General features: G+C 34.3%; 1 protein-coding gene, 1 long non-coding RNA gene and 1 pseudogene across 2 annotated transcripts in view; 2 read left to right on the forward strand and 1 right to left on the reverse strand.

Annotated features, from left to right (window-relative positions):
- Window positions 1-1,812: 1,812 nt before the first annotated feature.
- Window positions 1,813-24,005, forward strand: LOC134250239 (uncharacterized). The gene is made up of 4 exons (XR_009988448.1): window positions 1,813-1,941; window positions 23,335-23,410; window positions 23,558-23,659; window positions 23,892-24,005. It is a non-coding gene; the product is annotated as an uncharacterized LOC134250239 (long non-coding RNA).
- Window positions 24,006-31,857: 7,852 nt separating this feature from the next.
- On the forward strand, window positions 31,858-35,915 carry LOC134250240 (myb/SANT-like DNA-binding domain-containing protein 3; annotated as a pseudogene).
- A 33,913-nt stretch (window positions 35,916-69,828) lies between these two features.
- Window positions 69,829-72,089, reverse strand: part of LOC134250238 (uncharacterized) — a 4,386-nt gene continuing 2,125 nt past the window's right edge. The window contains exon 1 of the mRNA XM_062732595.1: window positions 69,829-72,089. This exon is cut by the window's right edge and continues 2,125 nt beyond it. Coding sequence (XP_062588579.1) covers window positions 69,829-72,089 — 2,261 coding nt within the window.

Raw genomic sequence — 72,089 nt, forward strand, 5'->3', positions numbered from 1 at the left:
GGAATTGGAATTTCCTGGTAATATGCACATCTACACATTGTGTCCTAAATACCAGCAAAGTTTGACCAAATTCTGTGCAGCCGTTTATGAGGAGTTGCGCTGACAAACTGTTCAACTCTATATTCAAGGTATGGCCAAATGCCTAAGTTAAAAGTGCGGAAATTCCCGGAAAAATAAAGGAATCGGAATTTCCTGGTAATATGCACATTTACATATTGTTTCCTAAATATCTGCAAAGTTTGACGAAATTCTGTGCAGCCGGTTATGAGGAGTTGCGCTGACAAACTGTTCATCTCTATATTCAAGGTATGGCCAAATGCCTAAGTTAAAAGTTCGGAAATTCCCGGAAAAATAATGGAATCGGAATTTCCTGGTAATATGCACATCTACACATTGTGTCCTAAATACCTGCAAAGTTTGACGAAATTCTGTGCAGCCGTTTATGAAAAGTTGCGCTGACAAACTGTTCAACTCTATATTCAAGGTATGGCCAAATGCCTAAGTTAAAAGTGCGGAAATTCCCGGAAAAAATAATGGAATCGGAATTTCCTGGTAATATGCACATCTACACATTGTGTCCTAAACACCTGCAAAGTTTGACGAAATTCTGTGCAGCGGTTTATGAGGAGTTGCGCTGACAAAAAAAGAGGACTGACTGACTGACGGACTGACTGACTGACTGACTGACGGACCAGTCAAAAACATTATACCTCCCGCAACTAGTTGCGTGGGGTATAATTAGCCAAACTACATATACTAGCAACTCCTGAGTAGGCAACAAAAAAGGAATTGATCCAGTAATGACATATTGTAAATTTATATCATTAAATTGCCTCCCACACATTATATTTTTAAACATTTATTCATGGTTTTTAATTACAAAAAGGAGATACAAAAAAATAGAGGAGAATGAGAAAAGACTAATTAAGGAGTCTAAGAAATATACTTCACACACTTTCAAGCGATGATGGCGGTGATCAACAATCCACCAGCGCAGGCGCCACCCAAGAGAAAAAACCATAAATCAAAGCAACGTCAAGGAACACCACTATCCGACTTAGTGAGGGCAAACCAAGAAGCAAACAATTTTATAACTAAAAAGGTGCCGAAGCTTTCGAGAACTTAAGATAAAAAGATTTTATTACAATGACAGCCAAAATGCTGAGAAAAGAATGTCCATGTCTTCACATTCGTGCATTATCGTTGTCATCTCAAAAACACACTTTATAAAACTGATAATTTTATCAAGTACATGATGATCATTTCTTAATAAAAATGTAATTGTTTGATTTTAAATTATTTAACTTACTTTTTATTCTGTGAAAAAACTTTAAAATTTAATACATAATCCTTAGAATCTATTAGTATATTAATTACGAAAAGAAATCTATATATAAACTTGGAAATGGTAGCAATCCCAATGGAAAACAATTTTGAATATTTAAATGTTAAATGTCTGACATGTTTATTTCTGTCAAATCTTAAGTGAACCGTTACTTTAAACTAACATTATAACTTTAGGATTTACAACACATTTTTTTCTTTGAAAGTGTCAGATTTGATAGAACCCTATTTAATAGTACCCTTTCTTTTCCCTGTGCTTATGGTGACATAACCTTTAAAATTTTATATTCATGAATTTTATCCAAATAGACTAGAAGATAATACCTAATGGGAAACCTATTGTGATTTCAACAGTGCCTTATGGTTAATGTCCAATACTTCCAAAGGTTCTTGAGCTAATGGAAAATCAACGTTATATAATGCGCATCGTGGTCTCAAATCGTGTCATTAGACAGTGGTTTAGGAAGTTTCGGCAGACGAATTCATAACCATCCCTTTGTGACGCTAATAATATCATCCATACATTTTAAAACAGTGAAGAGCTTTCCTATGTTAACTGGTTGAAGTGATATTTTTTTTTACATGACAAAAAAGTCGGTGAGTAGATTTTACACACATGTTAAAAAATAATTAATTGCTATTTTTACTACCACGTATTTAATTGTTGTTCATTTAAAAAAATGAAATGAATTTTAAAGATTCAATCTATGAATTAGATTAAGAAAAACTAGATTTTTGCGGGTTAAAATATTTATGATTTGTTTAATTATTTAGTTGAGAATTTTTTTAACATCAAATATTTCAAAATTTATGGGGAACATTTAATATTTGGATAAAAAAGTTCTTGGGTTCTAACAAAATGAAATTCAAAGTTCCTAGATAATAATAAAATGATAATAAAATATAAAAATTATTATAAAATTAATTAAAATTTAAATTAAATTTTTAAGTGCATTGCATATAGCTCAGGTAATCAATAACAGGTAACGTATTTTTTCTGAAAAAAAAGACAAATCATACCGAAAAGGGGGGATGCAATGTACCAGACAGGATAAATTTATTATTTATTACATGTAATTTAATTTGCATTTTTTCACTTATGATTTTTTTAATCCCCCCATTAAATCCTTCAGAACCAAATGGTCCTCCACTTACTGATTTATCATAATCTAATTAGACTAAACGGATAGTCGATCAAAAATAAAGCCAATTTTATTCATAAAGAAATCTTTTAGAAATGATACGATATATTTTAATGCAGATATACTCAACTACCAAAGTAATACATAATTTAAAATCAAGCAATTTGTACACAATGTCAAGTTTTAAAGTAATAAATCTTAAGTCTTTTTAAAGTACACATATCTTCGATATCATAGTTAACTGGATACTAGATAAACACGTTACATTTTCCTTTGAGTACAACTTGTATGAAAATTCAACGCACTATAAATAAAAAAAATCGAAATTTCTCATAAACCGAGAATGACCTCTTTAGAAATAAGTTTTCTTTCTAAGATGACCCCAACATATTTTTTAACTTCGTTTTCATTCATGTAATGATATGGTTTATCCATTAGTCATTTTCGGATTTTATTGAGTCAAAAGACATTGTGAAGATAAGCAAAATTACACTACAAACAATAACGAGTTAGGTAACTCTTAAAAAAAAAACTTAAGAACATAATTAAACCTCTTTGATGCAAATTTTAGACCTTTTTTTAAAAGACACTCGGGGCCGTTAAACAGTGAGGATCTCTGCACAGTCACTTTTTTGGGGAATATCACCCGTCGTTAAGCAATGTTGGTTATTGCTACGCTGAAGGGCGTGGCTTCATTATTTAGCGGGTAAAACTGATCCTTCACAACCGTTTCTCGACAAATCAGATTCAACTAATTTTTCCTGAAAGTATAATATTAAGGGACAAGTTCATAACTACCATTAAGTATGTTAGCCAAATACCTCACAAAAATTTTAGAATATTCTGAATAGTGAAAAATAGATTTTCTTTGAACTTGGATAAGTTGTGTGTTTAAGTACATGTTCTACATTAATTCGTAAATTAATACTTTCAACTTATGTTTCAATTTCTGTAAATCGGTCATATTACCACGTGCTTCTTTATCGTTTAGAAAACGTTTAAATATTAATTTAAAACATTTGTTTTTTGTTTTACGTCCCAAATCCGAGAATTTTCACTCATATTCATTGAGACTACTTGGCAGTGGTGGGCTGCAATTTTGAGAGCTAGGCACTCCGGGTAATTTAGCAGTGAGGAACCTTTTTCTGGGAGCTCCACACTGTGAATTAGCACTGAGGGACCTTTTTCGTTCCAGCATACCTTTAGTATCAGACTGCGACAAGGGGTCTCATCCGAAGAACGGTCCCTACACTCCGCGGTGGTATATGAATCTGCGACCTGAGGATCAATTCCTAAATCCGAAGTCCTGCAGTGGGTTTTGAACTACGACGTAAGAGCAGGCACTCTTACTGTTGCGCCACGCGGTCTTGAAAATCACAGTAAAAAATAATTGAAAACACTTTAAGATAGTAAAAATGTTTATTCACCAAAACCGTTGTGTTAGTTTTAGCTAATGATAAGACTGTTCGCCACTGAGAGCATCATGGCAACAAACCCGGAGTACATGTAATATAGTAGTAAACTTGATCAACAATTAAATATGACATTGTTCAGCTATACTTGTAACTAAAGCTGTTAAAATTGTGCTTAATTCTTTCTTCAGATTTTTTTTAAAGTGTCTTTTATAACAAATACTAGTCATCAAATAAGCTTTTTAAAGTTTTGTTTACCAATAAATGTACTGACAAATTCTTTATGGGTAAAATTTCCACATAGGATTTATCCTCAAAAGAAATCGAATAACCATGATAACAGCACCCATGGAAGTACAATATTTCTAACGTAGCAGTACATGTATCGAAATATTCAAATATTTGTTGACGAAAAAAGAAAGGATGCGTATAACATCGTACGTTTGCTCCAAAAATGCGGGATTTCCGATTGATTTTTAGTAGAAATCATTACATGTATTAATAGAATTGTTGTCAGAAGTGATTAAAAAAATAAATTATCTGCGCTTACGAGGACTTTCATTGATTAATTTATTATCATAGCTTATTGAAAGTAAATGGTTATTGGTTTTCATTTAATAAATATATTGTCAAATTTATAACATGTTTTATTTTGATATTTAAAGGTCACAGAAATTAATTTGCATTTATTTATTTAGATAATGTCATTTGTTAATTTTCATGGCGAATTGTTACAATGTCATTGTCAGTGCCGTTTTCAAGTACATGGCAAGGTACTCCTTGCTAAATCTTGTCATATCAATTCTGGAAAAACCTTGACTTTATTTTACAGTTGTAATTCATAAAGACATTAAAATGATAACCTGCACTGTTGATAACTGAAATTCTTTCATTATTTCAAAAAATACATACAATCTAAAAAGATTTTAGTATATCGATGCCACGGAGGGTACTATACTTTTCTATATACTGAACAAAAAGGTTAAGGGTTCAACAAATTGAAAGTATTTAACACATACCTTATCAAAGCAAAAAAGAATTTTTTATTTAGTTTCACGTATTATATGCTAAGTTTGAAAATAAAACATTGTATGTGATAAGTTTGATGGAACAAACGTCACAAATTGTTCCTTACGATCACTCTAGCTAAAATTCGCCTTTTTATGTGTACACCTGCAAATAAGAAATCCTCCAAAAAGTCAACAAAAGAGTCAAATCATATCAGTATTTAGCGGGTAAAATTGTTTTTATAAAGATTGACGTCCCTGCGAGGCAATGACGTTTATACAGCGCCGACTTGTCCTGCCCTTCAGCCTGCAAGACCTGCTTAGGGAGAGGGCTAAAATAGGCTGCGCCTGCTGCCCAATCCTATTCACGATTACATCAATGAATAAAATATTGTTTAAATTAAAGGTCTCATCGGAAGGACCCATCACTACGTCCGAAAGTGGGATTCGAACCCGTGACGTATGGATTGACTCCTTACTTCGCGACTCTAGAGCAGACACTCTAACCATTGCGACACGCGGTTATTATAAATATAACATAATACTGAAGTACAAAGCTTAAATCAAGAATCTTACGAGTAAACCCAAGTGCATGGTCAGTCATCTTAATACGTAGAATTATTGTCAAATTACATGACTTGAGACAAGCATGCCTTTAAATTTACCTGAAGTATATTGTAACATAAAACAGATTTTTGTGTACATGTTAGGAGTATATTGCCGAATAACATTGTATTTTGATATTCAAAGTACAAAGAAATTAATTTGCTTTATTTCCAAACATTGTATTTATTTAGATATCGTGAACATTTTTTTTATTTCCTTAGATGTGTAATTCGTCATGTACATGTAATATATCAGAAAAGCTCTGTCAAAGTACATGGCAAAATATTGCAATAGCATAATCCCTTAATACACGTTTGGAAGGGTATTGCTAAATACGCGGATACGGAAAACGGAACGGAACGGAAAAGTACAAATATAATTAATTTGCATTAAATTCAAATTTAGATTTTATCAGAAACGGTAAATTTGCATATTTATTTCATTAATAAAGATGTGTAACGTCGTACATGTAATTATCAGAGCTCTGTCAAAGTACATGGCAGGGTACAAATGTTCTAGCTTAATCCCTTAATAGACGTTCTGGAAAAAAGGTTAATTAACAGTACATTCATGACCCATGAAACCTATTCAAGACCTTTGTGGTACATCTTTTTGTGAATAAAATATTGTTTAAATTAAAGGTCTCAATAATCGGAAGGATCTACTTCATCAATATTTTTCTTATGTATGAAAATGTTGGGAATACGAAACTTGTATAATTATAGTTGTTTCATTATCTATGTAAATAAATAAGTATTAACTTTTACGATTGATTTTACACAAAGAATAATAACGATAAATACGATTTTTAGTTTCATGTCAGTGTACATCCTCTAACCATTGCGACACGACGGTTATTATAAATATAACATAAATTGTGAGTACAAATGTTTTTCTTAAATCATAAGACATATAATAAATTAAATTCAACTTTTTTTATGTTTTGCTTAATATGTACAATTGAATATATGTCAAATTACATGACTTGAGACAAGCATGCCTTTAAATTAACCTGAAGTATACTGTAACATAAAACAGATTTTTGTGTACATGTTAGCAGTACATTGCCGAAAAACATTGTATTTTGATATTCAAAGTACAAAGAAATTAATTTGCATTTATTTATTTATAATCGTCATTTGCTTTATTTCCTGGAGATGTTATTTAATAATTAATCGTACATGTAATGATCAGAGTTCTGTCAAAGTACATGGCAGGGTACAAATGTTCTAGCTTAATCCCTTAATAGCACGTTCTGGAAGTGTTCGTAGATTTCAGTGTAATGGCACATAGTAAGACAACTATAAGATACAAAACTGTGTGTCGGAAAGCGGAACGGAACGGAAAACGGAAAATATTTTTTCAGATGAAATCATTCAAAATACACAAATTTTATCAGAAACGGTAAACTTATGCATATTTAATCCCTCATTAATAAACACAAGCTGATTATAGTCATGTTCCTGGATACGCCACTGCATGCATACCGGTAATCTGAATGTCAAAACGGGTGCTATGCTTTTTTGTCTTTACAGATACCTGTATGTACATACTAGTAGTTTTTCCTTCCGCCTATTTCATATTTTTCGTTAACTTTATGAATGAACTTTATTTAAAAAAAATTAATTTGAACAAAACCATCAGATGGATACTCTGGATTTGAGTATAAGTTAGTACTGTACATATCTCTGAAATATGACTATATTTATTGAACATCGCGTGTACATGTGCTAAAATTGTTGAAATTTTGTGCATTTTGTCAGATTCTAAAAAAGAATATATCGTATTTTACGATAATTTTCATTAAAGGTGCCTTTTATATCATGAATATTGATTTTTATGTGTGATTTATATCAAATCTAGGTTATTTGCTTGACATTAATTTTCCGTTTTCCGTTCCGTTCCGCTTTCCGTTCCGTTTTCCGTTCCGCGTTTTAGCAACACCCGTTCTGGAAAAACCTTTAATTAACAATACATTCATGACTCATGAAACGTGATGAGTACTTATTATAGGACTTTGTGGTACCTCCTTTTTGTGAACAAAATGAAGCTTTTCAAGGGTCATTATTTTATTTGACCTTATCACATCATGCAGTAATATCTACATAAAAAGACTTGATCTACTTCATCAATATTTCTATTATGTATGAAAATGTTCAAAATACGCAAACTTGTATAATTATAGTTGTTTCATTATCTATGTAAATAAATAAGTATTAACTTTTACGATTGATTTTACACAAAGAATAATTACGATAAATACGATTTTTAGTTTCATGTCAGTGTACATCCTTTTTTTTTTTTTAAATTAAAGTTATTTTCTGGCAGACCTTTTTATAAATCCTCCTCATAAATTGTGAATACTATTCAATGTTTTTCTTCATTCATAACTTAACATATAATAAACTAAATTCAACTTTTTTTTATGTTTTGCTTAGATTTTGTAGAAGTCCGGCAGTCCAATTTGAACATATATTTGAGCTATATATATTTTTTCAAGTGTTGCTTTACAAAAGTGTTATTTTTTGCAAATGTAGAGATTGATTTTAATAATTAATAAGCATTTTACAGGCGATTAAAATTTGACGGAAGTCTATGTCTGTTTCATGAACCTGGGGCCAGAAAAGCTTATCTAATAGGTTTCCGTCGTCGGTTCGTCTGCCTGTCTAGCTATCTATCCGTCTGGAGACAGTTTTTCAAAAATGCTACTCCTAAAGTGTTCGTAGATTTCAGTGTAAATGGCATAGTAAGACAACTATAAGATACAAAATTCTGTGTGTCTGATTTAACTTCAATGAACCGCACTATTCCGTAAACGCTTGCATAGGCGTCGGAACCCCCACTTTTTTTGCAAGGATAGACATCATATAGGCAATGAAAATTGGGGTTTACCTTTTTCTGTTGGTTAGCCCCCCCCCCCCCCCCCACCACCACCACTTTCAATTAGACACTTTCACTTTTAATTTGCTTCCGACGCCCATGCGCTCGTAAATATTGAGGTACATATCTAGACTAAGTATGATTTTCAATCCGCTTCAATGATTTTTTTCATAGGAACCAGATAACCGATACAGGATTTTTATTGCCAATGCAAAATACTCGTAGACTATTTACTTCATGATGAATTATAATGTATTGTTTGGAAATTTAAAAGCAATAAATAAATAAATAAATTCAACCCCTCCTAAGAGCTTATATAAATTTGCTATATAATCATATGGACGCTAGGAACTACTTTTGTCAATGTATTTAACCTCGTATTTTCTTCGGTATAACGTTTTATTTTGCCTTCCTTGGTAGTTTGGCTTACATATTAGGTCTAACCGATAGAAGCCTTGGTTAGGAATTCCATTCGAGGTAATTACATTGTTTAGTAACTATTGCAACACCGTTCATCGAAATCAAATACCAATAACTGGAATTTAATCGCTTTTTTTTTACATTTATAGGTCACCAAATTTTAAACTCAGGTGAAAATGATGCTATCATGTTTTCGTCCGACAAAAATCTGCTCAAAAGCTCGTCGAACCATCTTAAGGTGCGTTTAACATTTGAAAACAACAGGAAATTTTCTAAAGTATTATATGTTAAATCAAAAATTGATCTTAATGTATCAACCAAATTTGGCAATATATAAAATCTATATTTTATTATTTGAACAAAATATACAAGAACAAGTCAATGTATGGTAATGCAAGAAGGAAATGGGGCCTAAATTTTCAAATTTAATCACAATATAAAGATTAAATGCAATCTTTAAAAATCATTTTGCAAATAATATATGTGTTAAAGACATAAATTATTTCAAACTGTTGAATGCGAAAGAAAGAAATTCAAAAATATGAACAAAAACTCTACCAAAATTCTCAATAATTTGATCATTGACCCAATATAATATTAATCTGGTGTTAGGGTGGGAATAACCTAAGGTATAAATATTTAAATTTCAGTGAATTCTTTGAAAATTTTCTTTCGAGATTATCTCCCTTGGCGCGCTATTAAATAAACGTTGGTGTGTAAACAGACAGTGCATAGTATATAATGAGCATATAGTTTATCATAACCAAAATTGTAAGGATTTTATGGAATAACCAAATTAATGTAAAGGCGTTTTTTTAAAGCAAAGAAATTGTAAAAAAATTATATAGTGAAATTTTAGACGAGGGAACAGATATGGACCTCTAATAAATACGGTACAAATCATCTGATCATTACACTCGGCAATCTAAATGACACATTGATTCTTTTCCTCATTATAACTCCAAAAAACCCACCAAAATTTTAAGAAAATGTTTGTACAATCAAGGGTCAGGGGTTCTGATAAAGACTACGACGGTTTTCAAGTACCCTATAATTGAAAGTAGATTTGTAAATATACATAAATTGATAAAATCATGAATGCATCACTGCTAAACATTACAATCTTTCTATAACATTTATTAAATTTTAAAAGCCATAAATATCGTTCATTTATTTTACGTTTGTATACAGAAACAACCTGTCCCACCTCCATGCTGAAATGGATACTTTTCGCGCCTCTAGGGTAGGAGAGTTACAATCTCGAAACTCGCGTATTAAACATGGGGGGGGGGAAATATAAATATGATAGAGGAAATTCGGACTGTAATAATTATCAAGTTTATGGCCCAAACTCTAACCGTTTCTTTAGATGAAGCAACGCTGACCCAATATTTTTCAATATTTCTTTATTAAAAGAGTTCTGTTGCTTATAATATTTTGTGAGTGGAGAAAAAATTGGTCATAGTGTACTTCCCGAGAAATACTTAGGGGCCACTACATGAAAAGTAGGTCATTGACCTAGTTATTTGAAAATGAAATTTAACACAAGGATCATAAGTGTAAAATGTGCAATAGGTGGGATTTTGTTCTTATCAGTGGAACTTTTAGTCATCTGAGTAAAGGTATACCTTAAAATAGATTGTATTCGTTTGTTCGACCGATTTCTATGATGATCGGTATGATAAATAAACTTTGATTATAGTCACAATTTGAATAAACACGTAAATTTAAAGATATGTATGCCGTGTTAAACAGTATTTTTGCACAGCTGAAACCAAATAAAAATTTCTGAAGTATGATAAGCTATCAAATATAAAGGTTCTTGCAAATTCGACGAAATATTATTCGGTATTAGTACTGGTCGGGAAAAGAACACGATATTCTAATGCATATTTATGAAGAATTGACGTTTATGCTGGATCTGCGCATGTGCGCAGGTAAAGAAGCGCGAGAATCATGTGGTCGAGGAAACTCTGTTCAGTGAAGAAACAATGTGATTGACAAATTGACCAATCAGATCAATGAGTTGCATTGAATGGGTTACTACAAAAAATACTACATGTGTTTTTCGAAAAAATCTTTTTTTAATCGCTCTCGGACAGACGTAATGCATTTTCCCACGACTTTTACACGCTTAATGCATTATGTACATTATTATCTACTAATCCCATGCTTACATTTACATACAAATGATTACAATGATAAAAATTACAGTTTTTCCCACTCCATTGTACAGGTCCGTTTGTTTAGTTTCCCCGTGCTGTACTGTCTGTGAAAAGTCTATTTCACGTGACTATTCCTCGGTACAAAAAACAACCAACTCTGTGGTGTGCTCACGTATTGACAATGTTTACAACGTGTACAACTTCGAAACATAAAATATGCTACTCAATGCACGTTCTACAATCAATGCACATGAGAATTATTATAGCGGTAATTAAAATAAAACGTACAACTTAAGTCTTTTTTTCTTGTTTGTTTTTTTTTTTTTTATAAATGCATGAACTTTAAATTTCTAGTGTAACTGAGCAACAACTAATTCAACCAGTTACATGGCAAATTTACGAATGTATCGAGTTTAAATACTGGAGTCTTGTTTGCTTTTCGGCTCATTCACGAGGTTGGACCATTGTTTGCTGTGAGCAAGATCATGTGATCATGAATATTTCAATGAGAGGCGGTTTAACATCCGACTAGGAGAGAAAATAATTTTTACCAAATAATATTTCATAATTTTTAAAGTGATGGAGTGGAATTGTCTTACTTGCAGAAAGTATATAACATATATGACTTGATGAGACACCATATATACATGTATTTATTTCTTTAAAAATAAAACACCAATACGGCATACATATCTTTAAAAGAAAGTCTATATAAAATTTACACTGTATGTATGTAGTTAAAATCATGTTCAACCAATTGCAAAGAGCAATTATAGTCTTATTAATGACAGACTTCCGTGACAGTATATGAATTCGTCTGTATATAATTTTTTTTTCAAAGAAAAATTAGAGCGCTGACATTTTCTTATAAATTGCATCTCATATACAAGATTAACCGCCCACAAGCAACAACGTTTAATTGGCTTTTGTACTTATAATTATGTAAGTATTACGCAAGATGTAATTACACACATACGTAAAACATAAAATATCAAAATTAATTTATTTCTTGTTCTCTTTAGGGTATACCTGTAAGTTTGCATTTCGTAACAAAGGATTAAAATATTATTTTGCAAACTTGTAAATTATACAGGAATACTTAAAATTTTGAATGTCTTCAGGATTCAGTAATTTGACATGGAAAGTCACAGAGCGAAACAAGGCACTGGTGCCCCCGTATGGCCGCTTATGGCGAAGATTGAATTCTCTCAAATGAATGTCCAACTCCCAAGGGTCATGATCAAAAGTGTTGCTCTGGTTTCAACAACTAAGATCCGCTTAATATAGCTTCATGTATTAACACATTCGCAAAAAAAGGCCATCTGTGTTAAAAATGTTTGTATTCTCACTCTTCATAAATAAATGGTAAGGAAGGTAGAATATTTCTTTTTACCAAAAAACACTTGTGGATTTGAAGTTTACATATTTATCGACCGGATGAGATAACATCCCATGAAAAAATAATTTGGAGGTTATAGTCCTATCCCAGCTATACGTAAACAGACATAGAGTCACCGAAGTGAAAATAATCTACATTACCTCTTTAGCTTCCACATTATTATGATACATCACGGATCTGCTCTTTAGTGTATTCTAAGATTTGATTTCTCTCTATATAAGAATCCCTACTTACCGCCCCGGGCACTTAGAAAATTGCAAAAAAAAGGGGGGGGGGGGGGGGTCGGAGAACGACTAAAAATTGTATAACTTTGCTATGTAAGTAATACATAATGATTAAATCTAAAAATCTTTCCCTCTCAGGAAAACTTTACATACGAGTTACACAATAACAAGCTTAATTTCAATTCACTCTCTTCAACAGTGTACAGGGGGCCCTTATTTCACAACAATAGGAAAAGACCAAGGGGGTGCTTATAGGGGCAGGGGCGGTAAAGGGATAATTTTTATTATTGCCCCGTCTGATATATATGCACAGGGTCATAGTTTAAACAAGCTACAATAACTAGCCCATCTCAGGAAGCTTCGATATTAGTTTAAGCTTAAATTATAAAGTCCTGTGGTTCCTGAGAAGATTTTCAGATATATTTCTTATATGTCTATTTTAAAGTGAAACTTTAAGTCCCTACTGTCTCTAGCCCCCAAACATTCTCACGGGGGCCATGACTTGAACAAAAAAGAATAATCGAATCCGCACTACCCCAGTATGCTTCTTTGTTTCATGTATTTTACGTCCAGCGACTCTTGGGGAGACCCCCCCCCCCAAAAAAAACGATATATTTTAATGTAAAACCTGAATTCCATAGTGTGGCCTTGCCCCGGGGGTAAAGTTGAATACTTTTGAATCTATACCTTTTAGTTTTCAGCTTTTGTCGTCCATATGCAGTAATTCATAAAAATATATAGTAATCTAACAATCAAACTTGCTGCTTAATGGGAAGATTTTAACTTTCAATCGTCATATTTCCTTGCTTATGTTGGACCATGCTTGCTCTGCTAAACTTGTATTGTTTCAAATGGCTTTCAAGTTTGAATACCGTTTGTTTATTATCCAAGAACACAATCTGTCATCAATTATTATTGCATTGAAATTGAAATTACTGAATTCATTTGATGACTTTCCTTTCTCATCTTTCGTCACGAAATAGACTTGGAGTGAACATTATATCTAAGCCTAGTTGCTCACATTGATTCATAGAGTATTTAATTTCGATATCATCAGTATTTGACCATTTTTTGTCTAGACGAATTATTGATAATGTTATACAAATCTTAAGAATGATTTTGCGCGATTTGAATAAACTCATTCCGCTAAGCTTATTATTTTCGGATAATATTTACTGTGATATATATCTTTTTCCTCTTTAGATAGAGGTTATACCAATTGAAATACAATGCAAATAAAATACATATAAAGTGGAAAATGAAATACAAAAAAATACATCGTTTTCTCCATTTCTTTTCCACATCTTAGAAATAACAAGAATGCATGCCCACGGTATAACTTGAACAAGGGCACTGCAAAGCGGAGTATCCTTTCGCAAAGGGAACATTCAAAATCGAAGCAAATTCAAATTAGGTCACTTCCGTTTTGCAAGTGACAGTGCAAGTGGGGCCACATTTCAAAATTTTGGAAATTTTTATCATAATTTTTTTTTCATAATAAATGGTTGGTTAATACCACAGAGCAGATTTCAAAGCATTACTCTATCTTCAGACTATGTACTGTGAACCCCATCCCCTCCCCCTCCCGATATGACCCAGGGAACATAAAATTGACCATTTTACTAAATGCACCTTTCTTCATCATAAATATATATACTAAGATCATGGCATAATACTAAGGAGCAATGGAAAAGGTTTTCAAAGAATTCATGGTTAAAATTGGTTCAGTGGCTCCAGAGAAGAAAAATGTTCAAAAGTTTACGAACGACATACGACGACAGACGAAAACAGATAGCTAAATTAAAAATTAGTTCAACAGATAGATAAAAATTAGATAAAACTAGTGCTAATTGTAACGGGGACCGTTCAGATGTTCCCCAAACTCTCAACTCCCTTTTGGTTTCCATTTTCCCTGTTATCTCTATTAAATAAGAAATACTTTATGGAATTTAGACTTAATCAAGGTCTTCCAAGAAAAATACAAAATATATTTTAAAAAATAGGCATTGCACGCGTGTTCATGTGCGTAACGACCATATTATCTTGTCTACACTATCTAAAATTTTAATAATATCATAGCATTTAATCCAAAAGTATTAAAAAATGCACTCATTCGAATGTACTTTTTATTTTACTCATTTCACGTGCAAGCACGTGCATAATGACTACACCTTCTTGTAGGAGTATATTTATAACTAAATCCCATCCTGTTTGGTTGAAAAACAAGAGAGTTACAGCCATTTGAAGTTTCAGCCAATCAGATTGCAGCACACGTGCATGCGCGTAATTTCATGAATATTTTCTATATCATATGTTAGGATATCGTAATGCATGACTATGTTTTAAATTTCAAAGGAGATATAGCCATTTAAAGTTTTAGCCAATGATTTAGCACGCGCGCATGCGCATGCTTTTATTAAAATTTTAATATATCATGCTGTAGATCTTCATAAACATGTTCAAAATTTCAAAAGATTATGACAAGATAAGAATCTGAGACTTTAGTTTCAGCCAATCAGAGCAAAGCGCACGTGCATGCGCGTGAGATCTTGCTATTTTGACCATGCCATCTTGTCTATACTACTAATGTATCCTTACATTATGACATTCAAAGCATTTTACAATAGAAAAGTTCCAACTATATCTATTATATTGGTTATTTCAAGTGTTGCATGTGCGCGCTCTTGCAAGCACGTGCGCGCAAAATGACCTTGATTCCGCAAATCTGCATAACATGTCTACTTACCCTAAAAAGGTTTTACCTACCTCGGACGAACAGTTTACAAGATCATTCCCGACAAAAAAGTACCCAGGAAGAAGAAAAGAAAAATAATAATAACTAGAAACTCTTGTTGCTACAGCAACAAAGAAGGTCTTCCGTTCTCCTCTATTTATCTGTATGCAGGATGTTTTTTTTTCTATTTTAAAAAAGACAGACATATAATAAACTAGTAGCCTAATTGTTCAGTGAACAATTATCGGCCTTTCCACCTTTTTAAGTATTTCAATATCATTTGGGCTGAAAAAATAGAAAAAAAGCAAGAAAATAAATAAAACAGCAAAATTCTCATTTCTCTCTAGGATTTTAGATCGGGCTCGCAGTTGGTATAAATATACTCTAAATAGAGATTATATAGTCGGGACAAATTTATTGATCACAAAGAGAGCACGTTCAAAACATTGTAACACGCTCCTAGGTGTATAATGATCGTTGAAGAATTGTTTTCGAGTTAATACGTAAGGGGTAGTGTCTGATTAAAATTACGATATACCTAATAATATGAATAACATGCATTTGATCTGCGCATCAAGACGGAAGCGTAAGTGGAAACCTTGTGAAATGTCCCATGTGTACCTGCATCATATGTGCATTATACATGTATTAAAGAGATGTTTGAAAATATCCGATTTGAGTTGTTTTATGTTTGAAATGAATGGCGATAAATTATTTAAGAGCATGTGAGAAACATGAGCGAGAGATGCAAGGCAGTTTGTAATTATGGAAAAGGAAAACAGAATCGGGTTCGGGTTTTAACATTCCTGACCGAAATAGGCATGAAATTCAATGTAAGTAGTATAAATAAAATTCCAAACATGTAATTCTAGATGGGAAACACAGGGAAGAAACGTGTAATTCTTTTTACTATGCTGAAAGTCGCTATTTCGTGGGATTGTGTTATTCTAGAAAAAGAAAATCAAATTTCAAATGAAATCAAGATTCATTCTATTAATATTAAATCCAAATAAAATTGAAATAAATTCCATACACTAAAGAAAGCAAGAGTACTTGGTATTAAAATGTCGTAATAGAGCAGGAGAATCGAATGATATTAACAAAAATTGCAGAAATAGCCAGTACTGGCTTTAATTAATTTTTATGCTCAGCAATACAAAATTTCAGACAGAAAAAAAAATGCAGATTTTGCCGATTTTCACTAGAATTTCATTATATTTTAGAGACTCACCTTAAAACTCTCAGGACACTTTCTTTAAGGTCTTTTCTTGCTTTTACTCCAAATCTTATGTCGATATATCGTGTCGTTTGACTTGTAGACATTTTCTCTATACTGCTGTTGATTTTTTTTAAGAAAGGAGGGGGGTGGGGGATATAGCATTTGTTGAGGAAGAGTTTTACAACGACATTAAACTTGATTGTGACCTTTGGATCAATAGGGGGTCATTTATCAAGGTCAAGGTCATCCAAAAAAGAGAGAGAGATATACTTGAGATTAACACTTGAAGCTGAATCTAGATAAAGGTAATGAATATTTCTTTATTACTTTATTAAGGGGTCAAGGTCAAAGGTCAAGGTCATTGGATTTTAGGCTTAAATCGACAATTTCTCTAGTTTTCCAATGACCTTGACCTACTCTTCAAGGTCATAGGTCAAAACATCTCATACATGTGAGTCATGGACATTTTCTCTACACCACGCTGTTCAAAGCGAGGTAACTGCACTTTATCTAAGCTATCTAAATTGCGTAGAAATTGATTTGGTAGGGAAAAATCGCTATTTCCTAGATTCATTCAATTAATATTCAATGTAAATAAAATTGAAATAAACTCTACATACAAAGAAGATCAAGAATACTTGGTATTAAAATTTCGTATTTGAGCAGGAGAATCGCATGTTTGACAACAAGTGAAGAAATACCCAATACAAGCTTTAATTAATTTTCATGCTCATCAGCACCTAAATTTCATCCAGAAAAAAAAGTTGTTGCCGATACTCATAATTTCATTATATACTTCAGAGACTCACTGTGTGCTCAGGACAATGTGTCTTCTATATTAAATTTCATCGATCTGTGGCGTCGTTTGAACTGTACTACTGATTTGAAAGCATTTGTTAAAGTGAGAGATGTAAACATCCCCACGGAGCTGATTGTGACCTTTGGGTCAATGCGGTCAAAGGTCCGGAGGTCAAAGGTCTTTCAAAAACCTTTTAAACTCGACTTTTACACTTCTGAAGCTGTGAGCTAAATATAAAAAAATAACCTTGGGTAAGGGTCAAGGTCAAAATCGTCAAAGGTCAAGCTTATGTGGCATATGTAAGCAATACTTTTCCAATTTGACCTTTTCTTTGGTGTTGTTTTATTTCTTATAAATGCATGAACTTTTTTTTTTTGGTAACATATTTCAAAATACTAATTAGATGCATGAAAAAAAAAATTGGAAAGAAAAAATGGAATTTTCGATTTTTCAAATCACATCCTGTGACGACCGGAAGTGGAGACATTTATCCCTATATCTGTTGTTCACTCTTCAAGGTTTATTATTCATATAAGTTAAGTGTCATGATGTGTTTCAAGATCTGGCTATGTTAACTACTCAGTTTGAGATAGAAAATAATTTTTACCAAATAATTTTTAACAGATATTTGTAGAGTAGACATTTGCAGTCTGAATACATGTTCTAAAATCATTTCAAATAGTATAAAAGATATTTACATATATGACAATTTATGCAGTTTCTCTCATACCGGAAGTTATGTTTTTGTTTCTGGTGGGACGGACATATATCAGAACAACCAATAAGATGCAAATATATATCAGAAGTATTAAAAGAAAAGCTGAAATTTTTGATTTCTTTGATCATTCCTGTTAAAATCGAACAATCTTAACCCTTATGAGTTTCTTTACTTATCAAGATCTATTACTCATTCAAGTTTGGCGTGTCCATCTATTATGAATCTCTTTGTATAACTTCTCATATTGAAGACAAAAAATTTGAATTTTACAAAGATATTTGAGAGTTACTGTAAACATTATATCATATCTAAAAATCACTACAAAAATTATGTATAAAAAATATTTATGGGAAAGAAAAATACACAAATTATGTAGTTTTTCTCTTATAACCTGAAGTTGTCGTTTTAGTTTCCAGAGGGACTGATATATTTCACAAATACAAATAAGATGTTATAATGTGATGCAAAAAATGTTTCATGCAAGAAAAGTTAAAAATTTTGATTTTTTTTTATCACTTCCTGTGACGATCGGAAGTACGATATTATCCCAACAGAATTTGCCTACTTATCAAGATCTACCACTAATATAAGTTTGGTGTCTTTATCTCTTATCGTTTACGAGATCTTGCTTTGATAACTTCTCATTTTGAGGACAGAAAATCACGCAACCGGAAGTGAATTTTACAAAGATATTTCGTAACTTAGTCATTTGCAGTTTAAATAACATATCCAAAAATCATTACAAATACTTTATCTATAAAAAATATTTATGGGAAAGAAAAATACTCCAAATATGCAGGTTTTCTCTCATAACCGGAAGTTGTCGTTTTTGTTTGCGGTGGGACTGATATATTTCGAAACTAAAAATAAGATGCTATAATGTGATTCAAAAAAAGTTTCATAAAAGAAAAGTTGAAATTTTAGATTTCATGTATTGATCACTTCCTGTGAAAAACGGCGGACTGTGTTAACCCAAATGGTTTTGTACTTATCAGATCTTCACTATATAAATGGTCATCTCTGACCGTTTCTGAGATATGATGGGACAAATTTTTTTTGAAAAAGCGGAAATCGGACATAGCTGACGACCGGAAGTGAATTTTGAAAAACTGAAAACTGCATTTGAGAGATATTTTTACTCTCTATCATCCCTGAAAATTTGGAGGTTATCCAGTCATCTCTGAGAAATCGTCAAAAAAAGAAATTTCAAAAGGGGAAAAAAATAATAATAATAACTAGAAACTCTTGTTGCTACAGCAACAAATAAGGTCTTCCGTTCTCCTCTATGTATGTGTAAGAAGGATATTTTTCTATTTAAAAAAAAAAAAAAAATGAAAAAAAAAAAAAAAAAAAAAATAAAATTCCTCCATCTATATCCGAAAACCATTAATATGAGAGCGGACATGCTAACCACTGAACCACCAAATTCCACAACATTTAAGGTATTTTGTAAGCTTATTATTTTAAGGTTGAAGGAAGTTTCGAAGTGAAAGAAATAGTTTCAAATTTCTTAAAAACCTGAGATATTGGCTGTTTGATGTGATATTGTATGTAGGAAATTGATTAGAATAATTATGGGACACATTTGCAGTGAAGCAATGACACTTAGCATATACAGAGTTGTAAAAGCGAAAGTAATACACGTGGTCAGTTGCAGAGGAAATTGAAAATCCCGGAAAAACAGTGAGTGAGTCATGGGCATTTTTTCAACACCATATCATATCAAGCGGGGTAACTGCAATTGATTTAACCTATCTAAATTGCGTGGAAATTTAATTGATATGAAAAATCGCCATTTTCAAGATTCCGTTGATTCATATTTAAATCTAAATAAAATTGAAATAAATTCCATACACCCAAGAAAGCAAGAATACTTGGTATTAAAATGTCGTAATAGAGCAGAAGAATCGAATGATATTAACAACAATGGTAGCAATAGCCGATCTTTAATTAATGTTTATGCTCAGCAAAAACTAAATTTCAGACAGAAAAAAAAATGCAGATTTTGCCGATATTCACTACAATTTCATTATAGTTTAGAGACTCACCTTAAAACTATCAGGACAATTTCTTTCGGGTCTCTTCTTGCTTTTATTCTGAATCTCATGTCAATATTTCGTGCCGTTTGGCTTGAAGACATTTTCTCTACGTTGCTGCTGATTGTTTTTTTTTTTTTTTTTTTAGAGAAGGGTGAGAATATTGCAAGTTGCAATACCTCCACGATCTTAAGCTTGATCGTGACCTTTGGGGCCAAAGTACAAGGTCATTTATCAAGGTAAAAAGTCAAGGTCATCAAAGAGAGAGAGAGAGAGAGAGAGAGAGAGAGAGAGAGAGAGAGAGAGAGAGAGTTAAAATTGAGATAATCACCTTGAAGCTGAATCTAGATAAAGGTAATGAATATTTCTTTATTACTTTTTAGTAAGGGTCAAAGGGTTCATTTTGAGGTTTCTCTAGACATTTCTCTTAACATGTCCAAAATCATTTCAAATAGTCTTTTTATAAAAGATATTTATGGGATAGTAAGAAACTTCAATTTCATTTTTTCTCTCATGAAAGTTGTCGTTTTTGTTTAATGGGACCGACATATTCGAAACTACTAGTAAGATGCTATAAGGTAATACTAAGAAAGATTCCATAAAGAAAAGTCTAAAATTTTGATTTATTTGATTACTTCCTGGGACAACCGGAAGTGACGGCGGTACGATCTTAAACTCAAAGGATTTGTCTTCATCAAATTACCATCCCTATTACTTAAGTGTCTTAATCTCTTACCGTTAACGAGATCTACAGTGTAGCAATGATAACTTCTGATTTTGAGGAGAGGAAGTCACGCGACCGGAAGTGAATTTTACTGAGATATTAGACATTACTGTAGACATTTGCAGTCTGAATAACATATCCAAAAATCATTACAAATATTTTAACTATAAGAAATATTTATGGGAAAGAAAAATACTCAAATTATGTAGTTTTTCTCTTTTAACCGGAAGTTGACATTTTTGTTTCCGTTGGGACTGATACATTTCGAAACTACAAATAAGATGCTAAAATGTGATGCCAAAAAAAGTTTCATAAAAGAAAAGTTGAAATTTTCGATTTCTTTGATCACTTCCTGTGACGACCGGAAGTGACGGCGGACGATCTTTGTCTAACGGGTTTTGCCTACTCATCACGATATATCACTTGATTAAGTTTGGTGTCTTAATCTTTCACCATTTACGACATCTAGCTATGATAACTTAACATTTTGGGGACAGGAAATCACGCGGCCGGAAGTGAATTTTACAAAGATGTTTGACGTTACTGTAGACATTTGCAGTCTCAATAACATATCCATAAATCATTACAAATACCTCATGTATAAAAAATATTTAAGGGAGAGAAAAATACTGAAAATATGCAGTTTTTCTCTTAAAACCGGAAGTTGTCGTTTTTGTTTTCGGTGGGACTGACATATTTCGAAACTACAAATAAAATGCTATAATGTGATGCAAAAAAGTTTCAAAAAAGAAAAATTTCAAATTTTCGATTTCTTTGATCACTTCCTGTGATGACTGGAATCCAAGAACATCTTAACCCGATTGGTTTTGCCTACTTATCAAGATCTATTATTCATATAAGTTTGTCATAATCTCTTACCGATTCTGAGATATGACTCGGACAAAACTTTTTTGAAAAAAGCGGAAATCGGAAATATCTGACGACCGGAAGTGAATTTTGAAAAACTGAAAACTGCATTTGAAAGATATTTTTACTCTCTCTCATTTAAAATTTCACGAGATATCTATCCCGGCATCTCTGAGAAATCGTTAAAAACAAAAAGGGGAAAAAAAAATAATAAGAAAAAGAAAAAGAAAAAGAAGAAACAGTAGAATCACTATAAGGTCTTCCGTCTGAAACGGAAGACCTTAATAATAAGAAAAAACAGTAGAATCACTATAAGGTCTTCCGTTGAAACGGAAACCTTAATATTACTGTTCAAAGAACAATAGGTCTTTCCACCTTCTTTGAATTTCAATTCTGTTTTATATCAATTTAAAATTAAATATGAATAAGAAAACAAAATTTTTCTTAAAAGGATAAATAAAGAAGAAATAAAAAATTTAAAAAAAAAATAGTACCTTGACCTTTGACCTTAAAAATCTTTTCAAGGGTCAAAATGCAATTGAACCCCATGCCTCTACGACTTATACTTTTCAAGAATAAGGTTTAATAGTAAGTACAAAGATGTTAAAGGGCAATAATTCATATAAGGAGTCCATCAGATCCTTTCGCACTTATACGATGAATTAGGCCTAAAGACCCTTAAGACATTTGTGAAAAATGCTTATAGTGTCTATGGTTTCAAGGAGGCGATAACAAGGTTTTTCGCACAAGGGGCAATAACTTTTAAAAAGGTCAATCTAAGGGGACAAGAATGAAATCTTCACAAGAGTATTTAGAGTGCATATCACAGAGAGAAGATAGATTGTATATGTTTAAGGATATAAGAGCTATTAAAAGAAATTTATTCCTCATATTTGGTATGACCTTGAAATGAATTTGAAGGTCAAAGGTCAATGAAACTGATGGAGTTGGTTTCATGTCTCTACGACTTCTCGTTTTGAAAATTTTTAGTTTTTTATAAAATTTATAAACTTTCAGGGGCAGTTACTCATTGAAGGGGTCAAAGAAAACTTTCAATGAATATATTGAAAATCCTCCTAAATTAGTTGAAGACAATGGTGAAGGTTTTAAATCTCTACGGTTTACGGTTTCGGAGGAGTAGCGATAACAAGCTTAACGGTTAAAATAACTGCATAAGGGGTCCAAGTTAAAACATGGGGGTCATTTTTCGGAATAACTTTAAATATCCAGTATCATGAACTATAAAGTTTTTTTCTAACGGTGTCAAAACATAAGGTGAGAAATAGAATAATAAAAAACAGAAGCATTTCAAAACAGAAAGGTGGAAAGACCTAATAATAATAAGAAACAGAGTAAAAATTATGTTCCCCAACTTCGTTTGGGAACATAACTACAAGAAGTCCATGTCCCTTTAAACCAATTTTTCGTCCACACCGTGCACTTTATGTTATATGAACTATAGCTATGAAATGAAAACCTTCTCCTGTTCAACTTTTTCTTTTAATTACCTCTTAACATGGGTGTAAACACCTGATATCATTTTATGCAGTTAATAACTAAACGTTGTGTACTCTTGGTGTCAGTAAATATGATACATCTGCTACAATTTATTTTACTGATTGACATTTTGTTTTTCAGGGATGTACCCTAGTATCCACGTGTGTTTTGTTTTCTTTCTCCTTTTCGTCAGAATTCATACTGCATGGATCCCTAGGTATTCAAGAATTTTTATTCTCAATTTTAAAAAAAATCAACCATTATATTCATAGTTAAGGAATTTAAAAACCGTTTTATGATATGTCATCATCTTAACTGTTCAGGAATAACGCAGTTTTTAATCAATTTTTTTTCTTGTTTTAAGATATGATAAAAGATATGTAGCAGACTTAACATTACCTGCTTTACTGGCCAAGGCAGGGAATACATGTGCTCATATAAATTGTCGATACAAGGATCTCATTCTGTAAGTAAAAAAATATATGAATATATACCATATAATGCAATAAATGATGGGATCGTTAGTTGAACTTAGAAACATTTAAAAAAAAATTGTATCCCCCGAAATAAAAAAGGGTAAATTTAATAACGGATAAGAAATTGAAAAGAAGTCAATCAGAAAAGGATTTTTATTTCTTGTCGAATATATATGCTCATTTTTTCTTCCTTCCATTAAGAATTTTAAAACATCATTACAGATATGGAAAGCGGCGCAAACGAAATGCTTTGTTAAGGTCATACAATGCATGCTGTCGATGAAGATAGATCCATGAATGTTTACTGTGAATCAAATGTGTATTATAATAAACATCATTTTTAATCATGTCTTACAAAGTTATATTTTCGAGAAAAGTTAATGTTATATCCAAGATGCATTTAAATATGCGATTTCGGTATTACGGTTCAGATGTATAACCTATTTTCAAAGCACCATCATTGTATTTGCAATTAATGTTGGAGATAAACAATGATAAATGCTATTAAATTGGAGTAGCTTATCCTTATATATACACTATTTTGGTAGATAACTTCATCTTATCCGACTCTTTTTTATTCTGTTAAAACCATTTCTTTCTGAAAATTAATCTAATATTAATTAAACATTCAGAATACTGTAAATCACTTTTTATTCGCGAAAATATATTTTCGGGTAATTGGGCGATTGTTCTTAAAATTGATTCTCATTATAATAGTATTCCTCGTTGACTTATTAGCAGTCTCTCACCACAATTCGTGAAAATTTTGTTCGCTAAGTACAATACATTAACAGGTTCGCGAAAATAAGGTGTCGCGAAAATAGTGGTATTTACTATTATAGTGAAATTTTCTATATTTCCTGCTGTGGATAATAATTCAATTTATATTTTGCAAGGTGTTTGAACCGCATTAATTGATTGTCATTAATGAAAAAATCTACCACGTTGACTGTTTTGAATTTTAATAAATTTTATATCGCTTCGTTTAATAATGCATATCTTTCAAAACGGAAGTTGCATTTTTAACCTACGTTTACCTATGCATCAAAAATTATATAAAGAAGATGAATCTCACTTACGTCTGATCGGCAGGAATCATTTGTACGAAACATTTGCAATTGTCATGGTTTGGAAAGGTCATTGCAGGGTTTAACAAGAAAAAGAGGTTTATACATATGGCTGACCATAACTTGTAAGATTTTACGGAAACACAGCCATATGGCAAACATTTAGTTTGAAAAATTTGTACATTGATACACATTATGTCCGTTTCTATTAGGAGATTCAATAATATCAATCACAAGAAATTATAACACCTAAATAATCCAAAAAATTACTTATATCAAAGCTTAGGTAGAATATATCTAATTTTTAATTTCGGCTGGTTAATTATGCCCCTTGCAAGGAAACAAAAACTCTTTTTTCACTTCTACCGCACAGAAGGTACATGTAACTATCTTAACACATGTTCAAATAATTATGATATACAAACAGTACATTTTAAAAGGACAAATGCACCTTATTTAACACTTTGGATTTTGCACTTAGGAAAAAATGATTTAACTTTAAATCTTGAGAAAAATTTTTTACTAATTTATTTACTTGTTATTTGAATTAAAATGCATACAGAATTTTTCAAAATTATGGAGATTTATGCCATTGTATTATTTTTTAGAAAAACATTTAAAAATGTACCATTTTAACCAAATGTCATCATCTAGCTCAATTTTCAGCATTTTTTTAGAAATCAAAATCACTTTCGGGAAAATATTTTCCACCATTAAAAATTGAGCAAAGTAAATCAAATCGACCGCAAAAATTTAAAATTTTGTAAAAGTACTTTCACACTTTGAAAGCATATCCATGCAATGGAAGTACAGGATATTCAATAGCTGAACTTTAATCTTAAACTAAACTTTATTGATTAATATTTGTAATTAAATAAAAACTTCTTTTTGACCATATATTGCGCCAGAATTTCGTCAGGGGGGGGGGGAGTTCATCATCAGTTTTTTAAAATACAGTGCCACATTTTCTATGTATGTGAAAATTGGTTTAGTTAATTTTTATAGAGCCCCCCTTTAAACAACTTACAGCCTTAACACACACAAAATTGTAAAGGTGTTGAACTTTCTTACATCGATGAATCAATCTGATGAACAAACTCTGAAAAAAATCATTATCTACGCTTTTTAAAAAATATTTTTTATATACTTTGAAGACAGCTGAAAGAAAAATGTTACCGAACCACGAATTATTTTGATTTTTAACATGCTTTCCATTATTACAGAATAGGCTATGCTGCTAGGCGCTGTGCAAAATGTGGATTACCAAAATAATAAAACACTGTATCATTCGCAGCATTCGCAGCTGTATATGATTTCAAAACAATTTATTCAGTTGAACAGATTGATCCTTTTTTATTAAATATATTTATGTGAATTGACCACGTCACATGATGCTTATTATTTCAAGTAAGGAATGGGAGAAGGGGATAACATTTCAGTTTTTACTATATACTACCTTTTGTAATCTCTTTTTACAACAAAAATTATCAAATATCTTTATGAGCAAATGACAATGAAATTGAAACATTATGACAATTATATTTTAAAAGTTTATTAAGCATTTTAAAAAAATATTTTACTTATGATTTTCTTCATATTAATCAGCATAAGAATTATTATACTGATAAAACTATTTTTTCAAAAAATAACTTTTCTTCCTGATGTTCACTAATCATTGCAGTACTTGAGAAGAAGATTCGGCCTATAAATTCCGATGTAATAACTTTTTCGTTTACCATAACGAGCCTCCATACCCGTAACCATGATACAAAATAATCTACACTACTTGTTTAATTCAATAAACCCTATCCAGTAAGTTGACAATTGCAAGAAGATTTTTAAAATTTTCACATTAATACTCCAAGTAAAAATTTGAACGGCCATTAAATACCCCACGCAACCATCGGTTGCTATGATTAAAAATGCAATCCGTTACAAAAAGGATGCCTCCACATTATTAAACTTTCCGGCCCAGAAAATTTATTAAAATTCAAAACATGTAAAACTTTTGTTCACCTTAATACTCACCATGACTTGCGGTTCAAACACCTTGAATCTACACGGATGCTTCCACATGAGTTTATCTTTCCTGGCAGTGAAATCTTAGAAATTTCACTATAATAGTGAAATACTCCTATTAAAAATAGCGGCCATTTACGTTTCCCCCCAACCTGTTTAATGTCAAAATGTCGATCGCGAGATTCTTGGGAAAACCTACGTTTACCTACTGCATCAAAAATTATATAAAGAAGATGGGCATATTTGGCGTGTGATCGGCAGGATTCATTTGTACGAAACATTTATGGTTTAAATGTCCATGATTTGGTTTGCTGACCATAAGTTGTCAGAATTTACAAACACAGCCATAGGATTATTTTTTTCATTTAGTTTGAAAAATCTGTCAGATTGTAACATTTATGTCCGTTTCTATTAGGAGATTCAATAACATATAGCAATGCTTCACAAGAAATTTAACACCTATAAGATATAAGGCTTAGATGATTCGTGTACATGTACATCAAAGCTTAGGTAGAATAGAGTATTGAAATTAATTTCGCTCTCAATGCACATGATGCAACTGAACCAAAATTTATCAAATTCAAAATTTTAATTTATCAGTACATAAAATGAAACTGACAAAATGATTGATTGCTTGCATTAAAAAAAATTAACGCCCCATGCAAGGCTCAAACCAAAAACTTTTTTCACTTCTACCGCACATGTACAGGTACATGTAACCCATCTTACTGAGCTATCACTGCTCTACAAACAGTACCTTTTAAAAGGACAAAGAAGCACCACATTTACACAATTGGATTTTTATGGAAAAAATTCATTTTTTATGGTCTCTGGGTCTTCTCTCCATTTTTTACTAATGCATATTCGTTTTTTTTTAATTAAGATGTACACAAATAACGTTTCAAAATTGTGGAGAGAAGACCCAGAGATAGAAAAGTTTTAGAAAAACGTATTCAAAAATGTACCATTTTTTACCAAATGTCCAATCTAGCCCATTGTCAAGTTTTTTTGGGGTTTTTTTAGCAAATCAAAACTCACTTTCGGGAAAATATTTTCCTTTCCCATTTCACAGGAGTCAAATTAAAAAAAAAGTTTTTCACGTGAGAAGTCGATAAAATTTTCACTTTTCAAGTGCTTTGCTTTGCTGTCCTTGAAATTAAAGAAAAATTTGAAATATTGTTTCTTTGTAATTCTTCTTTAAACTTTGATCACCCATTATGGCCACACATTTTCCCTAGGAGTTATAATTTGAATAAACATAAATCTACACAACATGAGGATGCTTCAATATAACTATGACCAGTCAGGAGATTTTAAAATTTTTCCTAATAGATGCGTTTCTATGTTAAACTTTGATCCCACATTTTGGCCTCACCCTACCCCTAGGCCCGTGGGTCATGATTTGATCAAACTTGAATCTACACTACCAGAGGATGCTTTAACATAACTATGACAATTTTTTTGTTCTTCAAAAGAAGGTTTTAAATTATTTTTTCTATGTACATGTATTCCTATGTTTAAGTTTGATACTCCACTGCGACCTTTCCCTATACCCCGTGGTTCTTGATTTGAAGAAACTTGCATCTATACTATACCTCAGGATGCTTCCACATGAGTTTCATCTTTCCTGGCCCACGTGTTCTTGAGAAGATTTTTCCCCTCCGTATTCCTATGTTAAACTTTGATCTCCATTGTCGCCCCACCCTACTATGTGGGGGGGGGGTGTCATGATTTGAACGAACTTGAATCTTCACTACTTGAGGATGCTTCAACATGAGTTTCATCTTTCCTGGCCCAGTGGTTGTTGAGAATAATTAATAGATGCCATTAATTTTTCACCAGTTCATTATAATCCCCTCTAGCTTGGCCCTTCATTTGAACAAACTTAAATCCCCTTCACCCAAGAATACTTTGTGGTAAGTTTGGTTGAAATTAGCCGAGTGGTTCTTGAGAAGCTTTAAATGTGAAAAGTTGACGACGATAACAACAACGACGACGACAACAGACAGATTATGATCAGAAAAGCCTACTTGATCCTTCGGCTCAGGTGAGCTAAAAACAGATATGTCCAAATGCTTCGTTCATGATAATTCAAGAGATAATTAAATACGGATTATTGCTTCAAGCAAAATTAACCAGACATGTCCATTTCAACTACATAAAGTTACCCAAACTAGACTTGTTGATGAAACTAAAATATTTAGAACTTTTAATGTTCAGAAGTTCTTGTCACAAGGAATACATCTATGAAATAAAAAAAGTCCTATTTCTCACTGTTCGAAAGTTATTTCCACGGTTCAAGTATTTTTTAAAGTGGGTCGAAATTTCGAAGTATAGAAAAAAAGGGACACACTTGTTATGGGCTTTATTTGCTGTGAGTTTTATTTCAGCTTTACTTATTCAATGTCTTTTCACAACCGAGAACACTGTCGATTTGTAGAAAATGAAGCATACATGTACAAGGTATATAGAATCTTATGTTTTAAAAAAAAATGGGGTACTGGACGCATGGAGAGTATGTGACAAATACTCAGTATATGTTCCCATCTAAACATTTTGTGCAAAACTTCTTATTAAATGATTGTTATATACCATTTACTTATTCAAACATTTACTTGTTTGAAAAGTAAATAATGTACATTTCTTACTTGCCGGTCTTCCTGTAGGAGTAGTAGTTCATAATATTGATAAACGGAAGTAATCAGTATCTGTATCAAAATACAGAATGAACTATGATCGATTTAAGAAAAAAAAGCTGACTCCTGAAAGTTCAAGAGGTGGGATCCGGTGCCTAGAAGAAGTAAGCACCCCCGTTGACAGGTTACACCAGCAGTAAGCCTACGCAATTGAAGCTCTCTGAAATCAATTCATTTACAAAGTCACTGCTCAGCCATCCTATTTTCTCTGACTAGCCAGCTGTAGATCTACACTACTCCAAATCCATTAATCTAAAGAATTTGACTTGTCATTTTTTTTCTTTTTGAGTTGTTTGCTATAGCAGAGTAAATAGAGCATGAAAAACAATTAAATTTTCAATATCAACATAATTGTTTTCATCCAGAGCACGTTTGGACGCCGTAAAGAAAGATTTTTTTTAAATTGCACTTCCTGTCTTTCAAACTGAAGAAATCCCATGTTTAAATTTTGAAACATGCATCTCAACCTGATTAAAATTTAGTTAGATGTTCCAAATCTGCTACTGCTAAAACATCTAACATCCCATTCGGGATCACGTCAGAGCTACCTTTCGATTATGGATAAACACAAAACATTTTGGCCAAGTAGATTCAAGCCTCGGGAAACAATTCTAAAATAAGTTCCACGGCTTCATCTCGTTATTATTGATACTGTCTTAAATTGAAGTAGTTTTGGTATAAATTTAATGTATAGTCTGCAGTCTGGCATCTTTACGTGAATAATGCAAACGAAAAAGCACAAACTATACAAAAATATCCCACACTTCACACATAACACAGCTTTATATTTTGTTTAGTACGAAACTCCTCTGGTGTTTAGGTTCGGTGGTGAAAAGAAGAAACCCATCTGAGCTATAAGCCATATTTTGGAGGAACCATTTTCTTTGGCTAATCAAAAAGTCGCTCTGACGTGATCTCGAATGGGATGATATGAGATGTTTGAGAAGCAGTACGTACCGGATTCGGAACATCTAATTTTAATTAAGATTGCATGCATCTCAGTTTGGAATGTTATTGGTTTGTTTTACTATTAAGTCAAGTATTTAAAAAAAAACAGAATGTCTGTTTTTCTACATATAATTTCATGCGCTTTTTTGGTACATATTAAATGAAAGCATGCTAACCGCTTTTCAGTATTTTGATTATTCAGTGGTATAGGAGGAGTTTATAGGAGGAGGATAAAGGATGGGTTATCTTCAATATAACAAAAATGGTAGAATTCATGTATATTTTGCTCTGGGAAACCTGAAATACATCTCAGATCATAAAGTACAATGTAAAATAGCAGGTGCACTATAACACTATGTAACAAAGACTCGGTGAAAGTCTCAATATATTAAAAGACGTTAAAATATCTAACAAACAAGCTCTATGATAAAGTTGATGAGTTTCACTTTTCTGTTGTCAACTTCCCTTACTTATTCACCAATATAACTTCATCAACCGCATACGGAGTTTATATTTCTAAGTAGATTCGATACGCAAGAGCATGCTCTACGTATGTACAATTTGTATAAAGAGGAAATTATTGACAAACAAGTGGATGAAGTCATCATTTCGTAAGTTATGGCAGATACAATGACCTTGACAGCAAATATACAATTTATCATTGAGTAAGATGCTGATTGACATTTTTCATACTAATTGTTAGTCCTTATTTATACACAGATTTTTTTTTACTCATATATGCCGGTTAAGGATTTTAAATTTATACCTCTACTCGGCACTCGGGGCCATTGAGCAGTGAAGGTTCTTTATCGTGCCAACGCCTACCGAGACACGAGACCTGTGTTTTTAAGGTCATGTCCGAAAGACCCATGACTTTCACTTCTAATGCCGAGCGCTTGGAGAAGTAACATTACCCTACCTCTGTCGATTTTTCCTTGAAATTCTGGCTTACGATTGGTTGAAGTCTGTCACGTGAAGGCGGTGGACCCGGTCAGTTTTTAATCTATACCCGGTCGATGTATTACGTCACAAACACAAACGTGACGTCATAATATGCACAGTATAAGAGTGAAGAAGCATTTAGCAGAGAAATCCAATTATAAACTACAGGTAAAACGTAAATGTTTCATCGATGAGGTAAATTCGTTACACAGACTTGTAGTGACAGGGTATGGGATGATACCTGGAGCGGGATTCATAAAGACTTTTAGATTTTTCTTAAAAGTTGTACTTAAGCATTAAAAAATTATTAACTAAGAAAAATTCTTAAGTTTTAATTCATAAAGATTCTAAGCACAATTCTTAACTAAATTTTATTTTAAGAAAAACAACATACTTAAATCAAAGCACTATAACAACACTAGCGATTTGCCGTACTTTTTGCAACAACAAACGCGCTCTCTTGTGAAGGAGATAATTAATTCAACTGACGTGACGTAATATTAGCAGACGGGAAAAATGGAATCGCAGACAAAAAGGAAGCCAAATTGGAATGCCGATGAAACCCTTGCTTTGACTAATTTGGTTGACGAAAATAAGCATATTCTTCGAGGGAAGTTAGGACCAACACTGACGTCGGACATGAAAACTCGGACGTGGCAAAGCATTGCACAAACACTGGCTGCAATGGGTGTTGGTCCAGCTAGAACAGCTGCAGAGGTAGAAAAAAAGTGGCACAACATTTTTTTCCAAATCCAAATCAGAAATATCTAATCACAGGAGAGCTACTTCTGGGACAGGTTGGTTATTACACACACTTTCACTTGATCCGCGATCTGTGTTCAACTCAATCATGTCTGTGTATTAGACTTTGAGCATACGTACATGTATCCTTCAGCAATAATCCTAAACTCAATGTTAACCCTTCTATGCATTAAACATTAAATAAACACTCAACCATTTACAAATGAATTTTCTGTGAAAGTATTGAAATTTCTGCAGTTCGGTTTTTCCGCGTACATTCATATAGTTTACATGTAACCAAGGAGAGATAAATTTAACCCAAACAAAAATATTTTCATTATTTTGGGACCACAAGTATCAACACTAAGTGATAATATCTTTTTCATCAAAATGGTATTTGATTTCAAAAAAGGGTGTTGCCACTGGTCAGAGACCAGAAGAGCTTAAAAATAGAATTTTCTTTGAAATTCCTTAAAAATGCTACTTTTCTACAGTTTTGTCTGATTTCAATATAACTTGGCACACAAGTAGACTACACTAAGATACATAGAATAGTGCATCAGTTTTTAATTTCGATGAACAGTGTTGCCATGGTTACTAAAAATAGAAATTTCTGTGAAATTCTTTCAAAATGCTACTCCTTCTACAGTTTTGGTCTGATTTCAATATAACGTGGCACACAAGTAAACTACACTAAGATACAAAAAACAGTGTATCGGTTTTTGATTTTGATGAACGGTGTTGCCGTGGTTAATAAAAATAGAATTTTCTGTGAAATTCTTTCAAAATGCTACTCCTCCTACAGTTTTGGTCTGATTTCAATATAACTTGGCACACAAGTAGACTACACTAAGATACATAATTTGTATCGGTTTTTAATTTCGATGAACGGTGTTGCCGTGGTTACTAAAAATAGAAATTTCTGTGAAATTCTTTCAAAATGCTACTCCTCCTACAGTTTTGGTCTGATTTCAGTATAACTTGGCACACAAGTAGAATACACTAAGATACATAATTCTGTGTATCGGTTTTTGATTTCGATGAACGGTGTTGCCGTGGTTACTAAAAATAGAAATTTCTGTGAAATTCTTTCAAAATGCTACTCCTCCTACAGTTTTGGTCTGATTTCAGTATAACTTGGCACACAAGTAGAATACAGCTAAGATACATAATTCAGTGTATCGGAAACAAACAATTTTTTTTTGAAAAATTTTAAGATGAACGGTGTTGCCGTGGTTACTAAAAATAGAAATTTCTGTGAAATTCTTTCAAAATGCTACTCCTCTACATTTTTGGTCTGATTTCAGTATAACTTGGCACACAAGTAGAATACACTAAAAAGGAAGATTATGCCGATGAAATTCTTTGATTACTTTGGTTCGAAAATAAGTACTTTTCTCTTCCTTTGCTATAAGTTCAAAGTTCGACAGAGACTTCTGGTTATTTAAATACTGATAATTGGACGTGGGGGAAAAGCATTGCACAATATTTGACTGGCTACAAAGGTGTTGGTCCAGCTAGAACAGCTGCAGAGGTAGAAAGGCACTAAGTGCAATTGCTGAGGCTGTGTCCAGAAGAGTTGTGCGGGAAAAGGTGTCACTTGCCTGTCTGGTATTGTCTGTCCGTCTGTCGGTAAACAATTTTTCAAAAGCTACTCCTCCTACAGTTTTGGAACCTGATTTCAGTATAACTTGGCACACAAGTAGACTATTAAGATACATAAAATAGTGCATCGGTTTTTGATTTCAATGAACGGTGTTGCCATTTGGTTACTAAAAATAGAATTTTCTGTGAAATTCCTTTAAAATGCTACTCCTTCTACAGTTTTGGAACTGATTTCAGTATTACTTGGCACACAAATAGACTACACTGAGATACATAAAATAGTGCATCGGTTTTTGATTTCAATGAACGGTGTTGCACATGGTTACTAAAAATAGAATTTCTGTGAATTACTTTAAAAAACTCCTCCTACAGTTTTCTCTGATTTCAGTATAACTTGGCACACAAGTAGACTACACTAAGGTACATAAAAGAATGAGGTTTTTGATTTTGATAATAGCGTTCAATGATTACTAAAAATAGAATTTTCTGTGAAATTCCTTTACTATGCTACTCTTCTACAATTTTGCTGTCTGATTTCAATATATAACTTGGCACACAAATAGACTACACTAAAATTCCATAAAATAGTGCATCAGTTTTTGATTTCGATGAACAGTGTTGCCATTGTTACTAAAAAAGAAATGTCTTTGAATTTTGTTTTAAACGCACTCCTTCTACAGTTTTGGTCTTATGGCAATGGCTTCTTTTCTCATCCTTTGTTATAAGTACAAACCATAGAGCGAGTCTCGCAGTAACCTGGTTCGCGGAAATTCAGAAAATCGAAATCAGAAAAATCTGATCATAGGAGCTACTTCTGGGACAGGTTGGTTTACACACACTTTCACTTGATCCGCCAGGGCCGTAACTAGGGGTAAAAGATAAGGAGGCGGGGGTTTAGAAGCATTGAGGCCCCCATAAGATCGGGGGTTCAGAAAAAAGATTCAAACGGCTCAATTTTGGACCATTTCCTTGATTTTGAGAATGCTTACCACTTTATTACATTACCTATTTATGTACTATTTTGGATAGATATGATCAAATAAATTTCAATCGTAATTCCCATTTTCAATATTGTCTGAAGGCTTAACGGTTAATTCGTCTAGCTTTGATCACCAGAGAACGCATTATAATAATTGCCCTTTGGCTATGTCCCACCGTCTTAAACGGCTCTGCGTTTACCTGGCCAATTGATCGTTCCGGTGGACACTGGAGATAGGCAAACCACAAGCCGATCCTCTGTCACTGTGGCTTACACCATGTCTTTAACCGCCGAAGTGCCGAGAAGATCTCTCGCAAGAACATGAACCTACTGGCAGAGTTAAGAGCAGCTTGAGGATGACGTGAATGTTTGGATACAAATCTGTATCTGCATGCTGTAACGCACCTGTAAGAGTTGTTACAGATTCCGGCAAGTTAGACCTGTTACACCTGCTTGTGTTGTGTTTCTTATTTCCAAAAAAAAAAAAAATGAAAATCTAGAGGAGGCAATTGCCTCCGTTGCCTCAATGGTAGTTACGGCCCTGTCCGCGATCTGTGTTCAACTCAATCATGTCTGTGTATTAGACTTTGAGCATACATGTATCCTTCAGCAATAATCCTAAACTCAATGTTAACCCTTCTATGCATTAAACAATAAATAAACACTCAACCATTTACAAATGGTCGGAAAGGATTGAAATTTCTGCAGTTCGGTTTTTCCGCGTACATTCATATAATTTACATGTAACCAAGGAGAGATAAAAGGGTTATAACCCAAACTAAAATATTTTCATTATTTTGGGATGCCCCACGGGATAGTATCAACAGAAGTAATATCTGATTATCTCTTCATTCAAAATGTTAGACTTATTAACTCGCTTCACTTTGAGTGACAATTCAAAATCAAGGGGAAAAGTGTTTTTATTTATAATACTTATAACATTTGGAAAGGTAAATAAAGAGTGGAGAAAAATTATGCTGAATCAAATATTTGTACTTGAAAGGTGGTGGTCCTCCTCCAAAGGCACTAAGTGCAATTGCTGAGGCTGTGTCCAGTGTTGGGGGGAAAATAACACTTGCCTGACTGGTATTGGAGTAGGTGCAGACACTACACTCATGCAGCGAGGTCTTCTAGGAGAGGAACCATTGTAAGTTTAAATGAGGATATGCAAGACAGTATTTAAATTCTAATTTAATAGAGCCATCAATAGATGTAGGAAAAAAATGTTGTTTCCAATTTCAGGCTTTAAAAGAAATATTGAAAGTAGGTAGACAATTTAAAATTTTTTTTTTTTAATCTTTGAACTGATTTAATCAAATCTTGGTTACAACAATGAAAAAAAATTGAATTAAAAAAATTACCATAAATCTATTCTAAAAAAAATTGAGAGCTAAGATCTTCTCTGCAAAAGAAAAGCATTGATTAAACAAATTGGAATTAGGAGAGTAGCAACAATTTTTACAAAGATTCAAGATCAATAATTTTAGCAATCTATCACCTTCACTATCATCTTCTGTAGTTTGTCGGCTGTACATATGTTCGATTATGCTTCTTAAACACGAAATCTTAAATTTAATTGAAATGGCCTTTTTCTCGTTCTTGACATCCTTCCAAAGTCGACTCTGTTGCAAACCTAAATAAATGCATACTATAATTAGTTTTAATTTGTATTTTGGAATGTAATTATATTTTCTTGTAAATTCATATGACTTTTAATTATCATGGGTTATTTTTTGGAGGGGGGGGGGGGTAAAAATTATACCCATTTCAAAGTCCTGATCCTCGAGCTTGTCCAAGTCCTGTAGAATTAGTTGACTGATTTCCTGTTTATTGCGATAAGGTATGGCAGACCATCACAACCCACTAAGGACCAAGATCTTTTTTCTGGGACACCAACATCATTTTTAATTTTTAGCAAGACTTCTTTCACGGACTCATATGAGCAGGGGTTCTTTGGAATGGGGTTACCAATGACGATGGTAGGAGGTCCGGTATGATGGTCACTGAGGAAGTTGTACACATCCTGTTTTACTCTTGACGTCAGGGTGCCTCCATCAGTCTTCTGCTTCTTTCGCCTAGAGACAAGGTTACTTACCTCATCCACAAATCCTGTGACGTCTGCTCTTTGCTCTTGGAAAATGTGAGACAGTCGGTCGTTTATGAAGCGTTCCCGAAAAACTCTAAATGTTGATGATGCCGACGTATACATAGATAGGATTGATTGGCAAGGAATAGAAAAATATCTTCAAATAACCATGTCCTAGGGGACAATGCTGAATTCCACTGGAGGAAAGAGGGTTTGAATGGAAAAATGTGTACAACTGTGGTGATAGCGCTTAAAATCGCCTGACGTCATAATGTACCCTCCAGTTTCTAGCTAACACTTGATTATTATCAAAAAAAGTTAACACATCATTTTTGTCAGGGACCTGAACACACTCTTTGGAATTATCATTGATCCAATTGACAATTGTACTGCAAGAACCAGCAGGGCCATCTGCTGAATTCAACGCACAGACGTTTTTGTTTGTAGAAAAATGATATGACATCAAATTTTTAGCAAAGTAAAACGGCAAAACAACGTTTCTCTCTAATAGACTGTACATATGTTCAATGGCAAAAGCCAAAAATATAAAATAACTTGCAGACAGGTAATGTATTTCGCAACCTAAAAGTGTGGAAAGTATTGTCAATAATATATAATTCCCGTTCTTCGCCCACTGCACAACATCAACTGTTTGTAAAAAAAACTGAAGTCTTTGTACTGTTTTTGAACAACAATACAGTCCATCTGTACAGTGCATCTCCTGGATTTGACTTTGAATTATACATTTTGTTAATTTTTCCAAGTTCCCTTTTGAAATTTTATTGCTAATTATCAAATTGATAACTTCGTTCACTTTTATCTCAGCTCAGAGGAAACTCACAAACATATGGTTATCGACTTCAATGCACGAAATCCTTCATTAATACTGACGATTACAGATAATCGCAGCACTTTTATATCATTTTTTTCCATATGTGAGATTCACTCAGTTTCCCGCCCTCGTGACCCACACATTTTTTTCATCCGACTATTTTTATTTAATTTTTATTTTATTAAAAACATATCAGGTAGGTAAATAAAGCTACTACAGTAGGTTTAAATACCTACGTAGGTAAATATAGCTACGTCGCTAAATGTAGTGATTGTACTGGACCTGATGAAAATGGTGTCTGTTTACATATTCATTTTCATACTCGAGTGGGGCAATAATCTGAACGTGTGTGCCGTCGATGGCCCCTACAACGCCTGGGAATCCAGCAATTGAGAAAAAATCTTCTTGGTTTTTACGTATGGCCCCATGATTCAGAGGAAATTTCATGAATTGTGCAACAATTCCGGGGGAAGACAGACTTTTAATGGTTGCAGTAATAGCCCTAGACACAGTAGGCTGTGAAATTCCCAAATCGTCTCCATTGCATAGAAGGAATCTGAGAATCAGCAAAATTTTCTACACTGGGGATATAGCATGATTTCTCCTTGAACTACTTACAATTTCATGTCCAGTTAACCTTTCTATAAAAAAAAATGCCAGCAGAATCCAATCTAAATCTTTCAACAAGTTCAGCATCACTTTATACTGCTAAACAATCCTTTCTTTCCCTAAAACCCTTCTGTGTAATCTAATGGTAGCCATTTTTATTCAGTACTTAAGTTTTTCTTATCTCTTTAAGACTACTTTTGAGGACTCTTAGATTGAAGAACCACTTTAAAAATTTTCTTTGACTTTAGAATTTTTATGAATAAAACTTAAGATAAAAACAAAGTCTTAGTGTTATTTAAGTATTTTTTTATTGGTTTAAGAAATTTCTCACACTTAAATTTATTTAAGAGTCTAAGTTATGAATCCCGCCCCTGGTTAGTAAATTTCATACCCGACTCGGTTCCCCTTCGCCAGGTATGAAATTTACTAACCAGGTATCATCCCATACCCTGTCACTAAAAGACTATGTAACTAATACTACCTATGTTTACGTCTAATGTTTTACGCGGCACCGCGAACGAGAATCGGAACCAGATCTCCTGATCACGAAGCGAACGTTTTACCACTGCGATAGTCTGTCAATTATAAAAGAATATGATTTCCTTCCCTCAAATGAAGTTGTAATCATTATAAATAATTATTTATAATTTTACCTGTGTTTCTACTTGTTTGATAGCCTTTACATCAATTGTCACTTTACACGATCCGTTGTTGGATCCCGAAGTATTTTCATATTTGAATATGTTTGTGTGGTTACTGAATATCGTATATATGTATCGTTTCAAAGAACAGTATTATGAGCTCATAAACAGAAAAAATATATATATCTACATTCAGTAAATAATAACTGTACATACATTGTGTATTCTTTTTCGTTTGTCCTCCGACTTGACCTTTCTTGGGGAAAAATCCATAAAACTAAAAATCAAATAAAGGTCGCCTAATCGAGAAACATTTTAGTGACCATAACATTTTTACTTTATCTTGTGAAATACTAGTTTCTGTGGCCTACGTGGCGCAGTGGTCAGAGCGTCTGCTCTAGAGTCGCCAAGAAAGAAATTGACTCTTATACGTCGCGGGTTCAAATACCACTGTGTGACATTGAGCACGGTCCTTTGGATGAGATCGTTTAAACTGAGGCACCGTTTCGCAGTAGGTGCGGGCAAGAAATAAATTCCTCCCTGCTCAATGGCCCTGAGTGCCAAGTACAGGACAGAATTTGCAGCTCTCCACCGGCAAGTGATAACGTGAAAATTTCTTGAGAGAGACTTAATACAAGATAAAATCCAGAAGTCTCTGTCGAGACTGAAGCTCTACTGGTTTGTACTTATAGCACAGGAAGAGAAAAGTACTTAAGCAGTTGGAAATTGAAACTTTTCAACAGCAATAAATAGAATAATGATCCTTGATTAAGTCTCTTTATTGTCTTAGTGCAGTCTACTTGCATGTCACATTTATATTATAAGCAGACTAAAATTGTATTTGGAGTAGCATTTTGAAAGAATTTCACAGAAATTTCTATTTTCAGTAACCACGGCAACACCGTTCATCTAAATCAAAAACCGATACACAGAATTATGTATCGTAGTGTAGTCTACTTGTGTGCCAAGTTATACTGAAATCAGACTAAACCGGTAGAAGGAGTAGCATTTTGAAAGAATTTCACAGAAATTTCTATTTTTAGTAACCACGGCAACACCGTTCATCGAAATCAAAAACCGATACACAGAATTATGTATCTTATTGTAGTCTACTTGTGTGCCAAATTATATTGAAATCAGACCAAAACTGTAGAAGGAGTAGCATTTTGAAAGAATTTCACAGAAATTTCTATTTTTAGTAACCACGGCAACACCGTTCATCGAAATCAAAAACCGATATACAGAATTATGTATCTTAGTGTAGTCTACTTGTGGGCCAAGTTATATTGAAATCAGACTAAAACTGTAGGAGGAGAAGCATTTTGAAAGAATTTCACAGAAATTTCTATTTTTAATAACCAGGCAACACCGTTCATCGAAATCAAAAACCGATACACAGAATTATGTATCTTAGTGTAGTCTACTTGTGTGCCAAGTTATATTGAAATCAGACCAAAACTGTAGGAGGAGTAGCATTTTGAAAGAATTTCACAGAAATTTCTATTTTTAGTAACCACGGCAACACAAAAACCGATACACAGAATTATGTATCTTAGTGTAGTCTACTTGTGTGCAAAGTTATATTGAAATCAGACCAAAACTGTAGGAGGAGTAGCATTTTGAAAAATTGTTTACAGACAGACAGACAGACGGACGGACGACGGACGCATTACTATCGCATAAGCTCTTCTGGTCTCTGACCAGTAGAGCTAACAAACGATTTTTCTTCAATAAAGTTTCGCCCTCCTCCGAGTTTAATGGATCCACAGGAGTGAAACTGCATTGATTTTACTGAATATAATTAAAATTTTCTAATGTCAGATAGCAAAAACTGTATACTAGGTTGTCATATTTTTTTTAGGAGTTTTACGATGTTAAACAGAAGAGTATCTCGGCATTTAAAATTGTTCATTTTTAGCTCTACTGGTCAGAGACCAGAAGAGCTTATGCGATAGTAAGGTGTCCGTCGTCCGTCCGTCTGTCTGTCTGTCCGTCTGTAAACAATTTTTCAAAACGCTACTCCTCCTACAGTTTTGGTCTGATTTCAGTTTAACTTGGCACACAGGTAGACTACACTAAGATACATAAAATAGTGCATCGGTTTTTGATTTAGATGAACCGTGTTGCCATGGTTACTAAAAATAGAATTTTCTGTAAAATTCCTGTAAAACTCTACTCTTTCTACAGTTTTGGTCCAATTTCAATATAACTTGGCACACAAGTAGACTACACAAAGATACATAAAATAGTGCATCGGTTTTTGATTTAGATGAACGGTGTTGCCATGGTTACTAAAAATAGAATTTTCAGTAAAATTCCTTTAAAACGCTACTCCTTCTACAGTTTTGGTCTGATTTCAATATAACTTGGCACACAAGTAGACTACACTAAGATACATAGAATAGAGCATCGGTTTTTGATTTAGATGAACGGTGTTGCCATGGTTACTAAAAATAGAATTTTCTGTGAAATTCCTTTAAAACGCTACTTCCTCTACAGTTTTAATCTGATTTCAATATAACTTGGCACACAAGTAGACTACACTAAGATACATAGAATAGTGCATCGGTTTTTGATTTCATTGAATGGTGTTGCCATGGTTACTAAAAATAGAAATTTATGTGAAATTCCTCTAAAACGCTACTCCTTCTACAGTTTCAGTTTGATTTCAAAATAAGTTGGCACACAAGTAGACTACACAAAGATACATAAAATAGTGCAATGGTTTTTGATAAGTACAAACCAGTAGAGCTACAGTCTCGACAGAGACTTCTGGTTAGTGAACAGTATAATAAACGTTAGGTAAAGTCTGGTAAAAATACATTGTTCCTATGCTTTATAGTTCCAAAGTATTTGCTACTTGAAACAAGAGGCCCACGGGCCCTATATGCTACCTGAGTATCATTTAACAACTTTCCAACAATTGAATTTGGTTCGTGTTTTAAACAAAAGCCATGAAATTCAAAATTTTGAAAGAGGCACCATTATTTATTATAACTGTACACTTAGCATGTTTACATTGCTTACTTAATACCCAGAGGTAGATATGAGTAACGAAGAGAAAATGCATTTTTACTTTATAGCCACTAGTTGTTCACCCCAACCCACAGCAACCACTTTACCTGGGGCCACATATACCGTATATACTCGCCTATAAGTCGGTATTTTGGGAGTTAAATTTTGGTCCAAAACTCTATGTCCGACTTATAGGCGAGTCATAAGGAGATTTTTTTTCTGGACTGTGAAATGTAGCATTTTATATATATTTCTGACGACTATTGAATAACAGAGACTGGATTACTTATAAACATATATGTATTCAAAGATGATACATAAAATACAAATCTTTTCTTACTTTAATGGTTTTATTTTTATCTCAAGCGTGCACTGCTTATTTGTTTAATGATTTAAAATTAAATATTGGCATCATTTCGAGAAATATTAATTACAAAAGGCCCATGGACCACATCGCTCACCTGAGCACTAAGGGTAGGAAAAAGTAGAAAATGGCTTTTTATTGTAAAGTTTAAATCCAAAATTAGTCCCATGACCAATCATGGATTTGCTATTTTTAGCTCTGCTGGTCAGAGACCAGAAGAGCTTATGCGATAGTAATGCGTCCGGCGTCCGTCTGTCTGTAAACAATTTTTCAAAACGCTACTCCTCCTACAATTTCAGTCTGATTTCAATATTACTCGGCACACAAGTATACTACACTAAGATACATAGAATAGTGCATCGGTATTTAATTTCGATGAACGGTGTTGCCATGGTTACTAAAAATAGAATTTTCTTTGAAATTCCTTAAAAACGCTACTCCTTCTACAGTTTTGGTCTGATTTCAATATAACTTGGCACACAAGTAGACTACACTAAGATATGTAGAATAGTGCATCGGTTTTTGATTTCGATGAACGGTGTTGCCATGGTTACTAAAAATAGAATTTTCTGTGAAATTCCTTTAAAACGCTACTCCTTCTACAGTTTTGGTCTGATTTCAATATAACTTGGCACACGAGTAGACTATACTAAGGTACATAGAATAATGCATCGGTTTTTGATTTCGATGAACGGTGTTACCATGGTTACTAAAAATAGAATTTTCTGTGAAATTCCTTTAAAACGCTACTCCTTCTACTGTTTTAGTTTGATTTCAAAATAAGTTGGCACACAAGTAGACTACACAAAGATACATAAAATAGTGCAATGGTTTTCGATAAGTACAAACCAGTAGAGCTACAGTCTCGACAGAGACTTCTGGTTTAGAAAATGATTTTTAAAGAATTTTCCTATATATATCTTTAAATACTTTGGTCGGCCATTTTGGCCCCGCCCTACGCCTGGGGGTCATGATTTGAACAAATTTGAATCTACACTACTTGAGCATGCTTCCATATAAATTTGATGAATTATGGCTTTGTCATTCTTGAGAAGATGTTTAAAGAATTTTCCTATATATTTCTATGTAAGACTTTGGTCGGCCATTTTGGTCCCGCCCTACCCCCAGAGGTCATGATTTGAACAAACTTGAATCTACACTACCTGAGCATGCTTCCATATAAATTTGATGAATTATGGCTTTGTCATTCTTGAGAAGAAGATTTTTAAAGAATTTTCCTATATATTTCTATGTAAGACTTTGGTCGGCCATTTTGGCCCCGCCCTACCCCCAGAGGTCATGATTTGAACAAACTTGAATCTACACTACCTGAGCATGCTTCCATATAAATTTGATGAATTATGGCTTTGTCATTCTTGAGAAGAAGATTTTAAAAGAAATTTCCTATATATTTCTATGTAAAACTTTGGTCGGCCATTTTGGCCCCTCCCTACCTTCAGGGGTCATGATTTGAACAAACTTGAATCTACACTACCTGAACATGCTTCCACATAAATATGATGAATTATGGCTTTGTTATTCTTGAGAAGAAGATTTTAAAGAATTTTCCAATATATTTCTATGTAACAGTTTGGTCGGCCATTTTGGCCCCGCAATACCCCGGGAGTCATGATTTGAAAAAACTTGAATCTACACTACCTGAGCATGCTTCCATATAAATATGATGAATTATGGCTTTGTCATTCTTGGTAAAAAGATTTTTAAAGAATTTTCCTATATTTTTCTATGTAAAACTTTGGTCGGCCATTTTGGCTCCGCCCTACCCCCGGGGGTCATGATTTGAACAAATTTGAATCTACACTACCTGAGCATGCTTCCATATAAATATGATGAATTGCGCTTTGTCATTCTTGAGAGGAAGATTTTTAAAGAATTTTCCTATATATTTCTATGTAAAACTTAGGTCGGCCATTTTGGCCCCGCCCTACCCCGGGGGTTATGATTTGAACAAGCTTGAATCTACACTACCTGAGGATGTTTCCCCATAAGTTTCATCTTTCCTGGCACTATGCCCCCCCCCCCCCCCGCAATACCCTTAACCTAAGGGCTCTGAAATGTACCATTTTGGAAGAGGCACCTTTCTTCATCATGAATATGTACCTAGATCATTGGCATATTACCCAGGAAAAAATGAAAAGAATTTCAAAAGAATTAATGCATTTTCACAATATAATCATTAGAGGCCCGCCCTAACACCAGATCCCCTGACCCAGGGGCCATAAAATTCACACATTGGAAGGAAGCATCCTTCCTCATCATAATTGTGTACATAGTTCATTGGTTTAATACCCAGGAGCAGAGGAGAAGATTCATTTTCACTATATAATCAATAGAATCCCACAATAACACCAAAACCCCTGACCCTGGGGCCATATAAATTCACAACTTTGAAAGACGAAGCCTTATTCAACATAATCAGGTACTTGGTTAGTTTATTTTATACCTAGGAGCAGAGAAGATTTTCAAACAATTAATGCATTATCACTATATAATCAATAGAGCCCAGCAGAACCCCTGACCCAGGAGCCATGATAGAATTCGCAATTTAGGAAGAGGCTTTCTCGCTCATTATAGCTATGTACTTAGTTTTTGTGTTTAATACCCAGGAGCAGAGAAGAAGATTTTTAAAGAAAACCAATAGAGCCCCGCCCTAACACCAGAACCCCTGACCCAGGGGCCATAAAATTCACAATTTTTGAAGAGGCATTCTCGCTCATTATAGCTATTGTACTTTGTTTGTTTTTTTTAATACCCAGGAACAGAGAAGAAGATTTTCCAAAGAATTAATGCATTTTCACTACATAATCAATAGAGTCCCGCCCTAACACCAGAACCCATGATCCTGGGGCCATAGAATTCACAATTGTCACAAAAACAGATAGCAATTTTAGAACACCTGAGTTTACTCAGGTGACCTAAAAATACTTGAATTGTGAAAGGTCGACAGATTGCCTTGGGCATATGCAGAAAAACAATGATCTAGAGATCTTGATCGGATTCACAAAATGTCCAAGGCGGATGCACAAAACGTGCGTCACTTACAATGATTTACCCTTATTGGATGGTGAAAAATTAGAGGCTTTGGAATTTGAATGTAACCATTGTTGAAAATGCTCATGTTGTTTATTATACCCCCGCTGTAAAAGCGGGAAGATATGTAGTAACCGGGATGTCCGATCGTCCGTCCGTCTGTTACGCTTTTGGGTACTCATCTCTTATCCGCAACTCCTCTTATACCAATGAATGAAATTTGATGAGGCTTTCAAAGAATCTTTATTACATATTGCCACTGTGTACCTCCTATTTTACTTTTTGATCTGATTCACATTTTGGGTTACCCATAGCAAAACATGGACACTGCCAATACCCTAACAAAAAATACTAAAGTTAAGGACATTGGCAACGTTTCTGGTTTTAATATAGAATTTTTCAAGAACTTTTGAACAGGTTTAATGGTACAAACTATTAATTCGGCTTTGTTTAACCCACCAAGCCAGACTTCCTTTTTAAATTTTGTCGAATAAATGTTTTCACAAATCTCAATGCATTTCCTATGTAAAATGTTGATAAAAAGGACCTACATTATTTTTAACCATAAGATTTTTTAAAACCAGTTTATTTCGTAGACGTTTAGAATAAAATATATTGTTGTATCCTTATGGCAGTGTCCATGTTTTGCTGTAGGAAACCCAAAATAATGTGTAGGATCAAAAAGTAAAATAGGAGGTGCACAATGACGATACGTAAGAAAGTTTCCATTAAATTTCACTCAGTGGTATAAAGGGATTTGCGAATAGGAGATGGGGAGTACCCCAAAGCGTAAAAGACAGACAGACGGACGGACATACCGATTACTATATACCCTCCCGCTTTTCAATCGGGGAGTATAAAGGAACAACAGAAAACCAAATATATGCAAGCATATATTCCAAAAAGTTTCATTCAAAAATATCACATTGCAGCGTAATATGCCGACTCAATTTCATTAAATTTTCGGTCGTCTAAATTCAATCAATTTTCTTGGAAGCTGTCCTGTAAGGATCATTTACAGAAATATCATTTTAATAGTTTCACTTACATACAGTTACATTTGTAAATGTTGCCGGAAAAGAAGTAGAAACAAAGTGGAATGAAATTAACTTTAATTTCAATCCTGTGAACACATGGTGATAGTGATGTTTAATGAATCTTTTACGACTGAAAAAGCGAAAGAATTTTTAAACGGTAAATTTTGTATTTGAGTAGATTTTTTAAATAATTTGTCCCTAAAAAATAATTATTCTGTCCCTCTAGTTTATAAGAAGAAGTAATCTGATATTAACTGGTCCATCGTATCAAATACCGTTCCATGGTCAGTTTTTCCAAGGGTCCGTCTACGGATGCGGATAACGGCCTTAAACGTATCTATTATTAATTTCTTATAATATACTTTATAACATCAGAAATTGGTTATAACTTATTACTACATTTATATTATTTGTTATAATAGACCTGAAATTTGCTTTTATTAATAACTAAGTTGTACTAATCTGAAATCGAAATTATTTGTCTTTTGAATGAAATTTTAAACGTTGTCATTAAGAAAATACTATAGTAACTGAGGTGGTTTGAAAATCAACTTCGTGTCCGCATGAATCTCTACCATCACTTGTTTTGACTGCAACAGAAGGAAATAATACAGGCTGCCTATAATTTTAATATTGCTGGATAATGTATGCGATTTTAATTGCATATATTTAGCTGCAAACATATTAACTCGGTTCCATAATATTAAGTAAAAATAATTAAAATTCATAAATTATATGCTTATATTAATATACGCGATGTATTGACAGTAGAAATTGTACATTCTTTAAGCTTAATTTCTTGAATTATTTCTGTAACGACTGCACAACTCTAAGTAAATGTCTTTAAAATGGTCTCCTCCTAAAGTTTAAATAATTTTACATTAATAGTGTATTAAACAATGAAATTGATCAGAAAAAAATGCTCGTGATGTGTTAAAATCTGAAAAAAGTTTAATCATAAGATGTAAAAAACAAAACAAAAAAAGAAAAAAAAAGATCGTAATGCTAAAACATTCATCACCCATGACAAAAACGACGCAAAATGCATTCATTGCGTTACAGCACCAAACTTGGATATTATGTTTTGATATTTACATGTTGCTGAACTAATTATTTCCTAAAGCCAGGAAATCGTACTGTTAATCAATGCGTTCTCCATCATCATCATCATCGGTGATAAAGCTTGCGCTAATGCGTATTTGAGAAAACAATATCATCTATAGGATCTTGGATCAAACAAAGAATCGTTCTTGAGTTACAGCTCCTGAAGCAGAAACTGTAAATCTGATAGAAGACGATTCCGGTGTATTGGTATTAAGAACTTAAAAACTTATTAGATGATAATTATGTCCAAAGTCAAGATCATTTTACATAGAGGCATCTCTCTACACTTCAGATACGGACCTCATGTTCAAAGAATAACTTAGCGATATCTCCGGTTTCCAATTTTCAATGTTTTAAGAATGATTTGAATAAAAAGCATTACAGTTAAACAGTGAGAGCCAAAGGGTCATTCTGCACTTCACGGAAATGGACTTCAAATTTTCAGCATAGTTAAAAAGACAGATGCTATGGATAATTTATTATGTCATCTCAAAGTGAACTAGTGCTAATTGTAACGGGAACCGTTACAGATGTTCCCCAAACGCTCCCCAACTCCCCTCTCGAGCCATATTCCCTGTAAGTTTCATTAAAGAAGGCAAAATCTATGCATTTAAGACGTAAACAACGTTTTTCCAAAAGTATACCAAGTATTTCAAATTTAAGCAATGCAGGCGTGTGCATGTGATTGCATGAGCGTAATGACGATATCATCTTGTCTACACTATTTTACTCATTTGCACGTGCACGCACGTGCATGATGACCATACCTTCTTGTAGGAGTCCATTATGTCTGTCTATGTTCTTAATCCCATCCTGTTTGGTTGAAAAACAAGGGAGTTATAGCCATTTAAAGTTTAAGCCAATCAGATTGCAGCGCACGTGCATGCGCGTATTTTCATGACAACTATTATATATCATATTGCAGGACATCTTAAAGAATGCTTATGTTTTAAATTTCAAAGCATTTTGTAAAAAAACAGAAAAGATATTGAGATTTTTGTTTCAGCCAATCAGAGCAAAGCGCACGTGCACGCACATGCATGCATGTGAATGGTGACCATACCATCCTGTAGGAGTCATTTATGTCTATCTATATTGTAAATCCCATGCTGTTTGGTTGAAAACCAAGGGAGTTATACTCATTTAAAGTTTCAGCCAATCAGATTGCAGCGCACGCGCATGCGCGTGATTTCATGAAAAATTTTATATATCATATTGTAGTACATCCTAATGCATGTCTATGTTAGAAATTTCAAAGCATTTCATCATAAAACAAAAAAGATATTGAGATTTCTGTTTCAGCCAATCAGAGCAAAGCGCACGTGCATGCGCGTGAGTTCGTGCAAATTTGACCATGTCATCTTATCTACACAACTTATATATCTTTATATAATGAGTTTCAAAACATTTTATCAAAAAATATAAAAGTTACAACCATATTAAATATATCAGTCATTTTACTCATTGCACGCGCCCGCACGTGCATGCGAATGCGCGCAAAATGACTTTGGTTCGGCACATCTACACAACATGCCTACTAACCCTAAAAAGGTTTTAACTTAGTTTGGTGAACAGTTTCTGAGAACACTTCCGGACAAAAAAGTACCGGAGAAGAAATAAGAAGAAAAAAGAATAATAATAATAACTAGTGCTAATTGTAACGGGCACCGTTACAGATGTTCCCCAAACGCTCCCCAGCTCCCTTTTGGTGCCGTATTCCCTGTAAGCTTCATTAAATAAGACAAATTCTGTGCATTTTTGACCTTTAAAGTGTTAAAATGTGTTTTCCCAGAAGGATACCAATTATATTCAAATTTTAGCATTGAACACGTGCACATGTGAATGCATGTGCGTTATAATCATATCATCTTATCTACACTATCTATATACATTTTAATATACTATATATTAAAGCATTCAGTCCAAAATTATTTAAAAAAACATTCATTCAAGTGTATTTTTAATTTCACTCGTTCAAATGCACGCACGTGCTTGCACGTGCATAATGACCATACCTTCTTGTAGGAGTCCCTGATATTTATCTATGTTCTAAATATCATCATGTTTGGTTGGAAAACAAGTTATTGCAATTTCAAGTTTAAGCCAATCAGATTGCAGCAAAGGTGCATGCGCGTGATTTCATGAATTTTATTCTATATCGTACCGGAGAATATCCTTATGAATGACTATGTTTTAAATTCCAAACCATTTCCTCAAAAAACAAAGGAGATATAGCCATTTTAAGTTTCAGCCAATCAGATTGCAGCACACGTGCATGCGCATGTTTTCTTGAAATTTTTTGTATATCATATTGCAGGACATCCTAATGTACAACTATATTTTAAATTTCAAAGCATTTAGTCAAAAAACAAAAGAGATAGACATTTTAAGTTTCAGCCAATCAGATTGCAGCACACGTGCATGTGCGTGACTTCATGAAATTTTTTGTGTATCGCATTGCAGGACATCCTAATGTATTGCTATATTTTAAATTTCAAAGCATTTCGTCAAAAAACAAAGGAGATATAGTCATTTTAAGTTTCAGCCAATCAGATTACAGCACACGTGCATGCGCGTGATTTCATAAAACGTTTTGTATATCATATTGTAAGATATCATAATTAATGACTATGTTTAAAATTTGAAAGTATTTCGTCAAAAAACAACAGAGAAATTACGATTTTTGTTTCAGCCAATCAGAGCAAAGCTCACGTGCATGCGCGTGAGTTCGTGCTAATTTGACACTGTCACGATATTGACACTATTACTATATCTTTATGTAATGAGTTTCAAAGCATTTCATCAAAAAATGTAAAAGTTATAGCTATATAAAGTATATCAGTCATTTCACTCACTTCACGCGCACGCACGTGCAGGCGTATGCGCGCAAAATGACCTTCGTTCCGCACACCTACACTACACACCTATTAACCCTTAAAAGGTTTTAGCTCAGTTGGGTGAACAGTTTCTGAGAACACTCGCGGACAAAAAAAGTCCGGAGAAGAAATAAGAAGAAAAAAGAATAATAATAAGAAACAGAGTAAAAACAATATGTTCCCCAACTTCGTTTGGGGAACATAACTAGTGCTAATTGTAACGGGAACCGTTACAGATGTTCCCCAAACGCTCCCCAACTCCCTTCTCGTGCCATATTCCCTGTAAGTTTCATTAAAGAAGGCAAAATCTATGCATTTAAGACGTAAACGTTTTCCCAAAAGTATACCATGTATTTCAAATCTAAGCAATGCAGGAGTGCGCATGTGATTGCATGAGCGTAATGACAATATCATCTTGTCTACACTATTTTACTCATTTGCACGTGCACGCACGTGCATGATGACCATACCTTCTTGTAAATGTCCATAATGTCTGTCTATGCTCTTAATCCCATCCTGTTTGGTTGAAAAACAAGGGAGATATAGCCATTTAAAGTTTAAGCCAATCAGATTGCAGCGCACGTGCATGCGCGTATTTTCATGACAATTATTATATATCATATTGTAGGACATCTTAAAGTATGCCTATGTTTTAAATTTCAAAGCATTTTGTAAAAAAAACAGAAAAGATATTGAGATTTTTGTTTCAGCCAATCAGAGCAAAGCGCACGTGCACGCACGTGCATGAATGTGAATGGTGACCATACCATCTTGTAGGAGTCCATTATGTCTATCTATGTTTTAAATCCCATGTTGTTTGGTTGAAAACCAAGGGAGTTATACTCATTTAAAGTTTCAGCCAATCAGATTGCAGCACACGTGCATGCGCGTGATTTCATGAAAAATTTTATATATCATGTTGTAGTACATCCTAATGCATGTCTATGTTATAAATTTCAAAGCATTTCATCATAAAACAAAAAAGATATTGAAATTTCTGTTTCAGCCAATCAGAGCAAAGCGCACGTGCATGCGCGTGAGTTCATGCAAATTTGACCATGTCATCTTATCTACACAACTTATATATCTTTATATAATGAGTTTCAAAACATTTTATCAAAAAATATAAAAGTTACAACCATATTAAATATATCAGTCATTTTACTCATTGCACGCGCCCGCACGTGCATGCGAGTGCGCGCAAAATGACCTTCGTTCGGCACATCTACACAACATGCCTACTAACCCTAAAAAGGTTTTAACTTAGTTTGGTGAACAGTTTCTGAGAAGACTTCCGGACAAAAAAGTACCGGAGAAGAAATAAGAAGAAAAAAGAATAATAATAATAATAATAATAATAATAACTAGTGCTAATTGTAACGGGAACCGTTACAGATGTTCCCCAAACGCTCCCCAACTCCCTTTTGGTGCCATATTCCCTGTAAGCCTTATTAAATAAGACAACATCTGTGCATTTTTTACTTTAACAATGTTTTCCCAAAAGGATACCAATTATATTCAAATTTTAGCATTGCACGCGTGCCCATGTGAATGCACGTGCATGATGATCATATAATCTTGTCTACAATTTCTATATATTAAAATATACTTTATATGAAAGCATTTAGTCCAAAAGTATTAAAAATCACTCATTCAAGTGTATTTTCAATTTCATTCGTTCCAAATGCACGCACGTGTGTGCACGTGCATGATGACCATACCTTCTTGTAGGAGGCCCTTATATCTATTTATGTTCTAAATCCCATCCTGTTTGGTTGAAAACCAAGGGAATTATAGCCATTTCAAGTTTCAGCCAATCAGATTGCAGCACACGTGCATCCACGTGATTTCAAGAATTTTTTTCTAAATCATATTGTAGAATATCCCAATGCATAACCATGTTTGAAATTTCAAAGCATTTCGTCAAAAATCAAAGGAGATATGGCCATTTAAAGTTTCAGCCAATCAGATTGCAGCACACGTGCATGCGCATGATTTCTTTAATTTTTTTGTATATCATATTGCAGGATATCCTAATGCATGGCCATGTTTTAAATTTCAAAGCATTTCGTCAAAAAACAAATGAGATATAGTCATTTAAAGTTTCAGCCAATCAGGTTGCAGCGCACGTGCATGCGCGTGATTTCATGAAATTTTTTCCATATTATATTGTAGGATATCCTAATTCATGACAATGTTAAAAATTTCAAAGCATTTCGTCGGAAAACAAAAAAAATATTGAGATTTTTGTTTCAGCCAATCAGAGGAAGGCGCACGTGCATGCGCGTGAGTTCATGCTAATTTGACAATGTCATATTATTTACACTTTTAATATATCCGTATGTAATGAGTTTCAAAGCATTTCATCAAAAAATGTAAAAGTTATAGCTATATTAAGTATATCAGTCAATTCACTCATTTCACGCGCACGCACGTGCAGGCGTATGCGCGCAAAATGACCTTCGTTCCGCACACCTACACTACACACCTATTAACCCTAAAAAGGTTTTAGCTCAGTTGGGTGAACAGTTTCTGAGAACACTCGCGGACAAAAAAGTACCGGAGAACAAATAAGAAAAAAAATAATAATAATAATAACTAGTGCTAATTGTAACGGGAACCGTTACAGATGTTCCCCAAACGCTCCCCAACTCCCTTCTCGTGCCATATTCCCTGTAAGTTTCATTAAAGAAGGCAAAATCTATGCATTTTAGACGTAAACAACGTTTTTCCAAAAGTAAACCAAGTATTTCAAATTTAAGCAATGCAGGCGTGCGCATGTGATTGCATGAGCGTAATGATGATATCATCTTGTCTATACTATTTTACTCATTTGCACGTGCACGCACATGCATGATGACCATACCTTCTTGTAGGAGTCCATTATGTCTGTCTATGTTCTTAATCCCATCCTGTTTGGTTGAAAAACAAGGGAGTTATAGCCATTTAAAGTTTAAGCCAATCAGATTGCAGCGCACGTGCATGCGCGTATTTTCATGACAATTGTTATATATCATATTGTAGGACATCTTAAAGTATGCTTATGTTTTAAATTTCAAAGCATTTAGTAAAAAAACAGAAAAGATATTGAGATTTTTGTTCAGCCAATCAGCCGAACGTGCATGCACGTACATGCATGTGAATGGTGCTGTAACTTTATGTCTATCTATGTTGTAAATCCCAACCTGCATGCACGTACATGCATGTGAATGGTGACCATACCATCCTGTAGGAGTCCTTTATGTCTATCTATGTTGTAAATCCCATGCTGTTTGGTTGAATACCAAGGGAGTTATACTCATTTAAAGTTTCAGCCAATCAGATTGTAGCGCATGCGCATGCGCGTGATTTCATGAAAAATTTTATATATCATATTGTAGTACATCTTAATGCATGTCTATGTTATAAATTTCAAAGCATTTCATCATAAAACAAAAAAGATATTGAGATTTCTGTTTCAGCCAATCAGAGCAAAGCGCACGTGCATGCGCGTGAGTTCATGCAAATTTGACATTGTCATCTTATCTACACAACTTATATATCTTTACATAATGAGTTTCATAACATTTCATCAAAAAATATAAAAGTTACAACCATATTAAATATATCAGTCATTTTACTCATTGCACGCGCCCGCACGTGCATGCGAATGCGCGCAAAATGACCTTCGTTCGGCACATCTACACAACATGCCTACTAACCCTAAAAAGGTTTTAACTTATTTTGGTGAACAGTTTCTGAGAACACTTCCGGACAAAAAAGTACCGGAGAAGAAATAAGAAGAAAAAAGAATAATAATAATAATAATAATAATAATAATAATAAGAAACAGAGTAAAAACAATATGTTCCCCAACTTCGTTTGGGGAACATAACTAGTGCTAATTGTAACGGGAACCGTTACAGATGTTCCCCAAACACTCCACAACTCCGTTTTGGTGCCATATTCCCTGTAAGCTTCATTAAATAAAACAAATTCTGTACATTTTCGACTTTAACAACGTTTCCCCAGGAGAATACCAATTATTTTCAAATTTTAGCAATGCACCCACGCGCATGTGAATGCAGGTGCGTAATGACTATATCATCTTTCTACACTATCTATATATTTTAATATACTATATATGAAAGCATTCAGTCCAAAAGTATTAAAAATCACTCATTCTAAATGCACGCACGTGCATGCACGTGCATGATGACCATACCATCTTGTAGGAGTCCCTTATATCTATCTATATTCTAAATCCCATCCTGTTTGGTTGAAAAACAAGGGAGTTATAGCCATTTCAAGTTTCATCCAATCAGATTGCAGCACACGTGCAAGAGCGTGATTTCATGATTTTTTTCTATAGTGTATTGTAGGACATCCTAATGAATGACTATGTTTTAAATTTCAAAACATTTCGTCAAAAAACAAAGGAGATATAGCCATTTCAAGTTGCAGCCAATCAGATTGCAGCACACGTGCATGCGCGTAATTTCTTGAATTTTTTGTGTATCATATTGCAGGATATCCTAATATATGATTATGTTTTAAATTTCAAAGCATTTCATCGAAAAACAAAGGAGATAAAGCCATTTAAAGTTTTAGCCAATCAGATTGACGCGCATGCGCATGCACGTGATTTCCTGAAAATTTTTATAAATCATGTTGTAGGATATTATAATACATGACTATGTTCTAAATTTCAGAGCATTTCGTCAAAAAACAAACAAGATATTGAGATTTTTGTTTCAGCCAATCAGAGCGAAGCGCACGTGCATGCGCGTGAGTTCGTGCTAATTTCACAGTGTCATATTATCTACACTTGTAATATATCCTTATATAATAAGTTTCAAAGCAATTCATTAAAAAATGTAAAAGTTATGGCTTTATTAAGTATATCAGTCATTTCACGTGTTGCATGCGCACGCACGTGCAGGCGTATGCGCGCAAAATGACCTTCGTTCCGCACACCTACACTACACACCTATTAACCCTAAAAAGGTTTTAGCTCAGTTGGGTGAATAGTTTCTGAGAACACTCGCGGACAAAAAAAGTACCGGAGAAGAAATAAGAAAAAAAATAATAATAATAATAATAAGAAACAGAGTAAAAACAATATGTTCCCAAACTCCGTTTGGGGAACATAACTAGAAACGATCTCGTTGCGAGCAACGAGAGGTCTTCCGTCCGATTCTGAAATAAAAAACGAAAAATCTAGCTGAAAAAGTCATAAAAAAATATCGGTCACACGGGGGATCGAACCCTGGTCGCCCGCGTGGAAATCCAACGCGTTAACCATTATGCCATTGGGAATGCCGCTTCGAATTTTTAAATGCGAATATCTCGAGATTGGCTTTTTCGTTTCTAAAACAAATTGCACATTTCGCATTCTGTAAAGAGTCTCTATTACCCCTATTAAAATCAAAGAAAAATAATGAAAAACAAAAAAGTTGAAAATTTTGACTTTTTTAATTCGCTTCCGGTAGCGACCGGAAGTACTGACGACACACGAAAAGGACATTCCGCATATCTAGAAGTCATGCCCTATGTTCTCCAAGAAGTCTCCAGTTCATATCTTAAGTAGTTCTTTAGATCTCGAACTGACAAAATTTCATTTTAAAATCAGAAAAATGGCCATAACTTGGCACCGGAAGCGAATTGTTCCAAAATTCTTCCAAATGTAACAATGGCATATTAGGGCGCATCATCCCTGAAAGTTTGATGAAAAAGGGATGAATAGTTCTCTAGATATCGCGTGCACAAAATATGTCTAAAAAATAAGAATAATAATAATAATAATAATAATAAGAAACAGTAGAATCACTATAAGGTCTTCCGTGAAGACGGAAGACCTTAATAACTAGGGCTAATTGTAACGGGAACCATTACAGATGTTCCCCAAACGCTCCCCAACTCCCTTTTGTGCCATATTCTTTGTAACCTTCATTAAATAAGACAAACACAACGCATTTTAGACTTTAACAATATTTACCCAGAAGTATATCAAGTTTATTCAAATTTCAGCATTGCACACATGCGCATTTGAATGCATGTTCGTAATGACCATATCTTGTCTACAATATTCATATAGTTTAATATACTAAATATTACAGCATTTAATCCAAAAGTATTTGAAAATATGTTTAATCCAGTGTATTTGTAATTTTACTCATTTCACGTGCACGCACATGCATGCATGTGCATGATGATCATACCCTTTTGTAGGAGTCCATAAGGTCTATATATGTTCTAAATCCCATCCTTTTTGGTTGAAAACTAAGGGAATTATAGCCATTTAAAGGTTCAGCCAATCAGATTGCAGTGCATGTGCATGCGCGTGATTTCATGAAAATTATTATATATCATATTGTAGGACATCCTTAAGCATACCTATGATTTAAATTTCAAAGCATTTCATCAAAAAACAATAAAGATATTGAAAATTTTGTTTCAGCCAATGAGAGCAAAGTGCACGTTCATGACGTTCATGCACGTGCGTGCATGTACATGATGACCAAACCCTTTTGTAGGAGTCCGTGATGTTTATCTATATTCTTAATCCCATCCTGTTTGGTTGAAAACTAAGGGAGTTATAGCCATTTAAAATTTAAGCCAATCAGATTGCAGCGCACGTGCATGCGCGTGATTTCATGAAAGTTTTTATATATCATATTGTAGGATATCCTAATGCATGCCTATGTTTGAAATTTCAAAGCATTTCTTCAAAAAACAAAAAAGATATTGAGATTTTTGTTTTAGCCAATCAGAGCGAAGCGCACGTGCATGCGCGTGAGGTCGTGCTGATTTGACAGTGTCATATTATCTACACTATTAATATATCCTTATATAATAAGTTTCAAAGCATTTCATGAAAAATAGTAAAAGTTATGGCTACATTAAGTATATCAGTCAATTCACTGATATCACGCGCACGCACGTGCATGCGTATGCGCGCAAAATGACCTTCGTTCCGCACACCTGCACTACACATCTATTAACCCTAAAAAGGTTTTAGCTCAGTTAGGTGAACAGTTTCTGAGAACACTCGCGGACAAAAAAGTCCGGAGAAGAAATAAGAAGAAAAAAGAATAATAGTAAGAAACAGAGTAAAAACAATATGTTCCCAAACTCCGTTTGGGGAACATAATAAGAAACAGAGTAAAAACAATATGTTCCCAAACTCCGTTTGGGGAACATAATAATAAGAAACAGAGTAAAAACAATATGTTCCCAAACTCCGTTTGGGGAACATAACTAGGGCTAATTGTAACGGGAACCGTTACAGATGTTCCCCAAACGCTCCCCAACTCCCTTTTGTGCCATATTCTCTGTAAGCTTCATTAAATAAGACAAACGCGATACATTTTAGATTTTAACAAAGTTTTCCCAGAAGTATTCAATTTCAGAATTGCACACATGCGCATTTGAATGCATGTGCGTAATGACCAAATCATCTTGTCTACACTATTCACACACTTTAATATACTAAATATTACAGCATTTAATCCAAAAATATGTTTAATCTAGTGTATTAGTAATTTTACTCATTTCACGTGCACGCACGTGCATGCATATGCAAGACGACCATACCCTTTTGTAGGAGTCTATAATGTCTATCTATGTTATGAATCCCATCCTGTTTGGTTGAAAAACAAGGGAGTTACAGCCATTTAAAGTTCAAGCCAATCAGATTGCAGCGCACGTGCATGCGCGTGATTTGATGAAAATTATTATGTATCATATTGTAGGATATCCTAAAGCATGCATATGTTTTAAATTTCAAAGTATTTCGTCAAAAAACAAAAAAGATATTGAGATTTTTGTTTCAGCCAATCAGAGAAAAGTACACGTGCAAACACGTGCATGCATGTGCATGATGACTACACCATCTTATAGGAGTCTATTATATCTGTCTATGTTCTAAATCCCATCCTGTTTGGTTGAAAAACAAGGGAGTTATAGCCATTTAAAGTTTTAGCCAATCAGATTGCAGCGCACGTGCATGCGCGTGATTTCATGACAATTGCTATATATCATATTGTAGGACATCCTAAAGTATGCCCATGTTTAAAATTTCATAGCAAATTGTCAAAAAACAGAAAAGATATTGAGATTTTCGTTTCAGCCAATCAGAGCGAAGCACACGTGCATGCACGTGAGTTCGTGCTAATTTGACAGTGTCACATTCTCTACACTATTAATATATCTATATATAATGAGTTTCAAATCATTTCATTAAAAAATGTAAAAGTTATAGCTATTTTAAGTATATAAGTCAATTCACGTGTGGCACGCGCCCGCACGTGCATGCGTATGCGCGCAAAATGACCTTCGTTCCGCACACCTACACTACACACCCATTAACCCTAAAAAGGTTTTAGGTCAGTTGGGTGAACAGTTTCTGAGAACACTCGCGGACAAAAAAGTACCGGAGAACAAAGAAGAAAAAAAAGAATAACTAGTGCTAATTGTAACGGGAACCGTTACAGATGTTCCCCAAACGCTCCCCAACTCCCTTTTGATGCCATATTCCCTGTAAGCCTTACTAAATAAGACAACATCTGTGCATTTTTGACTTTAACAACGTTTTCCCAAAAGGATACCAATTATATTCAAATTTTAACATTGCACGCGTGCCCATGTGATTGCACGTGCATAATGATCATATAATCTTGTCTACACTTTCTATATATTAAAATTTACTTAATATGAAAGCATTTAGTCCAAAAGTATTAAAAATCACTCATTCAAGTGTATTTTCAACTTCACTCGTTCCAAATGCACGCACGTGCATGCGCGTGCATGATGACCATACCTTCTTGTAGGAAGCCCTTATATCTATCTATGTTCTAAATCCCATCCTGTTTGGTTGACAACCAAGGGAATTATAGCCATTTCAAGTCTCAGCCAATCAGATTGCAGCACACGTGCATCCAGGTGATTTCAAGAATTTTTATATAAATTATATTGTAGAATATCCTAATGCATAACTTTGTTTTAAATTTCAAAGCATTTCGTCAAAAATCAAAGGAGATATGGCCATTTAAAGTTTCAGCCAATCAGATTGCAGCACACGTGCATGCGCGTGATTTCTTGAAATTTGTTGTATATCATATTGCAGGATATCCTAATGCATGACTATATTTTAAATTTCAAAGCATTTCGTCAAAAAATAAAGGAGATATAGCCATTTAAAGTTTCAGCCAATCAGATTGCAGCACACGTGCATGCGCGTGATTTCATGAAATTTTTCCCATATTATATTGTAGGATATCCTCATTCATGACAATATTAAAAATTTCAAAGCATTTCGTCGGAAAACAAAAGAGATATTGAGATTTTTGTTTCAGCCAATCAGAGGAAGGCGCACGTGCATGCGCGTGAGTTCATGCTAATTTGACAGTGTCATATTATTAACACTTTTAATATATCCTTATGTAATGAGTTTCAAAGCAATTCATCAAAAAATGTAAAAGTTATAGCTATATTAAGTATATCAGTCAATTCACTCATTTCACGCGCACGCACGTGCAGGCGTATGCGCGCAAAATGACCTTCGTTCCGCACACCTACACTACACACCTATTAACCCTAAAAAGGTTTTAGCTCAGTTGGGTGAACAGTTTCTGAGAACACTCGCGGACAAAAAAGTACCGGAGAACAAATAAGAAAATAAAATAATAATAATAATAACTAGTGCTAATTGTAACGGGGACCGTTACAGATGTTCCCCAAACGCTCCCCAACTCCCTTTTGGTGCCATATTCCCTGTAAGCTTCATTAAATAAGACAAACTCTATGCATCTGAGATTTTAACAACATTTACAAAGAAGAGTATAAAAATCATTTAAACTTTAGCATTGCACGCGTGCACATGTGAATGCATTTGCGTCATGACCACATCATCTTGTCTACACAATCTATATTTTTAATACACTGAATATTAAAGTATTTAATCCAAAATTATTTAAAAAATACGCTCATACAAGTGTATGTTTGATTTTACTCATTTCACGTGCATGCACGTGCATACATGAGCATGGTGACCATACCTTCTTGTAGAAGTCCATTACATCTATCTAAGTTCTAAATTCCACCCCGTTTGGGTGAAAACTAAGGGAGTTATAGCTGTTTAAAGTTTCAGCCAATCAGATTGCAGCACATGTACACGAACGTGTATGCATGTGCATAGTGACCATACCTACTTGCAGAAGTCCATTATATCTATCTATGTTCCAGATCCCATCCTGTTTGGTTGAAAACCAAGGGAGTTATAGCTGTTTAAAGTTTCAGCCAATCAGATTGCAGCGCACGTGCATGCACGTGTTTTCAGGATAATTGCTTTATTTCATGTTGTAGGATATCCTAATGCATGACTATGTTCAAAATTTCAAAGGATTTCGTCAAAAAACAAGAAAGATATTGAGACTTTAGTTGCAGCCAATCAGAGCGCAGTGCACGTGCATGCGCGTGAGATCTTGCTATTTTCATCATGTCATCATGTCTATACTACTGATATATCCTCACATTATGAGTTTCAAAGCATTTCATCTAAAAATAGAACAGTTGTGGCTATATCTATTATATTGGTCATTTCACATGTTGCACGTGCACGCTCTTGCAAGCACGTGCGCGCAAAATGACCTTGATTCCGCAAATTTACATAACATGTCTACTAACCCTAAAAAGGTTTTACCTACATCGGACGAACAGTTTACAAGATCATTCCCGGACAAAAAAGTTCCAGGAAGAAGAAGAAGAAGAAAAATAATAATAATAAGAAACAGAGTAAAAACAATATGTTCCCCAACTTCGTTTGGGGAACATAACTAGTGCTAATTGTAACGGGAACCGTTACAGATGTTCCCCAAACGCTCCCCAACTCCCTTTTGGTGCTTTATTCCCTGTAAGCTTGATTAAATAAGACAAACGCGATACATTTAAGACTTTAACAAAATTTACCAGAAGTATTCAATTTAAGCATGGCACGCATGCGCATTTGAATGCACGTGCGTAATGACCATATCATCTTGTCTACACTATTGATATATTTTAATAATTACTAAATATTACAGCATTTAATCCAAAAATATGTTAAATCTAGTGTATTTGGAATTTCACTCATTTCACGTGCACGCACGTGCATGCATGTGCATGATGACCATTCCCTGCTGTAGGAGTCTATAATATCTATCTATGTTCTGAATCCCATCCTGTTTGGTTGAAAATCAAGGGAGTTATAGCCATTTAAAGTTTCAGTCAATCAGGTTGCAGCGCACGTGCATGCGCGTGACTTGATGAAATTATTATATATCATATTGTAGGATATCCTAAAGCATGCCTTTGTTTTAAATTTCAAAGCATTTCGTCAAAAAACAAAAAAGATATTGAAATTTTTGTTTCAGCCAATCAGAGCGAAGCGCATGTTTATGCACGTGCAAGTATGTTCATGATGACTATACCTTCTTCTAGGAGTCCATTATGTTTGTCTACGTTCTAAATCCCATGCTGTTTGGTTGAAAAACACGGGAGTTATAGCCATTTAAAGTTTGAGCCAATCAGATTGCAGCGCACGTGCATGCGCGTGATTTGATGAAAATTCTTATATACCATATTGTAGAATATCCTAAAGCATGCCTATGTTTTAAATTTCAAAGCATTTCGTCAAAATACAGAGAAGATATTGAGATTTTTGTTTCAGCCAATCAGAGCAAAGCGCACGTGCATGCGCGTGAGTTCGTGCGAATTTGACAGTATCACATTATCTACACTACTAATCTATCCTTATATAATGAGTTTCAAATCAATTCATCAAAAATGTAAAAGTTATAGCTATATTAAGTATACCAGTCAATTCACTCATTTCACGCGCACGCACGTGCATGCGTATGCGCGCAAAATGACCTTCGTTCCGCACACCTACACTACACACCTATTAACCCTAAAAAGGTTTTAGCTCAGTTGGGTGAACAGTTTCTGAGAACACTCGCGGACAAAAAAGTACCGGAGAACAAATAAGAAAAAAAATAATAATAATAATAATAATAAGAAACCGAGTAAAAACAATATGTTCCCAAACTCCGTTTGGGGAACATAACTAGTGCTAATTGTAACGGGGACCGTTACAGATGTTCCCCAAACGCTCCCCAACTCCCTTTTGGTGCCATATTCCCTATAAGCTTCATTAAATAAGACAAACTATGCATTTGAGACTTTAACAACGTTTACCAAGAAGGGTACCAATTGCATTCAAATTTTAGCATTGCACGCGTGCGCATGTGAATGCATGTGCGTAATGACCATATCATCTTGTCTACACAATTTATATACTTTGATACACTAAATATTAAAGTATTTAATCCAAAAGTATTAAAGAATACGCTCATTCAAGAGTATTTTTGATTTTACTCATTTCACATGCACGCACGTGCATACATGAGCATGGTGACATACCTTCTTGTAGAAGTTCATTACATCTATCTATGTTCGAAATCCCATTCCGTTTGGTTGAAAACCAAGGGAGTTATAGCTGATTAAAGTTTCAGCCAATCAGATTGCAGCGTACATTCACGCACGTGTATTGATGTGCATGGTGATCATACTTTCTTGTAGAAGTCCATTATATCTATCTATGTTCCAAATCTCATCTTGTTTGGTTGAAAACTAAGGGAGTTATAGCTGTTAAAGTTTCAGCCAATCAGATTGCAGTGCACGTACACGCACGTGTATGCATGTGCATGGTGACCATACCTTCTTGTAGAAATATATTATATCTATCTATGTTCCAAATCCCATGCTGTTTGGTTGAAAACCAAGGGAGTTGTAGCCATTTCAAGTTTCAGCCAATCAGATTGCAGCGCATATGCATGCACGTGTTATCATGAAAATTGTTATAGATCATGTTGTAGGGTATCCTAATGCATGGCTATGTTCAAAATTTCAAAGGATTTCATCAAAAAACAAGAAAGATTTTGAGACTTTAGTTTCAGCCAATCAGAGCAAAGCACACGTGCATTCGCGTGAGATCTTGCTATTCGACCATGTCATATTGTCTATGCTACTACTATATCCTTACATTATAAGTTTCAAAGCATTTCATCAAAAAGGTAAAAATTTACGCCTATATCAATTAAATCGGTCATTTCACGTGATGCTCGTGCGCGCTCTTGCACGCACGTGCACACAAAATGGCATGTTGACAATGTCATCTTATCTACATTTATGATATGTATATATATTCTAAATATCAAAGCATTACATCGAAAAATGTAAAAGTTACGGCAATTTCAAGTGTATTGGTCATTTCACGTGTTGCACGTGCGCGCTCTTGCAAGCACGTGCGTGCAAAATGACCTTCGTTCCGCAAATCTACATAACATGTCTACTTACCCTAAAAATATTTCACCTTAGTCAGATGTGTAGTTTACAAGATCATTCGCGGACAAAATTTTCCCGAGAAGAAAAATAATAATAATAAGAAACAGAGTAAAAACAATATGTTCCCCAACTTCGTTTGGGGAACATAACTAGTGCTAATTGTAACGGGGACCGTTACAGATGTTCCCCAAACGCTCCCCAACTCCCTTTTGGTGCCATATTCCCTGGAAGTTTCAGTAAATAAGACAAACTCGATGCATTTGAGACTTAAAACGTTTACCCAGAAGTGTACAAAGTTCATTCAAATTTTAGCATTGCGTGCGCATGTGAATGCATGTGCGTAATGACCATATCATCTTGTCTACACAATCTATATTTTGATATACTTAATATTAAAGTATTTAATCCAAAAGTATTAAAAAGATAGGCTCATTCAAGTGTTTTTTTTATTTTGCTCATTTCACGTGCACGCACGTGCATACATGAGCATGGTGACCATACCTTCTTGAAGATGTCCGTTACATCTATCAATGTGCTAAATCCCACCCTGTTTGGTTGAAAACCAAGGGAGTTATAGCTGTTTAAAGTTTCTGCCAATCAGATTGCAGCGCACATACATGCACGTGTATGCATGTGCATGGTGACCATATTTTCTTGTAGTAGTCCAGTATATCTATCTATGTTCCAAATCCCATCCTGTTTGGTTGAAAATCAAGGGAGTTATAGCTATTAAAAGTTTAAGCCAATCAGATTGCAGCGCACGTGCATGCACGTGTTTTCATGATAATTGCTATATATCATGTTGTAGGAAATCCTAATGCATGGCTATTTTCAAAATTTCAAAGGATTTCGTCAAAAAACAAGAAAGATATTGAGACTTTAGTTTCAGCCAATCAGAGCAAAGCGCACGTGCATGCGCGTGAGATCTTGCTATTTTGACCATGTCATGTTGTCTATGCTACTAATATATCCTTATATTATGAGTTTCAAAGCATTTCATCAAAAAGGTAAAAAGTTACGCCTATATCAATTAAATCTGTCATTACACATGTTGCACGTGCACGCTCTTGCAAGCACGTGCGCGCAAAATGACCTTCGTTCCGCAAATCTACATAACATGTCTACTGACCCTAAAAACATTTCACCTTAGTCGGATGTATAGTTTACGAGATCATTCCCGGACAAAAAAGTACCCAGGAAGAAGAAGAAAAATAATAATAACTAGTGCTAATTGTAACGGGAACCGTTACAGATGTTCCCCAAACGCTCCCCAACTCCCTTTTGGTGCCATATTCCCTGTAAGCCTTATTAAATAAGACAACATCTGTGCATTATTGACTTTAACAAGGTTTTCCCAAAAGGATGCCAATTATATTCAAATTTTAACATTGCACGCGTGCCCATGTGAATGCACGTGCATAATGATCATATAATCTTGTCTACACTTTCTATATATTAAAATATACTTTATATGAAAGCATTTAGTCCAAAAGTATTAAAAATCACTCATTCAATTGTATTTTCAATTTCACTCGTTCCAAATGCACGCACGTGCGTGCACTTGCATGATGACCATACCTTCTTCTAGGGGGTCCTTATATCTATCTATGTTCTAAATCCCATCCTGTTTGGATGAAAACCAAAGGAATTATAGCCATTTCAAGTTTCAGCCAATCAGATTGCAGCACACGTGCATCCACGTGATTTCAAGACTTTTTTTCTAAATCATATTGTAGAATATCCTAATGCATAACTATGTTTTAAATTTCAAAGCATTTCATCAAAAATCAAAGGAGATAAGGCCATTTGAAGTTTCAGCCAATCAGATTGCAGCACACGTGCATGCACGTGATTTCTTGAATTTTTTTGTATATCATATTGCAGGATATCCTAATGCGTCACTATGTTTAAAATTTCAAAGCATTTCGTCTAAAAATAAAAGAAACAAAGGAGATATAGCCATTTAAAGTTTCAGCCAATCAGATTGCAGCGCACGTGCATGCGCGTGATTTCATCATTTTATTTCCATATTATATTGTAACATATCCTAATCCATGACAATGTTAAAAATTTCAAAGCATTTCGTCGGAAAACAAAAGAGATATTGAGATTTTTGTTTCAGCCAATCAGAGGAAGGCGCACGTGCATGCGCGTGAGTTCATGCTAATTTGAGAGTGTCATATTATTAACACTTTTAATATATCCTTATACAATGAGTTTCAAAGCATTTCATCAAAAAATGTAAAAGTTATAGCTATATTAAGTATATCAGTCAATTCACTCATTTCACGCGCACGCACGTGCAGGCGTATGCGCGCAAAATGACCTTCGTTCCGCACAGAAAAATTTTATAGAACAAATCTACACTACACACCTATTAACCCTAAAAAGGTTTTAGCTCAGTTGGGTGAACAGTTTCTGAGAACACTCGCGGACAAAAAAGTACCGGAGAACAAATAAGAAAAAAAAAAATAATAATAATAATAAGAAACAGAGTAAAAACAATATGTTCCCAAACTCCGTTTGGGGAACATAATAATAACTAGTGCTAATTGTAACGGGGACCGTTACAGATGTTCCCCAAACGCTCCCCATCTTCCGTTTTGATACCTTTCTCTACAAACTTCACTAAAGATGTGTAACACTTTTTTATATTTAATACAATTTAAATATTTTAAGAAGTATTTTAATGGCAAACAAGGGCGTTCCATGTGAATAGAAATATTTAGAAAAGGCAGTTTTCCTATTTCAACAAGAAATAAAAAAAGCACTCAGACTCAGTACCATGCGAGTCGCAATATTTAGAAAAGACCCTCTTCTCTGTAAACAAAAGACACCCGGCGTATCATGTGAATGGTTGTATTTAGAGGGTTCGTATATGGGAGATTATTAATTCACAAAGATTTTTTTTAAATAAAAAAACCCACTCACACGGCGGACCATGTGAATGGCAATGTTCAGACATCACTGCTAACTTTGACACAAGTAAACTATATATATGTATTCAGAAAAGATTGTTTTCCTTTTAATAAAAAAAACACCACTCACATGGCGGACCATGTGAATGGCAATGTTAAGACATCACTGTCCCCTTACTATTTGTTAACTTTGACACAAAGTAACCTATAGTTGATTAAAAACAGGCCCTGCATCAGACAGCCTGCATTACTATAATAGTGTCTTAATGTGTATACAAGAAACATGTTGTCATCCCATGAGAATCCCTCGCAAGGCATATAAAGACACAGATTGCAATTCAAGACATATAAGATTTTGTAATTTTTCGGAAACATTTTTTAAGAAAGGAACTTTGTCTTTCTTTTTTTCAACATTACACTTTTTAGTCTTCCGAAGGGTCATCAGACAGCCTAGGAGACGACGACAATGTCATTCCGTATATTTTACTTTTTCGCCGTGCAATGCAAGGGTTCATCAAGACGTCGCAATGTCATGATGCACGACACTGATTCCTCCTTTCAGAGCTCTCCATGCCAAGAAGAAAAATATTCCTCTAGCGTATATAAGAAAAAAAAATACCCCTCACACGGCGGACCATGTGAGAGGCGGTAAGTATATGAAAATGACTGTCTGACTATTTCTCCACTAATTAAACCTGTAAGGTCTAAGTATGCCACATAACAAACAACACATAACAAATGCTTTATGTCCAAAATGTATTGAACACCGTTTCGCCCTGTAAGGGCTCATCAGGCCGCCTAGCAGACGACGACAGTGTTTTTTTTTTTTTTTTTTTTTTTTTTTTTTTTTTTTTTTTTTAAACGTTTTTTCTCATAATCAATTAACATGTATGACAATAAATGTACAATAAACATATGCTCTATATTAAAATGGACATGAATTGAATAAAATCTGTATATAGCTTTAATCATTATTATCGCGCATCTGTAGAACATTTAAATTAATAAGTTACATCGTGCATTTTCTCTCTTATCCAATTAACATGTATGACAATAAATGTACAATAAACACAATTGTTATATTACAATAGACATGAGTTATATAGAATCTGTATGTACATTTTGCATTCTCATTGTGCATCTATCGAACAGTTGTTACATTGCTTTACAAATTTTACAATTTAATAGAAATCGCATCATGGAAACTATAATACAAATGTTCAATTGTCACATTTGGATCTTCTGGGAAGTCTTTTGCGAGCACCAAGTCGAGACAAGAGCCACTCTCTGTCGTTGGCTTGTTCACAAGTTGTTGGTAGCCATAGCTTGTAAACAACGTTTTTAGAGATGGTTTTCCAAAGTAGTTGTCATTGAAATCGCCCAGAATCAACACTGGGGAGGATATTTCTTGATTGATTTGGGATAATAGAGAGCTGATTTTGGCTTTAAACTTATCCATTGGATATATTGGAGGTCTGTATATCACGAACACCGCTACCGCTGTTGGTTCTAATATTTGTATTGACACACACTCTAAGTCCTTTACTTTGGTCGTGTACCTTGTATGTTTGACATCTTTTGTAAATATTGCGACCCCACCCTTAGCCTGTGATTTTAGTTGTCGAAATATGGGATCAGAGGATGTGTATGCATCCTCTCGATAGACTGCGTGAACATCTGAGTTTGGAATTAAGCTGGGAGGTACGTAGTCTTTCTTGGTAAGCCATGTTTCTGTGAAACATATAACTTGGGAGTCATTCACAAAACCAGCGTTTTCAATGTCTTTCCTATGTGAGAGGAGACCTTCTGTATTATGCAACAATAGTTTCAGACAATAACATTTGTCATCAACACCAGTTTGGAGGAGGTAGTTTGGCATGCTAGAAAGTGATTCCTTAATTTCTGCTGACGCAAAAATACAATCTGTGTCAAAATGCAAGATGTTGAGTCCTTGTAATGTAGTTGTTCTACTTAATGCTACATATGCCATTCCTGGTTGAAATATCTTTTGAAGTGAAACTACTACTTGTGTTGTTGTCATCCCTTGCACTTTGTGAATGGTTGCTGCCCAACCCAGCTTAAGTGGCAATTGTTTTCTGAGTGCATTTCGTCCTACAAGAACATCTTCATATGGCGTTATACGGACAGCTTTTTCTGATCCTTGTACATTTGAAACTGTGGTGGAGATGGCTTTTCTGCCAATGTTTTCGTTATCAAATTGTATATATACCGCATCGATGTCATTTCCCCTGACCTCTATAGCAGATATTGTACCAAATGCGCCATTAACAAGACCATCTTCTGTATCAATGTTTCTTGTTAGCATAACCCGTGCATTGATTCCAAGTTTGATTATGTCTGGTAGGTTTTCTGGCGATGAGGAGGAATAGGGTAGCTTTCGCAAGAGCAGCGTACCTGAGGTACTTTTTGTGTAATCTTTGGCTGTTGAGTACAGACATGGACTGCAGACTGTTTCTACCATCTGTTCATTGTGTGCATCCACTTCGTTGTTGGTTGAAAATATATGCAAAGCATTCTTTGACTCTATCGGAATTGACTCTTTAGAAACAGACTGAAGGAGTTGTAAGTCTGTTTGTTGCAATGGTTCTCCCCGCAATCGGACTCTTAGACGATTTAACATTTCGGCAAACTTTACATCTTCCTTTTGACGCATGATCTCAGACAGGCTGGCAATTTGGAATAATGGATTCCAGAGATCTAAAATTATGGAATCCTTTAGCTTGTACAGAGGAGATGCCTTCACTGGAGGAAGCTGGTAGAAATCACCAACAGCTAAAATTGCAACATTTCCAAACACCTTCTTAGATTGTTTAATTTGGGTCAGCCTGCCATGGATGTATGTTAGAAGTTTGTGGTCTACCATCGAAATTTCGTCAATGATAAGGAGTTTTAAGTGCTCATATTTTGCTCTTAGCGAGTTTAGGATGTTTTCCCCCAAAGGCGTGTATGGGAGTTTAATATTTTTGCTAATCCCAAATGCTGAATGCAAAGTCATACCGCCTATGTTGAATGCAGCTGTTCCAGTTGGTGCTGTTATAAGCACCGATAAAGCATCAGGTGTTTCAAGTGTTTTGGATAGAATTCTGTTTGTTTCGTGATATATGCATTTTATGAGATGCGATTTTCCTGTTCCTGCTCCTCCGGTTAGAAACAGATGAAAGGGATCAGGAGACTTTTTCCATGCTACTTCAAATACCCATTCTCTTACTTTGTAGAATACTTGTTGTTGAATCAAATTCATTTTTCTTAATGAATCTTGTATTTTGGTAGGAGAAATTTTAGGTTTCTGATATTGTATGATTCCAGCTTGGGTAGATGTAGACGATTTTTTAGAAATCGCCAGAAGTTCGATATCTGGAGATATGTCTCGTCCTCGTTATTAACTTTGCTTGTATTTTTCTCCTGCAGTGTGAGTCTTTCTGCTTCACATTCAGGGGCTATTGCTGCCCATGCGTCTTCTCCGATGCGGCCCTCCTGTACATCATCCCATGCTTTCTCTAAATCATCTGCATCCCTCTCAAAGCGAGCTCTGTTTTCATTAATGATGTTCAATACGGATCTTTTTCCGATTTTTCCATTGAAAATGTAATGTTCAAAATTGAAGAATTCTTCAGGTTTGATTATTACAGTTCTGTGTGGTAGGTACAGTTGAAGCAATGTCAGGAAGTAATCATTTTCCTGCTTCAAGCGATTGAATCGGGGGTAGCGGATGACAGCTTGTTTTCCTTTCTTTCTTTCTTTTATGTACCCTAGTCCATTATTCAGTTCATAGTGCAATAGCTGTGCACCTTTTTTGGAAGAAGTTGGAGGTCTAGAGGCTGGATAGAGAGAGTAATATGAGCAGAACTCTGCCAAACATTGTTCATCAAATGGTTGTCCAATTGGTCGAGCGTAATATTTGTCAATGATGGAGGACATCCATATATTTTCACTGTTTCCTTTTCGTGATTTCAGTATGTTCAAAGGAAGACTCATCTTAATTGCATTGCTTCCTGTGGGAATGAATACAACTTCTCTTGAGCATTCTTTCAAATGCATGCTGCAAACTCTGAAAACAGCTTCCTGTGCAGACACTTCTCTGTTTTGGACGTAAACCTGAGCAATGTGTTTCATTGCAGTAGCCGCATCCTTGTTGCCCTCTCGTGCTTCTTTTTGTGCATTTCCTATAAGTTCGCCGACTTCGGCTTCTGCTTTGCTGATATATGATAGTATATAAGCTACACATGAGTAAGGGTCCATAACATATTGAATGTCCATGTTTGCATTCCATGCACGCAGTAAAGTTGGATTGTAATTGTTAACCCAACCATCTTCTACGTTTCTTTTGTAATATATCGTGTTTTTCTTCGTATTTGCAGACAGACTTTCCTTGAATTTGGCGTAAGTAATATTACAAGCAAGTAGAATGTCATCAAATGTTAAGTTAGATTCTGTTGAGTTGATTATTCTCCATATATCTTTAACAATTTGTTTTGGAGATCTCTCGGCACCAGATTTACATAGGTGTTCAATTTCCTGAAGTGTTGGCATGTTAGTGGTTTGATTTTTTTCTCTCTCCTTGTTTTCATTGTCTTCCTCTGTGACTTTTACAAGAAACGTTTTGCGTATTGGAGGCCTAGGGAAATTAAATCGACATGTCGTTGAGTTCTTCTTGCATGACTTTGTGTGTGTCTTACTGTGAACCTGTACAGCATTAACAATATCATGGAGTTCAGGATCGCTTTTCTCATTTGGCATGGAACATGATACATATTTATCAACAAAAGTACAGATTTCTTTCTCTGTGTTTTCGTTTAATTTAGGTGCATTCCTGACCCACAATAAACAATGGATATGTGGAGAGCCGCGCTGCTGAAACTCTGTTCGGTAGAAGAAATCCACTACGTCTCCGACTGGTTGTGAAGGGGACATAATTAAGTCTGTGAAAAGTCTTTGCACACGGTTATTAAATAATCGGGCACACATCACAGGGTTTTCCCTTATAAGGTGGCATTTTTCTGTCCATTCTATATCTCCAGGTGATCTTGGGTCTTCCGGGTCTTTTAATGCATTGATTGTTTCATCCCATCTAGTTTCACCAGCGGAAAACGTTATAAACCATGTCGGGATTCCTAACTGCCGAATCATGGCGTATAGATCTTTCATTGTTCTTTGCCAATATGGAGGCGATCCGCGTACTGGTTGTAAGAAACGAAAACCAGCATCTGATTTAAGAATTTTCTGTAAATCATTAGCATTAGTAAGCATTGACGCCGTTACTTTACCTCCATCATTTGTATTTCCTTTCCCTTTCCGTAAGGCTATAGATATGTTTGATCGAATGTTTGACATTTCAATCATGAATTGAGCAAAGAAGATAAACTGATTATCTCTTGCGAATCTTTTGTCGGCGCAAAATAAGCGGGCATTGAAGTATTTTGTAGGGGACAGTTTTATAGGTCGATCTTCAAAGTATCCGAATTTGCCATCTGGATAAAGGTTTGGAAAAGCCATTGCATCCGCTCCTT

Source organism: Saccostrea cucullata, unplaced genomic scaffold (assembly GCF_032062105.1).
Source record: "Saccostrea cucullata isolate Sc308-1 unplaced genomic scaffold, CSIRO_AGI_Scuc_v1 ctg5075, whole genome shotgun sequence".
NCBI lineage: Eukaryota > Metazoa > Mollusca > Bivalvia > Ostreida > Ostreidae > Saccostrea > Saccostrea cuccullata.